Below are 72,089 nucleotides of genomic sequence, written 5' to 3'. Positions count from 1 at the left end.
CATGCCTGAAGCTGATATAGGAAATAAAGGTGGATATCGTATCACTTCCCTGCATCTGTATACACTTGGCAGTTGAGAAATTAATACTGCATAATACTGCATTCATGTGATATCAGAGAGACCAGAAGTCCATCTTGACAACTTGAGTGTTCACACATTCACCTAATTCATATTGTAAGTAAGTATGTGAAGCTTTATTTATACAGCACTTTTTAAAACACACAGTTACAAAGTGCTTCACACACGCGGCAAGATAAAAACCAATGCATAGAAAAACCAGTACATTAAAAAAAGATACATGCATCTACTGACATGCACACACATACGTATAAACATATGTACACACACAATGAAAGGGCACACAGAAAAGACATAGATGCTGAGACAATCCAAAGATCTTCAGTGGGTATCTGTGAAAAGGCTTGTGTAAAAAAAATTGTTTTAAAAAGGTGCTTGAAACAGTCCAGGGAGTCGGCAAGACGAATCGGTTGTGAGAAATTATTGTAAAGGGTGGGGGCTACAAATGAGAAGGTGCAGTCACCTTTTGTTTCGTATTTTGAGCCAGACTTAATGATCAGAGTGGTTGAGAAGTGTTGTGGGGAATAAGGATAGGTCAGCGATATAACTAGAGGCAAGATCATGTTGTGCTTTATATATAATCAATAAAATCTTATAGTTTATCCTGAATTTTACAGGAAGCCAATGGAGGGAAGCAAAAACAGGGGTTATATAGGACCTATGGCTCATTCTAATTAATAGTTTGGTTGTGGCATTCTGAGTCAACTGTGACATGTATAGAAGGAGTTACAGTAGTCTAGATGTGAGAAAATAAAATTTAATTAGAAGTTCAAGGTTCCTACAAGACAAGAATTTTTTGGTTTTTGCAATGTTTCTTGGGTGAGGAAAACAGGACTGAGTGAGCTTCATCACATGGAGGTCAAAAGACATACACTGGTCAAAGATGGTACCAAGATACTTAGCAGGGGATTTAATATTTGAATGGAGTGGGCCAATAAACTGAACAACTAAGGTGGCAAGGTTATCAGGACCAATTTATTAGGGTTACGGCAGGGAAATTAAGGGACATCCAATACTTGGTGGCAGCAGCTAAACAATCATAGAGAGAAGAAAGTTGATTCAGGTTATTGGGTTTGCCTGAGAAATATATCTGTGTATCATCTGCATAACAGTGGTATGAAATGTTTTGAAAGCGGCTAAACAGATGGCCAAGAGAGAGCATGTATAATGAGAAGAGGATTGCTCCAAAAACAGACCCCTGAGGTACTCCACACAGCAGGGGCATTGACACGGACACATAGTTGTTAATACAGACATTAAAATATCTATTATTCAAAGAAGAGTTTAATGCCAACCTAGTGTTCCAACCTATCAAATAAGATGGCATGGTCGATGGTATCAAAGGCAGCAGTTAGGTCAAGTAAAAGTATAGAGAATTCATGTTTAACAGCCTGCATGATGTCATTGGTCATTCTTAGTAGTGCAGTCTCAGTGCTGTGCTTATGATGAAAGCCTGATTGAAATTTATCAAAAATATTATGGCCTTCAATCAGGCTCAGGAATTGGTCTTCAGCATTATATTTCAAGTATTTTGGGAAGTTTGGAGATCAGTCTGTAATTATCTAAAATTTCTGGATTGAGGGAGGGTTTTTTGAGGAGAGGCTGAATACTAGCAATTTTAAAGTAGTCGGGAACAGAACCAGATGTGATAGAGTAATTAAAAGTAGATAAGGGTTGAAAAATAGGGTGGGAGCTAAGCTGGGGAGGACAGATTTCAGAAATTTAGTGGGAATTATATCACTAGGGCTGGAGGAAGGGCGCATGTGAGTTACAGTATTTAAAAGCTGATTAATAGTACTAAACTTGTGTTTGTTACAAGTAATTATTCATTCACTCATTCATTCATCTTCTAAACCGCTTATCCTCACAAGGGTCGCAGGACAAGTAATTAAATCGGAAAAATAATCACTTCTCACATGTTTAATGATCTGGTTAAGATTTAATAAGAGGTCCCTCACATGGAGGTGGTGGACATGAAGTTTGGATTTTGTTGTGGAAGTATCAGCTAACAACACAACTGTATATGCTAACAGTAAATGCTAAAGCTGTTGTATGAATGAACTGAGTGAATGTGTATAAAATTGTGGAAAAGCTTATAGACTGTCAGGGACCTATAACTTGTTTTATTACTGGAGACACTTCCATGAAACTTGTCAAAATCTTCAGTGTTGACGATGTGTGGTAAAATGGGAGAAATCATGTGAATTGGTGCAAATCCCAAGTTTAACCATTAATGAGTATAACTCCAGGAAGTAAACATGGGAGGTTTAACAAAGTGCGAGATCCCTCAGAGTTGCCATTTACCTTTGTCATATTTTGTTGTTGTATTTTCTACACTATGATGTTGATGTCACGTCAAAGGTGATAGTGGAGCAAAACAACGGCAAAACCTCCTTTTCCCTCTAATTATGCTTATGTTGTAACACTAACACACACATACCATCTATATTGTACAAACAAACAAAAAAATAAAAAGACAAAGAAAAGACATTTCCGAAGGAACACATTCTGGAAACAAAGAAAACTTTTATTTCAGTCTAGTAGGTCTCTGAAGTCCTTTCACAGAGGCCCTTTACTTTTAGAGAGAAGCAAATAACAATAGCAGGGAATAAAGATGTGTTGAGCCAAGGCTGAGAATGATGTTGAAGCCTTAGGCGAGGACAGAGGATCAATTTGCAGTTGTGGTTGGACATGCCTTTAGCCAGGAGTGCTAAGCCCTGCACCAGAAATAAACCTGCAGCTGGTGTGTGTGTGTGTGTGTGTGTGTGTGTGTGTGTGTGTGTGTGTTAGAGAGGGAGAGAGAGAGACTATATCATAGTCCTCATCAGCACAGAAATGCAATTTGGCTTATGATCACAGTAATGGACCAGGATTGAGAGCAGCTTTGATCTTACTGCTACATGCAGTTCAGTTACTGACTGACTGGACAGTCTGACAATGTGCTGGATGGACGGATGGACAGATGGACAGATGGACGGATGAATGAGTGAATTTGTGCACATCCACAACAACTACCACATCTACTACTGCTGCCTCTGGTGTTGGAATGGGTTTCAAATAGATTTTTTTTAAGTAATAAAGTGTGACATTTTTATACAAGTAAATGGTAGTGTCTATCAGGGCATGTGAGCAAAATGTTGTGTATTGTTGAATATTTCACTCAGATGTGTGCACTTTACACCACTGCTGCAGGCTCCAATCCCCTGCTCCGATCCAACTTAGAATAATTTCATTTCACATTCATTTTTGTTATATAGGCCATAAATTGCATGTGTTTGTATCAGTTCAGCCCCTTTCTTGCCCAGGTACACAGGAGCTTGTAATGATGAGATGTTGGAGCTGATTGCGCAGCTAACACTGAGGTGTAACTATGGGTTTATTTATTTTGTCTCAGCGCAAAATAACCAGCCTACTGCCATGCAGGACAAGGCTCACCTAATCTTAGCAGATTACATGCTCTTGACTGCAAAGCAAACCACAAAGAATACACTACAACTACGAAGATAATGTAGGTCACTCCGTCCACACTGGCCCTTTTCATTTTTAAACCTTTAATTTATTTTACCTTCGTTTTATTTTTTACAAAATAAAATTAAATTTCTTATGAAAGCACCAGTTGTCATGCCTACAATATTGTCATAATATCGATATCGAGGTACTCAACCAAATATATCATGGTACTTGATTTAGTCCATATCAACTAGTCATCAACAGAGACTGCAGGGTAAAAGATATCATAGTGCTGGACACACTTTGAAACGCCTAAGGAAATGCAAACCGATTAATATCAGCAATGAACACTTAGAATCACAGATGTAGTGAAACATGAAGATTTCACTGGTTGCTAGATTAAGTTGCAGTGAAACCACATGTAGTAAATATCTGCTATGTGTCTTTCATTTGATCTCTTTCATGCCTCTCTATCTCTGTATGTTTTGCTTCATTGTGCTTTTTGTGCAAATGTAACTAAATTAAAAACAAACCCCTCTCTCTTGTCCCATGCAGACATCCGAGAGACAGCATTCGTTTACGCCATTACAGCGGCGGGCGTGACCCATGCTGTGACCCAGGCTTGCAGTATGGGAGACCTCCTGCAGTGCGGCTGTGAGGCCACCAGAAGCAGAGCGCCCCCAAGGCCCCCGTCCTCTTCCTCCTCTGGGGAGGGGGTGAAATGGGAGTGGGGGGGCTGCGGAGATGATGTGGAGTTTGGTTATGAAAAGTCAAAACAGTTTATGGATGCCAAGAGGAGACGGGGCAAGAGCGACATCAGAGCGCTGATTGATCTGCACAACAATGAAGCTGGGCGGCTGGTGCGTATGAAATGCTTTTCATCCTTTGCTGTGTCTTTTATTGAAAAGGACAATCCAGTTATTACAAATACCTCTATATGTTCACTGAGCACCAAAATAGCAACGCAATTTTGGACACTGTTTATTTTCCTTTCAAACCAGTGATGTTTTTGCTCTGAGACATTTATTCCAATTTGAAATTTGAAATGTAGTCAACACATGCAGTAATGAGCGCTGTTTTATGTTTTGTATACTTGTGCTGAGAAGAGACTAGCTTAAATGTAGTCCCTCAAGACATAAACATAGCCTTCCCCTAGTATCATGTTATGCATTACCACTCAAGGGGGACTAAGTTCCAAATGGGACATCTTCTTTTCAAAAGTAATGGCTGTCACTGCTGTTTGTTGCTCAGATGCATGACATATCGTGCCATAGGTGGTATTCCATCTGGTGACATGGTCATTTATTAGTCTTTCTTTTTTTATCCAAGGAGCTCCTGCTTTTCTTCCAGCAGGCAGCTATCTGATGCAGACCTTCCAAAATGAGTTGCAGTTTGCTTTCAACAAGATCTGATCCCAGCAGCTACAGCCGCTTCATGGGAGATCCTTACATATAAATCTTGCTATCTTATCGGTGATGGCTTTTTTACAAGCTTCTGGCAAGGGGCCTGCTGAGGCCGAATAGTAGGCAGTCAGATGAGGTTGTACAGTTGCTGTTGCTCCGCTCATCTGTGGTCCCTCTGCAGTCTCACTTACTTGGCATGCTAAGCATAGCAAGTGATTTTCTGTTGTTCAGCTGCTTTGTACAAAGTCAACAGCCATATCTTTATCAGTTACTTTGCAGTCTACCTTGTAGAACCCAAATACTACCCAGTGTTTCGCAGATGCTTTTGTGTTGGGATTATCTATTTGCTCACTAGTGACTTCCAGTTTTACCTTGTCATTGTAGAAAAAAACATAACATCACTTAGTTTATTAATAGGTCAGTAGGGCTTGTAATGCGTCAAGCTGATAGTGAAGTTCTTAGTGAAGTTTTCTGCAAGAACACAAGGTAAAACTACTTCAAATGGTATTTTGGGCCCACAGACTGTTAAAAAAAAATCAATATAGCCAGCAACGACACAGTTTTACAAGCTGACAGGAAATGATGAACCTAACTCTAGCCTGTCATATCAATAAATGTGTATTCAAGTGTGGGGAAACAAATATAACTGGAGACGCTTAACTGGAGACGGTTAAGTCTCTGCTTATCAAAATCTTCCATGTTGATCACGTTGTTTGGCAGCGGGAGAAGTCATGCAAAGCAGCAAATCTCGAGTTTCCAAGTAGTAAATACATTTAGGGAGCTGAGATGGATGTTTTTTTGTTTTTTTGTCAGAGTATGAGGAGTTCTCTCTTCTTTCTCTGTCTAGTTTGTGCAACCACCATGGGTCACAATGCGCCCCCTCACTTCATTCACTGTCATTCACTGTTATTGTTCATGTTCACTCCGATAGCGAGGTTACACACTGGTGAGAAGGATGCCAACAGAACACAGGAAAAACACTGTAAAAATGTCAGATCAGGGGTTAAAATAGGTTACATAGCCTGACAGTTCAGCGAAATGTCATGCAATAAAAAACTGTGAAAAATGACATGTAAAACAGCCCTCACTATTTCTATATTTAAGACACTTTTACGGTATATTTTCTATAGCCTACTGTACAGAAAAGGGTTTAACATTGCATTTGGCTACTGACTCTCTCACGAGTTTTGCTCAGCACATAGGGCAGCCTAATATCTGGGAAAAGGGAGATACGCTTGGTGGACACCTGCGCTCTACTGAGTGCACCCTAGTTACATGTGTTATATCACATTTTGTAATGAAACAGAGGTAGTTAATTAGTTTTAAGCCTCTAAAAGTCTTTTCATGCCATGTTTAGGGTTTTAGAAATAAATGTAAATAATAGCTCGAAAAAACTGTTGCATGCTTTGTTGGATATTCCATCAGTTACTTGGGAGAGACTATCTCTGTAGCTCCAGTAGTATACTTAGTTATCATGGCATCAGCAATCAGCAGTTTAATTCACCTTCAATTCAGTCAAAACAAAGACTTTTGGCATGAGACGGTTGCTATATCCAAAGGGGAAAAACAAGAAATATGAAGACCCAATTTAAGAGAGAGTATTTTACTCAAAGTCTGTAAATATTTTTAACAGAATTGACACTGAATAAATTTTAACTGAAAATGCATTGACCCCAGCACTGTTTAAGAGCACATATTAACCCTTACTTTACAGTGTTTAGCAAACGTCTGATGTTTCACTTTATACTCTAGGATTTTAGGAACAAAAGCATTGCTTGTCTTATGGAATGTTCCATCATTCCACGAACATGCGAAAGAGAAAGACATCGCCCCCAGCCATATTTGTGTAGAGCCGTAAGCCGATATTCTAACAAGAATCAAGTTTCTGAAACACAAAAACAAGAGCGTGCCACACATTTTGTGTTCAAGCCTCTGAGGCAGGTAGCTTCTACCATTTCCTCAGCCCTTTTAGAAGTTTAAAGTCCCTCTTAGTCGCTCACGCTGCACTCATCTATGTACACGAAGAGTGAATTATGGCCAGTTGCAGCTATTGAAAAAGTAGAGATGTGTTTGGAGAGGTTAATAATATGTTATAGCTCTGAGAGTCAGCCATCTCTTACTTGCTTATTGCTGTCAGTCTTTGTTGCTTCCCGTTTGTTACACCCACTTGTAGAAACGCTGACGTGCACACACGTGTGCATGCACAAACACACACACACACACACACACACAGTTATATTGCTTTGACATGCGCCTCAGTTGGGGTCAAAGACAGGTAGACAAGAAGAGAGCAAGGAGAGGAAGAGAGGAGGGCATATCGCAATTAAAGTATTAGGGATCGTAACATTTTGAACTGAATAAGAGACCTGCAAACAAATATACCTATATACTTAAAGGGGTTGAGGATCAAGTGCGTTGTGATGCGTACAAATGTCTGTGCATGTGCCTGTGTGTACATGTATGCATGCTTTGCAAGTGTGTGTGAGTGTGTATGTGTGTGTGTGTGATGGGTTAATTATGTGCAGTATATAAGTGAATGATCTGTTGTCAAGGCTTGTTAGATGTAGGAAGGCCAGAGGCAACATGGAGGGAGGGGAGGGGGATGAGGAGTTAAATTCCTTCTGAATAGCGTCTGCTTTTATCTTACCTATCTATCTATCTCTCTTTCTCTGTGTGTGTGTGTGTGTGTGTGTGTGTGTGTGTGTGTCTTTGTGATATATTGTGAAAACATAATAAATTACATCTGTAGAGTATTCTTCATTTGTCAATAACGGCATAGCTTCACTCTGGGGTATAAACATGTTTCTTTTTCCTGCCCCCTCTCCTTTTTTCTCGTTTTTCCCCCTTTTTGATCTACCCTCTACCTTTCTCTGTTTTTCTCCTTCCCTCACCCCACTTGCCCTCCCTCATCCTCCTATCTCAAAACCCACCAAATTTCTGCATCCATCCACCACTTCCCTTCCTAGGCGGTGAAGCTCTATATGCGGACGGAGTGCAAATGCCACGGACTGTCGGGCTCGTGCACGCTGCGCACGTGCTGGAAGAAGATGCCCCACTTCCGCGAGGTGGGCGACCGCCTGCTGGAGCGTTTCAACGGTGCTTCCAAGGTGATGGGCGGCAATGACGGCAAGACCCTGATCCCCGTGGGCCAGAACATCAAGCCGCCGGACAAGCAGGATCTGATTTACTCAGCGGATTCCCCCGATTTCTGCCTGGCCAATCGGAAAACCGGTTCGCTGGGGACACGAGGGCGCATGTGCAACAGCACGGCCATGGACGTCAGTGGCTGTGATCTGCTCTGCTGCGAGCGGGGCTACCGGGAGGAAACAGTTGTGTTTGAGGAGAACTGTCTGTGTCGTTTCCATTGGTGCTGTGTGGTCCAGTGCAAGAAGTGCTTGGTCCGAAAAGAGCTGAGTCTCTGTCACTGATTGAAAGCACTGGGCTTGAGAGTAGTTAAATTAATTGGCATATTCTAAATGTTTCAGTTTCTTTTTGCGGTATCATTTCAGTTCAGCTAGACTGGAAGAAGGGCAAGGTTTGGACTTCTGATGGAAATCCAGTTGGTTCCGTTTTTGCACCGTACAAGATCAGATAATCCCAAAAAATTGAACTCATTTCACTTCATTTCATTTATTTAACCCCAGTTCTGGTTATAGGGTTGCCAGAACTTTGGACAGGACGTTTCCAGAAAGACATAAGATGAGCTGGCAAAAGGTTAGAAAACGTACAGAAAAAAATTGAACTGCATAAACAATGGCATTCCTACTTTGAAAATGGGACTAAAAGAAGTCAAAATACAGAAACTGCTGTTTCATCTCTGAGCTACCAACTTTGAAATATGTGCTGTTTATAAAAAAAGGACCAAAGAAATTTAAAAAAGACTTGACTCATGTAAAACCTATTTGTATCTTCCGTTTCAGTGAAAGAGGGGGAAGTAAGCTTGAAGTTTCTGGGAAAAAGATCTCTGACCAGCTGGCACAGTTCGTCAGTGCCCCCTTCAGCTACCAGTTCAGTAGCAGAGCTTGATGGGGATTTCTGTCTAAAACCAAAGCTAACTTTTGGGTAAGCCTATTTGCTTGGTCTCGCTTGCTGATGCAAGCGAGTTTCTAATAGTTAATAAGTTATTCCCTAATCTAAAACAAAGAGATGCAACACAAACACTTAGGAAACGTACAAAGCCTCTAATTATTCATTATTAACACCTAAATAAATAAATTACATATTTCAGATCGCTTTGGCCACTCTTTAAAGAAAAATAGTCTCCTGTCTCTCCTATCTACAACATGCTGTAGTATCTAAGGCCATGTTCACACACAGCAGCAAGTGTCTTATTTTAGTTTTTAAAAAAAGTGCTGCCAAAAGTACTTTTTGGGCTGATAAAAAAAAAAAAAAAAAGGCCAGTAACATTGCTGTCACACATAGCAGCCTTTTCTTCTTGTCATGATTGGTTGCCTGATTAAAAAAAGACATTGACATCACAGGCTGTTTTTCTGAAAAGGAGTAGCACTTTTTGGAGAGTCTCTTTCAGAATGACTTTTTTCTGAACGTTTAAGAGACGCCTGCCAATAGATTTCATGTAAAGCACTGTGTGTGAACATGTGAACGCAGCCTAAGAGGGACAACACATCTTGTTCATACAGTTGTCACCAAATGGTGTCAGACATCAGAGTGTCTAATTTACTTCAGTGAAGGAGCTCTTTGAAAATTTCATGGGAGTCTGTCTAAGCCCACCAGGGCAAAAAAAAAAAAAAATGTCTGCAGCAAATCTCTGTGCTCTGTACAATTAAGCCTTTTACAATGGCCTGGGAAGCCTGGGATGACCAAACACAACTTTGGGAAAAACCTTTGTTTTCCTTTTTTACCCCCCTCCACAGGAGCCATCTATATCCTATACCCTCAAAAAACAATGTTCCGAAATCCTACACACTCTTCGAAAAGGCACACATAATAAACTGCAGCAGGCACAGTCTGTAGTAGCTGAAATCAAAATGTCTAAGTCTGTCGGTCCCCATTCAGTAGAGGCAAATGTTTGTTTACCTTGATAACTCAGATTACAGTATCACCGCACTAAGATGCAGCAGCCCAGCCATATTTTCATTGTCATGGAAAAGGCATGCCAAGTACAAAAAAAAAAAAAAAAAAAAAAATGCTTTTGCCTTTGGCATGTTGTTTTGTTTCTACTACTGTGTCAAAAAAATATGAAAAAGGGAAATGTTGTCACCTTTATCGCTTTTGGAGGATGCATTCAACACCATGTTTGCAGGAGTGGAGTTGACCTGCCAACAAAGACTGTTATTTATATAAAGATATGATGATAAGACTACTCACTTCCATCTCTCTCAAAAGCACTTTGGATATGGCCGCCATGGACTTCCCAAGAGCTTGGCTTTAAAACCTCGTGTTTTATTGGCTGTGTCTTTGAAACGAAAAGAGAAACTTTTTTTTTTTTTTTTTTTTTTTACATGACATTGTTTGGTATCAAGAAAAAGTATGATGTATTTTGTTTATCTCTTATGATATACAGGGCTAATGTAATAATGCACTTTCAATGTTAGCTTTTGTTTGATATGTGCATGCACGTGAGTTCATGTGCATGTTAAGTGTGCGAGTGTGCGTGTGCATGTGTGTGTGTGAGAGTGTGTGTTTGTATGTGTGTGTGTGAGCGTATGGGTGGGTATGTGTGTGTGCAAGTTGGCCAGTTATCACCATATCCTACAACTGACAATAACCACAGTCTTTTATGTATCTTTATGTTGTTGTCAGATGTTAAACTGCATTATGTTGGTTATTGAAAGCACACTGCTCATCAGCTTTGACTCTCTGTCTTAGTGTTAGGCAGGTAAGATCTGTTATTTGTTGCTCGTTTTGAGGGGAAGAAAACCTACATCCCTCCAGTGTGACAGACGTCTGCTCATTAAGTCTGATTCCCATAAGCCTATCGTTTCATCTCAGTTAAACTATCATTTTACTACTAGACAATGTACAGTAAATATACTAACCTATGTTACTATACTGCTTCAACTTGTTTAGCCTGTTGTCTTTTTCCCTATAGATTAAGATTGTCTCCTTTTGACCTTCCAGCCGGTGTGTTTTTGTAGCTTGGTGAGCGATCATGACATGGATCTGGGCCACATTTCTCAAATACTGACCGTGAGGTTCTCAAGCAGTTTCTTAGACTGCATGTTTCAGGGCCAAATCAAGTGAAAATTTAGATCAATGGCAATTACTGCAGGATTCAGTATAGTTGTGAAGTGTTGTTAGTGGATGTTCAAACTCTGAGCCCCTGCAAATTTATAGTTCAAAGTAGGGTTAAAAAGTGCAGCTTTGAGTTGTCTCTGTTCAATCAGATAGGCTTACAATAATATAAAATACAGGTGTTTTCATATCAAAACTCAACACCATTTATATGAATGAAACTCTGATGTTTCATATTTTGCAATTCGGACTCCATTGTGCACTTGTGACCCTACAAAACATGTTTGATCATGAGTGTTAGTCCTTTTATTATCATGATCAATATCACACCGCTGATAGCAAACTGAAAAGCAACTGCGGGTGTGCGTTACTATGAACATCATGCATTGGATTAGGTTCAATGAACATTCCCCAGTTGCACCAAACCCCCGATTATAAAATGGGTGTGCCTTATCAGGAAATTTGGTGGTGTAACTATGATGCTGTTCACTATTGTGTTGTGGAAAAACAATAAATCTACCCAGTCACACACCCACTGCTAAATCTGGCACAACTCCTTAATAACAAATGTAATTTAATTTTAGTGTTGTGATTGTGAGTGATTAATCACTATTTGAGCAGTTACATGTAGGAAGATGATATCTATAGTGTGGCTTGTTTTTGTTGTTGCCATAAGGATCATCGTAATATAAGGCTTCATCAAAATCAGAGCTAACACAAATAATGAAACAATACTTGCATTTGGTGAAGTCCTTTTTTTATGATGCACTAATGTCTCTACAACCATTGTGCTGTTCCCAGGATGACTGAAATCCAAAAACAAGACACATTAGCAGTGCTCCGATGATTCTGTTTACTTCTCTTTCACTGACCTGTCAAGTGATGTGAACCTGAGACGGTTTATTAAATCAAGCACACTGCATGTAGAATGGGTTTCCAAACATTTTTCTGCCCAGCTTTGATGGACAGAACAGAACTCAGCAGACAGAGGGAGCAAGAGGAGACATAAATCTATTGTATTACCAATATGGCAATGAAACAATATTCCATGGCAGAGTTAGAGTTAGGGTTAGGTTTGATAACATCACCATGACAGCTGCTAGAGGCTGCAGAACAGCCTTTGACCTGTCTTTGGCCTGACATGTTACATTGATTTAAAAAAAACAAACAAACAAACAAACAAAAAAAAAACTGTCTATTATATGGCATTATTTAAAGACATGCTGTCCAACATTTGTTTTAGATTTCTGAACGCATTCTCGCTGTCTTCTCTATTTTACAGAAATCAGTTCGTATCTGGTTGTTATGCAAAAATTTCATTATGCATACTTGTATAAACTGACTAGTTTGTCTCACTTTCAAAAACTGTTTGAATAAAAAGTATATGTCTTTTTGTCCATTGGCCAGTCTCTTTATTTACATATTCACTTTAAATAGTGCAGGAGTTCTGATGATTTTTTTTTTTTTTTTTTTTTCTGTACTTTTAAAGACTTCATGTGGCACCCAGATCCAGAAAATTTCCAATAGGATAAAAATGATCTGATGATACTGGCCTAGATTTTTTTGATGCCAGCAGTGATTAGAGAGAAGGAAGACAACAGGAAAGGTTGTTTTGACAGATGGATGACGAGTTGTAGGAGACAATCATGGGGGAACTGTGAGGTGAAACATCTTTCCCACATTCTCAAGCTGGAACGGTTAAGTGTTTTCCAGTAGATTTGACCCCAGTCATTAGCAAATTCAACCATGAAGTACACATTAATATTTCAACATAAATATTTTACTTAATTTTTCTTGCAGGTATTTTCAGGTACCATGTTTTCTCTGGGTAAGGCCCTCAGTGTCAAGTGTAGTATGTGAGCTTGAATGTGTCTTGGATCCCAGCGCTGACAAATAACTATCATACCCCTTATGTGAGACTGTCTGCAAAATATTGTCTATATTCTCCACAGAGGTGCAGAGATTTCAACATGCCAAACTTTAAATAAACTTTAAACATTTACAGTCTAATTTAATAACATCTTATATCACTTTTTCCTTCCAGTGAGCTTCCAGACATGGTCCAAGTGTTGCTCTAGACACCTTTTTTTTCACACAGGCACAAGGCAGAGCTGGTTTTTCACCTCAGTGTCGATTTTTCACTTAACTAGATCCTTTCCACACCTCTGCCACGATTCGATCCCTTTGCCGCTCAGCAAAACGAGCTGTTGTTTCGAGTTATTTATGCTGCTGAAAAGAAAAGCAGGAAAAAAAAAGAAAAGAAAAGTGAGCCTGTATTAGTTTGAGCTGTGCAAGTCGACACAAGTACATATTTTCCAGGAATTTGTTGCACAGTGGTGTGTAGCGGTGTTGAGCCAGCAGTTGTGTTTAAGACACAGAGAGGTAGGCCATGGACGAAGAAAACACCATGGGGTCCTCCTCTCCTCTCCTCTCCTCTTCTCTCCTCTCCTTTCCTTCTCCTCTCCTCTTCTCTCCTCTCCTCTCCTCTCCTCTCCTCTCCTCTCCTCTCCTCTCCTCCTCTCCTCTCCTCCCCTCTCCTCTCCTCCTCTCCCTCTGTCTTTAAGCTGTACAGGCAGTCAGTGCTGCATGGGCAAAGCCAGAGAAAATAGACAAGAGAGCAGATAGATTTATTGGAGCATTGGTATAAATATAGTTGCCTGTCGACATCTGTGTGTGTGTGTGTGTGTGTGTGTGTGTGTGCAAGTGTCTGCATGTGTCTGTTTCTGTCAGTCAATGTGTGTTTGTGTATGTGTGCGTGTGTGCATTCATATGTGAGTGCATGTGCAGGTGTGTGTGTGTGTGTGTGGCCAGGTTAGAATGGGTGTATTTTTCCACGTGTCCCTCCGAGGAGAGAATAGTGCCTGAGGAATGCAACATCGTCCCTACTAGAGATGACTCTGTCTCTGCCTGTACTGATTGTTAAGTGCACACACACAGACACACACACATGCACAGTACAGGAACACAGATACACAGATACACACAAAGCATTAATGAGGGGTTGCCACAGTAAATGGATCTACTGTGTCATGCTGCAGACAGTCATTTCCGCAGATCAGTCAGACAAATAGAGTCTATGCCACTTCTTATCTACCAGAGTGGAGTCTTGGTGGTCCGCTGCTTTTTTATTTACCATGCATTTATCGCGTGTGTGTTCGGTTAGGGAGAGAATGACAGAGGGGAAGGGAGCAAGAGAAGGATAGACATGGTTATATGAAAGTGAGAAATGAGTGAGACGGTGAGGGGAAATGAGGGACAAGGGAGGGAAAATTAATGGATAGAGAAAGAGAAAAGGACAGAGAGACGGAGAGAAAGATAATAAGAGAGAGAGAAGAGAACGAGAGACACCGAAGGATAACTTAGAGGTAACCTGACACTATAATGCCTTTCCATTTGTGTGAACTCTCCTCCGATCCTCTATCAATCTAACAGTGAGATGTTGCTTACACAAAGGGCACATCTAGAGATCAACTCTGTGTGGGGTTTCATCTGATACCAATGACTGTAATTATAGGAGTGGGGGGAGAGAGAGAGAGAAATAGAGAGAGAGGGAGAGAGAGAGGGAGAGAGAGAGAGAGGGAGGGTCAGAAACACATTTAATCCAAACCCTGAAGTGAGGCAATGTTACTTTTTACGAATGAAATATGCTCTAAAAATATCATTTGTCATGCTTTCAAGATAGAGGCAAACACGGCGCACGTTCTCAGCATGTGCACACACACACATACGCAGACACACTCATGACCTCCACTTTGGCTCGGTGTGTTTGGAGGAGACAGAGATCTTTATGAGTTAATGCAGGCCCTGGAGGTGATGGCTCAGCTGCTGCCTAAGTTCCACGGCCCACCCAACTAGGCTGCTAGTGGTAAGAGATTTAATAGCACTAGTCCAGTTTTTGTGTGCAGCATTGCATCTCCATGTTTTAGGCATGGTTTGTCTTGGGACTAAAGGTTATGAAAATTTTTAAGTGTGTGTGTGAGAGAGAGAAAGAGACAGAGAGGGAGAGAGAGAGCGAGAGAGACAGACAGAGAGAGAGAGAGAGAGCATAGAACTGTATAATGTAATAAATGAAGCAGAGCCTGTACCCTTAAATGACATTTAAAACAATAAAAACACATCAGGAGTACTTGGCTTAGTTTATGAGGCGATTTATGTGTCAAGACAGATAAATTGCCATGCAGATAAAGCAACATCTAGAGCAGTTCAAATATCCCAAACCAATTTCTAATGCGTTTGTAACACATTTGCTACCAATAAACCAATTTATATTTGGGAGAAAAGTCTTTTTCAGAAACTGCAAACATGCAGTTTCTTAAGAAAAAAAAAATCTTGTCCACTGTCCTGAATGCTGAGAAACTCTTACTTGACCCACATCTTTGCCGTGGGTGGACAAACATTGAGATGACCTTGCAGTGTCTCCCTCTGTCTTTCTCATTCCCCATTCTCCAAACCATCCCTCCAATTGCTCACACCCCCCCATGTCATACACACTGCAACTGTCTCTCTTCCTCCCACCCCGCTCCCTCTGTTATCTTGGGTTGTGAAAACATGGCTGCCAGGGGTTGGTGGGAGGCAGAAGGGGCCTGCTGTCTTTTGAGGCGGCTTTGGCTCAGTGTCTGTTCGCAGTGAGAAAACAGGGCAGGTCCTCTCTCTCTCTCTCTCTCTCTCTCTCTCTCTCTCTCTCTCTCTCTGTCTCCCTCTCTCTCTGTCTCTCTCTCTAGAACAGAGACAATAAACAAGGCTGTTTGAACAACACTCAGCCATGGAATTCCCTGATGGGAAGCAGACAACCAGCTCACTAAAGTCACTGAAGTCTCTGCATATGGGCATGGGCGACTCACCGTGCGGGCACTGCTTCTCTAACTAAACCATCTTTTCATGGGCCTTGTTAACCCTGAAGTGGAAATTGAATAAGCAACCCTCACTTAACAATTATTGCTTAAGTGCCCTTGAGCAAGGCACGTCCAGCCCTCAGTTGTGCCAGTGGACAGTGTTTCAAAAGGGAGTGTGCGGCTGCTGTTGCATAAATACAGTCCTGTGTAGATCAGTGGGAAGAGAAGCACTAATATATTAAGCCTTTAAGTAGCTCTGTGTTTATAAAACTGTGCCCACAGCCTCAGTTTAAACAATACAGCTGAGGTGGACAACCAAGATATGTGGTGCACTGTTTACATGTTTGAACACTAGATGGCGCCCTTGGAACAGAGTGTTGTTTTAGTGGCGCCTACTTCCATCCTGTCAGGCTTGACAGATGCATGGTGAAGAGCAGTGGACTGAGTTTGATGACGTTACCACAACCTCGCTCTCAAAACTTAAAATGAATAAATAATTGAATGAATTAAGAATTAATTGTTGCACAATAAAAGAGAAGTAAACAAACAAGAAATCAAAAGAAAGCACAATAAAGTGAAATAAAATGAAATAAAATGAAATAATCTATTTTCCATTTGCAGATATTGCCAAACAGGGTCACAGGGTGTTGGAGCCCATGAAACCAAGCATTGGGCAGAAGGTCACCAGTCCATGTATGAAACAAAATAACCAGTACAAGTGATTAAAAGAAAAAAAAAAAAAAAAAGTACCCATATTAACTAATGATTTTGACTTGAATTTGATTTGTTATTTGATTTAATATTTGACTCAATCCTCATTTTCAGGCGATATCAGTTTCAGTCTACTCAAATTTTCAAACTTAAGCATGAATTCTCACATTGAGAATCTGCACTTGTGCACGTGTGCGTGCATGTGTGCACTGTTTGTATGCAGATCCGAAAGAGAAAGGGAGAAACAATCTTATGTAACCCATATAATTATCCGCCTTTACCTCAGATGGCAATGCTTGACATATTTGCTCTGCAACAGCGACGAGGGTTTGTAAACACATTCTTGGATTGACTGTGTCTGCTACCTTGCATGCCTCCCTGCCTGAAATGCACACATGCACACGTAAACACACACATAAACATGGAGCAGCACATTCGCCACAAACATGCAAACATGTACACATACACAGTTATGCACATATACACCTCAAGGTGCATTCATGTGTAAATGGCAACACAAGCGCGCGCACACACACACACACGTACACACACGCACGAATACACATTCTGAGGCAACAATGGTGTAATCATGCTCAATTAGGGATACCCAGGGGTAAGTGAGGCGGTAAAGAAAACAAGCACTTGTGATTCCTTTCAAAGAGTGAGTGAGTGCATTTTCTTGTGTGTGAGTTGCATTTATCTTGTAGGCTATATGTAAGTGGTCAAAACTGCAGGATTCTCTACTCCTACCTCTGCTAATGCTTTGCTAAAACTGTGACAGACGATCCCCGTCCATCTCAGGTGTTACAGATAAAATATATCAGGCTGTTTAAAGGGGTTTATTGTAGATAACAAGAGTTTGAGGTCATGTAATGTACCATCTACTCTGCCAGGGTGTGGCAGAGCGGCCTGATGGGCTGAAGCACCATGCCAGGGCCCAAAGTTTGCTGGTTTGATCCCTGTGACATCCTCGGTCCATCCCTGTCAAATTATCTGACTCTTAATAGAAAATACATAAAGAATGCACTCCCAAAAAGGTGCTGCTCATGAGTTTGTAGAAACAGAACAAATCTAGTGAAGACCACACACTTGTCTCTTAAAGAAAAGTCAATTATTGGACTATGTGGGAATCACCAACATGTTTCGGCCTCAGCCTTCATCAGGGTGTGAATCTAGACTGTCAAGACAGCATAAGTAAAGGTTCACCGACACCTATGTGCAATCAATATTTAGTAGCTATCCAATCAAGAGCCACAGTGTATTCTGGTCCAATGAAACGATCTGCCTCTGACACTGAGGCCCTACCTGTGAATATATATATGTACATATTTATACACACTATGGCCCTTATTTTCTAAAGACCTTATTGTGTGCATAAACTTTCATTGTGTGCAAAACTAATAATTTTAACCCCCGATTGGTCAAGAAGATGGTCTTGCACCAATGACTTCTTAATACTGACTTTGAGCACTGAAAAATGTTTTTGTACCTACTATGTGCACGTCTGTTGTCAAGAGTTATGTTTTTTTCTAAGAGGCTGTTTTAGTAAAATAAATAAAGTAGATAAATAAAAATAAGAAATAAAATAAAATAAAAAGCATATGTCGGATTTTAGTTAGAGCAGTAACCACACTGCTTGGATTGTTTTGTTTTGTTTTGTCTTGTTTTTTCCTGTCTTTCAAACTCTTCTTTGAATTCCTTCAAAGGCTTTTGTAACATAAAGCAGATTAATCTTATTCCTATTCTTATTCTTATTCTTATTCTCAGACATGCTGCAGAATTTTATATAAATAACAAATTTAAAGGGTGATTGATAATTCAGGAATTACCAATCATCCCCCCCCCTTATGGTATTTTGAAACTCAAATAAGTCTGCATGGCTCTGACGTCTACATTCATTAACCCAGGCCCACTGTTACCCTGTTAGATTTCCCAGGTGAGTTCTTCTTAAAACTGAATTAATTTCATTCTCTGCTACATTACATTCTACTACCATCTCTCTCCAAGCATATATTTATCTTTCTCTTCCTCTTTTTCCCCAAACTGTTTCTCTGTAATCCTCCAGAACAGATTCTGGGTGAAGCTTAGCATCCCACGTTTTGCTCATGTTTTGTCCAAAGACTCTCCGTGAAGTCTGAGGACGACTCCCCCTCAGGCTTGTTTTCTGTACATTCTGTGAGTTGTTAAGACTGTCCAAAACAAAGTCAGTCAGTTCTCTCATCCCCAGGATATTGTCATTCCCACAGAGATGGGTTAATTGATTAGAACCACAATGGAGTCCCACCCCAAGGATTGCAACACAGATATAATACTTTACAGTAAAAGAAACAACAGTGGAGCTGCTCTAACAACATACATGTGTTAGTAGAGCTGGAGCTTCAGCAAACATGGGATTTACTGTGTGTAATGTCGGTTTGTGTCTGTTTTTGTGTGTGTGTCGTAGGGGGTCTGACATGTCGTGTAAACATATGGCAACGCAGAAAAAACACAGAATAGTTGATGTCAGTCTCTCTTGAAGAAGTCTCTCTTGACGTTAGCTCCTGCATTACACTCCTGTTCCCCTTTAAATAAATAGTTACTGTTGCAAGATAAAGTCATACTGTTGTTTCAGTCCAAATGTCCTGGGCAAAAGGACTGAGAGCAACAAAGTAAAAGAGCCAGAGAGAGAGAGAGAGGAAGGGAGAGAGGGAGGGAGAGAGAGAGAGCGAGAGAGAGAGAGAGAGAGAGAGAGAGAGAGAGAGAGAGAGAGAGAGAGAAGGACAAAGATGGAGTCTGACTTTTCGTTTGTAGCTTTCTCTTTTAGAAACCAAAACTTCAATCACAGATCCCATCAATCTCAAATTCTGATTGTTTAACTGGCAGCCCTGTCATTTGTCCCAGCTCCCAACAGTATAATTGCACAATTATCTTTCGCTTGGGACTATTTGTCCCAGTGTACCCTCCACCTTTCACACACCAACGCACACAAAGCATGTGCACGCATATGCATAGACATACATTTACAAGCACACACACACATTCGCAGTGTCTTGCACACACAGTTGCACTCCTTCTCCCTCCCTTTCCCTCTCTCATACACACAAACACACACACACAGCCAAGAATTTGCTTGTTAGAAGTTTGTTACTAGAGTCGAGCCTTGTAATTGACTAACCTCTGCTCTGCCGCGCTTTCTTCTGCTTTACTCATTCCATCAGCTCAGTCCAAAACTCTCCAAGAAACATGAACTTAACCTGAACTCTCTTCTCAGCGAGACGGAGGGAAACGGCGAGGGTGTGACAAACATAACTTCTGTCAGTAATATAGTGCACTGTGTACCATCACTGTGTTATTGGTCTGTTTTCGGAAAAAAGAAAGAGCAAGACTGAGGCTGGGTTGAGAGGGAGAGAGAGAAAGAAGAATACAAGGAGATTAAGATGTTAGAATCTGTAAATAATCATAAATCATATTTTAATTATGTTGCAATTATTTTATGTACATTATGTCATAAATCATATAGATAACTGCTGCCCTCTACATAATTAGACGTATGAGATCCCATATTGTATTCCACTGTTGTTAGGGTTCATGCACCAGAGCCTTAATAGTCCTTTCCATCTATTTAATGGTGAAAGTAACCATGACACCCGCTCTGCTATCTGTGCAACAATGAAGTCAATCTTGCAAAGTTCATGGGAGTAAAGGAGGCTCTGCACTAATGAAACCTCATCACTGTAATGTGATAAAATGCACTAAAGTCAAAAGACACTGTAAACCCACTAAAGTCGAATAAGCAGTAATATACATGTCCATTTATGGTCTATACATCACTTTTAAGTTTACAAGTGTGAGTGGTGTAATCAGGCCAAAGTTGCCATGGTGTTCCATCCACCACCAAAGCAGCAATGCAGCTGAACTTTGAACTTGCAGCTAAACAGGAGAAGGATGATCTGACTGCCTCATGTTATAAATAAAGGTTGGGACAAAAGTAGGAACAAAAAGTTTTTGTATGTCACAATTTTAATACATTGCCATTACATTATATTACTTACTGTTAATGTTGAATCCTTGCTGCCATTAACCCCAGGCAAAACAGCAATGAAATGAGTACCTGGGGGAAAAAAATCCTTGATGAAATTTATTTTATTCATTACAACATTATTAGAAACATGAGTAGTAGACAGGATTTTTTGTAAATGTTTCATTCTAAAACAGTGTGCAGCACATCCTGTTTGGGGGTTAAAATTGATTCTTCATGGTTTAATACATTTGAAATAAAATAATTATAATCATATAATGTGAAATTGTAGCTGTTTAATCAGCTGATAATTTAGCTTGTATCCTATCAAAAGTGGCATAGTTTACTTTCATTTTGCACTGTTTTCTAAAAGCATGACTTTAAATCAAGTGGTAGATAAATATGTTTGAAATAAAACTATTCAAGCTATATCTTTGTTAGATCTGTCTTGCTCAGTTTAGCATGAGGACATAATCTAAGCTGGCATTGCACCGCCTTTATTATTTCATACAAGGGAATCCAGTGGAAAAGAGGAAACCACAACACTGTCTGTTGTGAGAGACTTGCTCTTATATCTCTTAAGCTCGAAGCAAAGGCCAGATGCATGATCAAAGCTTAACACTGGCTGTATCTAGGCCGTAAGCCCCACATTAATCTGAAACTCCTCTTAAATTTTGCAGCGGGACTTGGCTGACATAACATGAGCAATCAAACACATTTAAAGTAGCTTAAAGAGAAAGTAATTTTCTTTTATATATGTTTCATTACAATGGTAAATCGAATGTTCATACCAGTTATAAAATAAACTGCAAAAGTACGATTACATGATCATACAGTTCTAAAAGTTACAGTGTTATAGTCACAAGACCATAAAATATTTATTTATAAATATGACCTAATGTGTTTGCATGGCATTTACCACTAGACTGTGAAAGCCTAGCTGGACCATGTCTGTCCCACCAGGATAATAAAGTTTGAATTGAACCGAACATTCAAACAAGAAAAATACTTCTCCTACTGGGAAAGTCAAGTGTTTTTGTTTATATTAAATGCAAACTTTAACAAATTTATATATTACATAAGATAACTGAGTAACAGAAGAAAAAAAAGATATTTCTCAACAAAGGTTACAGCAAAATCATGTCAAAGTACAGAAACCTGGAGGCGCATTTTCAATGAGCATTTGACAAAATGCTTTCCTCTGTGTCTCTAGACACAGGAGTTCAGTTGAACTGAGACCAGCACCAAAATATTTCCCACATCATTCATGATCAACATAATTGAACAGAAACACACTCCCCCGTGAACAATGGGAACGAATTAAAGGTCTGTATGAGTGTGTGTGTGTGTGTGTGTGTGTGTGTGTGTGTGTGTGAGAGAGAGAGAGAGAGAGAGAGAGAGTGAGAGAGAGAGAGAAACAGAGAAAAAGGAGGGGGGGAAAGAGAGACTTAACTCCTTGGCAGAGGGCCGCAGTCCAGATGTGGGAGCTGTGTGTGTGTGCGTGTGTGTGTGTGTGTGTGTGTGTGTGTGTGTGCGTGCGTGTGTGTGTGTGTGCAAGCGTGTGTCATATTCCTGTCTCTCTTGCTTGCAACATATTCTCATTTCTAATAAAATACAATGTGTGACAAACCTATGACATAAAATGTAACACGCATATGGATGTTTATTATGTTGTTACTATCCCCTGTGGGCTTCACTGTTCATTCAAGTTTAGCAAAGAGGCAGTAAACAGGTAAATTAATGTTTTCTCCTCCCATTTCCTGTGTTTTTTCCCCCTCTATCAGGAGGATCATGCACCATGTAGTTTCTGCTGTGAGGCTCCAAGCTATCAATACGTCTTCACCGCTGCCCGAAAACAAATGTGTTTACATTTATGGCACTTGCACATTAAAGTGACTCTGGCTTCATGTTTCATTCCAAAGGAGATGTCATTGCCTTTCATCCCTTTACAATCCTTCCCTCACTGAAGCTGCAGATGTCAACTCATTTACTGTATTTGCATTTTTTGGTTCCCTCTGTTTTATCTCTTGTCCCTTTCCCAGTGTTGAATTTGATAATAGGCCACATGCATCCTCTGACATATATTTTCAATTACAAAGTAATGCTGTGCTGGTGGATGGTGGGTCTGGGATCAAAGAGTATAACTGCAGGATCGTACTACAAGACTGGCCAGCGCGCTACAAGGTTTCAGGAAATAATTACGTACCAAAGTCACCATCCCAGCCACATTTTAAGGTTAAAGCCACTCTAATAAAAGCCTAAAAAGTGAGACTTCCTTCAAAGTGAGGTTTCATAAATCCAGGATTTCATCAATTATTGTCCCTGTTGATATTTGCCTCAACCACATTGCCTCACTGGTTGGTAAATAATTTGAATTCAACTAAGAGCAGCTGACCTCCACTCTGAGCAAAACCTCCACATTTCTGACTTTGAGCTGTCAGCCACATCAAAGTGCTTTCCCAGACTGTTTGACATGAAAGAGGCTGGTTGGGACCAGAGCGCCCCGATAAAAAAGACCCTGGGAATGATATGAGAATTTTAACACCTTTTTATAATTTGGTTTTATAGGAGTGTCTCACTGTTGCAATATCAACACTAAGATGCTGTCCGCTGTGATGTTTTTGAGTCTTCGAGTGGGGAGACGAGTAATACGTGAGTCACATTTATAGAGAAGTGTGACTCAGAATGCATTGCTATTGTCATTCATGATGAAAGACAGAAAGGGGGCCAGAGCTCTTATGGGGCTGAGTGCATGGCTCTGAATGCTCTTAATGCAACAAGAATTCTTTGTTTTAAAGTTTTGTTCATATTTTTGACTGAGAACAGTAGAGAGAGAGAGGCAACAGAGATGCGGTGGGAGTGAAAAAGTGGTACAAAAAATGCGACAGAGACAGAGACAGCCTCCCTTCTCAAGTCCATGTTCTGCTCCGCAGCCCGCTAACTGAGCCGCAACAGCTACTACAAAGCCCACTTTTTCACAGATGCCTTGAAATAATTAAGCACAAATTGCTATCCATGCCAAATGTTCGAGATCAGAATGCTGTAATAAATTCCCCCCCAAAGAAACGACGCGGGGTTGTCACCCTGATCTTCTAAATTTGTGTATGGCAGCTTAATTACATCTGAATACATAGCTCTTGCAGTGTTTTACTACTCTCTGGTGACTTCACGCTGACAAAATGCCTGCTCCCTTCCATTGGTGGGGAAAGCCTCTTTATTTGTGGTTTCTGAATCTTTATTCTAGGCTACTCATAAAGTACCGAGATGAGTGATATCATGTGGGTTTGATCAACAAGAGAGCTTTTTGTTATACTTTATAGTCATTTTGAATCAAAAGATTAAAGGCCATGACACACAGGCAAGGTTTTAAAGTGATGTATGTCGATGGGAAATTCTGCCAACAATTATGCCGAGCCTCATTTGTTTTTCACGATGTTTTTTCTACTTATAGGGCACTGTAAGTTATCCACATATGGTTACCCATCTCCGCTGTATCGAGCAGATGTGTGAAAAAAGAAAAAATCAAAATGAATGTATTGAAATCAGGCCAAAGAAAAATGCTCATCACCGCAATTTTAAAATATTTGTGTTAGGTGGATGATTTTTCTCACCAGACTCTTTTATATATAATTTGAATTAAAGTATTCAAATGTAATTTTAATTTTGCCTGGGTAGGAGCTCTTTATGCCACAGCTGTGTACAGAAAATGTGTGTATGGATGTGTGTATATGCACATACTCATACACATATGCTTAAACATGCACAGGTATAGTACAATTGAAACACATTAGTTAAAATTAGTTAAAAGAAATAACAATTTTTTAGTACCAAGTGTAACCAGAACTGGATTCATTCAACATTACATGAAGATAACCCAATAATTTTAATCTTCATCATCATCCCAACCATAATCATCACTGAGAGAACCAAATCGTTTTTGAAGTTATTCTTCACCTTCCTCATAATTATAACTGTCATAATCTAATCACTAATCCCTAAAATAAAAAGGTAAATTTCCCCTACACAGTGTGTGCTGCATCCTCTTCCCTCTGAATATCACCATCCTCACCTTTTTTCAGTTCATTTTACATGTCCATTTTATCATTTTATTATTTATTTATTTATTTGTGCAACAACGTGATGGCAGTACAAGTACGAAACAACACCAAACATGGAACAGGACCGCAGAAGTCACAAAACAACCAGACATCATCAAGACAAAACAAAACAAAACAAAACAAAACAAAAAAAAAAAAAAAAAAAAAAAAAAAGAGAGAGAAAGGAAACCAGCAAACAAACAACCACTGAGAGAGAAAAAGGCAAACATAACTGGATGCTTTTTGAGGGATCATCACCATCATCTTCATCAATATCACTGTCATCCTCAACCTCGCCAAAAGTCCTTCAGTGAAGAGGCAACATTTGCCTTACAAAGGGAGCAGGCTAAGTGTTTCTACTCTCCTTATCTAAAAGGATCTCTATCCTGCTTTAACGAGGCACTTGACCTTCCCCAGCGCGCTCCTGTACTCCCTGAGTGACGCAAAAAAGTGGGCTGGCGGAGCGCTAAGTGCAGTAGTTTAGAGGACTATCGGCGTGCGCTCAAACACCACTACTCAACCAGACTTCACATAGAGCGCCTATGTTGGTGCAGCCGTCTTTCTCGGATGTTTTTGCAATGCAAATATCTTGGCGGAGATACCGGGATGTGTACGGATGCGTGTGAGAGAGATAGCACTGACACTTCTGGTAATCTGCAACAATCTCCTCCATTCAGTAAGTTGAGAGGTTGATGAAACTTTTCTTGAATGCCTGTCCCGCTGGCTGGCACATCTGGACGTGGGTCGTCTGAGCTGTCAACTCCAGCGCCAACTTTTAGCCGGACCTGACCTGACCCCCTTTTCTTTTGTTTTTTCTCCCCCTCACTCTTTTGAAAAATCCTACAGCCTTGAGACGGAATATTGGACTTACTCGCTTTCTGTCTCTCCTTTTCTCTCTCTAAACTATTTGTCAACAAAATTACAAATCACACAATGGAACTCTCATTCCTCAGAATGACGTACGTCTTGGTAGTAATTTGTCTTTTGGATAAAAGGTGAGTTGGTTTAATATTAAATACTAAATAGTTTAATATTAAATGGAATTGCCTTCTCTAATCAGTAATCTCGATATATACAGAATTTATCAGTCAGTGCCCAGAGTTCATATGTTCATATTCATATATGTGTGAATCTTTGTCTTTTTTCTTTTCTTTTTCCTTTACACGCTTAAAAATTGTAGTTTCATAGTTTCATGAACTGATTAATTAAACTAGTGTAATATATATATATATATATGTGTGTGTGTGTGTGTGTGTGTGTGTGTATATATATATATATATATATCACTGTATTCATCAAAAAAAGACAAAAAAAGAAAATAATCAATATTGTAGTTAGCGACTTTGACAATATAAAGTTAACTTTTATTCAAGTAATGCTTTTTAGATGTTGGACAACCGGATTTTGAAAAAAAAAAAAAAAAAGGCAAACATTCTGAAACATTGTTTGGAACAGTTCTTGCATTGCTTGGAAATTAATCAAAATTCATTCAACTGCCAATATTCCCCTGCCCCCCTCACAAAGGAGCACACACACACACACACACACACACACACACGTGTGCCCTTGCAGACACCCATACACAGTTGTTGGAAGTTGTTGGAACAGGTCTTCCCTCAAAGCAGGGAACACAACAGGTAGGAACAGAAGCCTAACTGCAATTACAAAAGCAGGTTGTTAAAAAAATGTCATGCCATCCAGAAAAGTGGGGCAGAACAGCTCAAACAGATAGATCTCATGTCAGCCGGCTCTATTTTGATCGACCACATCAGATGCACCGTCACTACTACTTGGAACATTGTATTGACTCACTGTTCAGAAATAGCACAAGGTGGTTGGTGAATTTTAAAGTGTAGTTTCTTTGACTTGCAGCAGTGAGGAGTTGCACAGGCATTGTGGTGAATGTAGAAACAAAGTTAGAGGTAATGAAGAAGTTGTGTGCATGTGTGTGTGTGTCTGTGTGTGTGCGCGCGTGTGTGTATGAGTGCATGCACACAAGCATGCGTTTGTATCTATGAGTGAGCGTGTATTTGTGCCTGTATGTGCATGTGCTTTTGTGACTGTACTTCTGTGTACATCTGTGTGTGTGTGCGTGTGTGTGTGAGCATGCTCATGTTCGCTCCTGTGTGCCTTTCAATTTGTGTGTGTGTGTGTGTGTGTGTGTGTGTGCGTAGATGCAAGTGTTTGCCTGCAGTTACACACTGTGTGCAAGTGCATTTGTGTGTCTCAGTGATACAAACACTCAGTCCCGGGAAACCTGTGTTTTAGTCATAATCATAATGAAAAGAAAAGCAGGGCACCTTTCAGCTCACATGCCATCATCAGTGTAGTCTGTGTTTTCCTTGTTAGTGTTTCCCTATGAAGTCGAAAAGAGCTGTGACCGCTGTCAGCTGAATGACTGTTGTTCACATGATTGATCTGCAACAGAAGCAGCAGTCTACTACAGTGGAAGGACACACCTTAAAGTGAAAAAGTCCAGCCACAACTGAATTTACAGGCTATTAGTGGGTGATTTCCTTAAGTTTAATGGTGTGCAGGTAGGTTGCTGTTTTTACTGCAATATCCTGCCATATCACTTCATGTAAAAGATATATTGGATGATTTGCACTAACAAATGGGATACCCATCACTCAACTCTTCTGTGAAACCCCCTACTTCATATTATTCCTATTATTTTGGACAGTTGAATAAACAACTGTCTTGAAAAGTGAAACTTAAATCTCTGATTTGATTTTAGGTCCTCTTGAGACACCACCAGGACTGACCTAATTAACCTAGTTTGTATACAAATGGATTGTTTTAGCTTGCACATCCAAACCAGCATTTCATTGCAGTGATATCAGCTTAGAAACCTAAAATGAAATCACCCTGGATGCTCTCAGTGTGTCCTTAAAGTCAGTCTTCTATTCAGTGTAAGTAGAAAGTTTGTGGATTTTGTTTTGCCTGAGGATAGCACACACTTAAGAGCAGCTTTTTTAGCTTTGTGAGGATTTTGCGTGGTCATAAATTGAATCAAAATCAAAAAATTAGGTCTCAGGGTGGATTTTCCCTTTCTAGACCCTATCTGCCACCATCTGGACATCATTTTACAACCGTTAACCCATACTGTGTACCATTGAGGTTTTACAGGAGTCAACTATAGTGGAAACCCTCAAGTCAGGGCCTCTGCTTGGTAATGTGGGCCCTCTTACAGCGCCACGACACATAAGACCATACATCCACAAGAAAAGTTGTCCAGACTTTTGGGAAGAGCAGCGATTCTCTGGGTCTTTTTTTCCTGCCAGTAACCTGACTTGTGTGCTTAATGCAGGGTAGACTCCAACGAGATCTTGGGCCTGAAGATCCCCAACATCGACCCAATCCTGAATGCCAACACGGTGTGCCTGACGCTGCCAGGGCTAACGCGACGCCAGCTGGAGGTGTGCATGAGGAACCCAGATGTGACAGCCTCAGCCATCCAAGGAATCCAGATTGCCATCCATGAGTGCCAGCACCAGTTCAGAGGGCACCGCTGGAACTGCTCCAGCCTGGAGACCAGAAACAAAATACCCTATGACAGTGTGGTCTTCAAAAGAGGTCAGTTTTATGGTCATTATACGCAACATACCATAGATACTACCTCCTCACATGAATGTACATCTCAAATTTGTGACAGTTTTGCATCCAGTTTGCGTTGCATTTTTATTGCTTTGCATTATTCAGTGCATAATGTCGTAAACTGCCCATATAAAACATGTGACAGTATGATCTTCAAAAGACTTCAGTTTCATGGCCTTTCTCTACACAACAGAGTGTGGACACAATAAAGCAGGGCTTTGTATAGTTCAGAATAGTTTAACTGTTCAGTTTTGAAGCAGGGCAACTCTTAAATAGGTTGGCTATGGTCATTTGTGACAGTGTTAGCTCTTCCAACAATAGCCCATAGAGATGACATATCACTAGAGATTACTCTTTGCACAATGCAATGTGGTGTAGTCTTGCAATTCAATATTTTAAAACAGTTTAGTCTTCAGAGTATGGTTTCATCTTCAATGTTACTTTGATAAGATACCTTAAAAGAGGAGGCTACCATGAGGTTGGATGTCACATAGATATTCTATATATTTCTAAAGGAGCCTTGCTAATCCTCCAAATGTACCAAAAAAAAAAGATGATCAAAAGAGGTCAGTTTCCTCACAGATACATTTCCAAACTGTTCCCTGGTGATGATAATCCAATGGTTATCTTCAGTAACACTTAGTAGGCCACTGTGCACAATGCATTATTTTCCAATGTAACCATACAGTAGCTCCTCAATAGCTGACACAAAAGAGCAGCTAACTTCAAAAGCAGTTAGTCACCTCAGAATTAGCAAACCTAGTGCAGATCAGTTTCCTCTGAAGCTTTGTGGTGTTTGGAGCTTCGCAAGTCAGCCACAATGGATGAAAGAGGATCTGTAGCGCCGTGAAGCCTTCAGATGGACTCATCTCAGGTTATTTATTGTGAAAGACATCTGTTCTGAGTAGCCTGAGCACCTGGATGGATGCACAGTGCTCAGTATGGTTGTTACTTTGAGTCCTGGGTTCAGTTCACCTTCAGTTCAACCAAAGGATGAAATGGATACTCCTCAGAGATCAATATTGTAAATTCCTTCAGCATGCACATATTGTTGTATTGAACATTTGAAAATAGAGAGGGAGCTGTCCTAAATATCATAAGCAAACTAATTTAGTCTTTGTTTAAATTTAAATTGTATGCCAAAATAACATCTATTACATATCAAAGCACTCTGATGATTCTTCATCCATTACCTACCATTACAGCACATGGGTTTTGGTTATCCTTTATATGCAGCCTTAATTTGATTGTGCATTGCCTTGATAATATGTGCCTCCTGTGATGCAAATGAACACTTTTGTCATTATAAAAATGTTCATTTGATTTGTTCGAAATCTGGTTCAAAGTATGTTCATGACAAAACTGAACAATATTTATTTTTTTCTGAATGAGTGAAGAAAACCTTTGCCCTACTTATTCTGTTCAAAATGTGCTGAACTCTTTTTTAGGCACAGATGAATTGCAGATGGAATTCCCCCAGTGAAGATAACTCACTAATTAAATGCATTACACCTTGATTTTGGGGATGTTGCTAAAAACATGTTCTATCCAGACTGTGGGCATGCAATTCTTGATTTTGGTTTTGTCACATTTATTCATCCATTAAGATCTTTATTTCCCATCATCTCTGTGGATTACTTGAAACAACTCCCGCAGCTCTGTTATATTTGTGCCAGCACACCTCTGGTCCAACTTTCACTCTTCACTGACTCATTGAGAAGCTGTTTGTCATTATTAGTTGAGGCAGTTGCTGGTTGTCTGGTATCCCTGTTTTGCCCCGGGTGCAGAAACTCCAAACCACTGATATAAACAACGTCTTTAAATTGCATGATTCATCTGTTACATGTTAATACGCTATGCTTGACAGAAGCTAAAAAAATGGATACAATTTAATGTGCCACACCACTGTTGCGTGCAGCTACTGCAAAAGGCATTATTTTACTCCTGCATTAAATAGCACAGATTCACAGACATTGGTTAAGCATAATCAAAGAGATCAACACAAGATTTTGGTGCAGATTTCCACAGAGAAAATTATGGTCACAAAAGGCTTAATCTGCACACTAGACTTGTAAGTTTGCTTTGTAATAAAACCATCCAAAGAGATATCTTAATGTTTGGAAAGGCACATGAAACGGCATTTACACAGTCACACCAAAACTTTTGTTTTGAAACTGATACAAATTCTTTGGCATTACCTTACCCTAGGATTGACAGGCCACCACAGCTATTAAATAACTGACTGAAAAATGACAATAACAAGTAAAGTTAATCTCACTATCTTCAAGATCACTTTCTATTAATAGCATAGCTGTTGAGTAGGATATCAGGTGCACTCCACCTCAATGTTTGTTTGGGTGTCTAATTTTACTACAGCAGACTCGGGTTGGATCTTCGCTGGCTCATGCACTTATCACTCTGCTGATGCATTCTGATAACTTTAATGCACCCATGTTCGTTCCCGTTTAGCCTGGATTAAAAAAAACTAGGCTAAAAAGGCAGTCAGGCAGGACAAGGAACGACAGGCATAGGAGAGTTTCTTTCTATCGTCCTCTATCTCTCTGTGTCTCTCGTTCTCCCTCGCTGAGCTGCTCCTAATGCTTTTACTCCCCTTGCCAGTGCAAGTGCTTGTGAATTTGCTCTCAGCACTTTCCCAACTCTCGGCGGCAAAAGCATAAACCTGTTTAGTCGGTTTCTGTAACACAAAGTGACAGTTTCCTTTGAAACTTTAATTCATTTTGCCACTTCCTCTGCCATCAGTTCAGCCGGGCGTGCCGTGGCCGGTGAATTATTTGTTAGATTGATTTGTTCCCAGTCTTCCGGCTGGCCTGCGCAGTGGAGCCTGGCACAGAGCAGGGCAAGAGCTAAAACAGCCTTTCCATGTTTGAGGCTGCGCCTAAGTGCCATCCCTCTCTTCCCCTCCACCCCCCTCCACCCCCCATGGAACCATGGAAAGATGGGATGATGGAGGGAGGAGGAGAAAAAAGTAATTGCTAGAGTGAGTGAGTGAGTGAAACTGAAGTAACAGAAGTAAATTCTTCAGTTTCTATGATTAGTTTAGTTTTTAGTTTGTGTAATATAATTTGAGAATTTGTATGTGTGTGCGCGCGGATGAGTATGCATGTGTGTATACCTCATTGACTTTATGCATGTGTGTGTGTGTATATGTGTGTGTTTATTCTACAAAATAAAATAATTACATAATTACCATTGTAAAAGGCTTTGGATGATAGCAATTTGCAAAGACAGTAAGAAGTGTGCAGTGCAGAGGGACTATAGGGGCTTGATGTGATGTATCTGCGCACTAAAAGTCAACCAACACTCCATTCAATCTTTATTTCTAGGTCCAACTTTCAAGAGGTTAACACATTCACTATGACATGGGAGGATGGTTATGAATGAAAGCAAGGTGTGAGTTCAGGAAGTTGCACTGAATCTCCTCAGTGAAAGCTGAAGTTAATGAAAGTGTAATCATTCAGATGGCGGACAAGAGAGATATGGTGTTGAAACCTCATTTAAACTGTAGTCTCAGTTGATGCTCTGACAGAATATTCCAGTAATTCTGGTTCTTACTGCATGCTCTACCCTGAACAGTAATTGTTGAGAAACATCCAAATATAGTTTCTGTTTTTAGACACCAGAAGGCACAATGGTCTGGCAGCCAGTTAAAGAGACAGAACTTTTGTGTTTGAATATGTCATTTCAGTTTTATAGTGACTCGAGCGTCCCTGCTTGTGAAGGACAGACGCAGTGCAGTTGCTTGATGTGACAGCTCTTCAGTGCCACCTTCAGATGCTCTGAGGCTGAATTTCTGTTCATCGTGCTGAATTCCACTACCAACAGCTTATTTGCCATTGTAAATTATAGAAAATAAATAAATAAAAATAAAAATAAAACAGTACAGCAGCTGATATATCATACTTCAGGCTTTACAACAAATTACATAAAGTTTATTTTAAAATATAAACAAGGAAATAAAATCAGGAATTGCCAAAAGGAGCGATGGTAGTTAATAGAGTTTTATTTGACTCCAACGAGCAGCCTGAATCATTTCCCCTGCTAGCAGTATGCTATAAAGTCTTAAGTGGTTTCTTTTCATGTATTCTTTACAAGTTTCCATTATAATCTTCACTATTTTCTACACCAGTAAGCGAATGCCAGTAGGGCTGCTTTTATAGAACCTGAGGGTACCATGCTTACAGGCAGTAAGCTGAGCTTCAACAACAAACACAGGGAGAGTGTAGAGGGTATGAGTGTAAGTGCTGCTGGGGCACGTCATCCTTCAATATTTAGGGTTTCCCCAATGGATATGTTTTTTTTGTTTTTTTTTTTTTTTTTGGGAGGGGGGGCTACAGAAATGTAAAGACAAAGCCAGAGAGAATGTCTGTCGTTATGTGTGAGAGAGAGAGAGAGAGAGAGAGAGAAAGAGAGAGAGAGAGACAGCATGAGCCCTGTGAATTAAAGATAGGTCCTACTAGAGTTGTACTCTTTGCATGGACCACATACAAGTTACTGTAGACTGATTGGAGAGGAGACAGGGAAGTGATTATCCATTAATGCAAAAGCCCTCACAAGTTGTACAGACTCATTATGTAGTTATTTGTTTCCTTTACATGCAGTAGCCTGTCTGGGCCATATTGGGCTGATAATGAGGCAGGGATCGGGGTTGCAGTGCATAACTAACCAAACACATGCATATTGCATATTCAATGCTCCTGAACCTTCATCACAAGCAATGCTACAACAACGAACAGAAAAGGACAGTTCATATTGTTGTTGTTCTTGAGGATTGTTTAGACTTAACAGAAAAAAACAAACAAAAAAAAAAAAAAACATGGAATAGGCATAGGTCATGGTTGAGTCTCCATGTGCCCGTTCCACATTTTTTCTCAGTTGAGTCTAAACAGTCCTCTTTTCAATCGACTTTTCTCAATTTTGCACAGTGCGCCTTTAAAGTTTGCATTTTACATTAGGTCAACATGAAACAGAGCAAAAAGCGAAAAAGCGAGCAAATCTTCAGCAACCAGCATTTGTGAAGCTGTAACCAACAAATGTTTGGTATTTTGACTTAATAGAAGACTAAAGCGATCATTCGATTATCAAAATGCTCGTGGTTTAATTTCTGTTGACTTACTGATCATTTCAGCATTTCCCAGTGATAGCCGAGTTAATGGCTAGGTTGGATGAAAGAACTCAGGAAAAACACTGGATATAAACAGCACGATGGACAGAGGGAGACACGGCCCTGTTATTGTTACCAGTGTGTCAGCGAGTCCTCTGATGGGAGGGGTGGTGGTCTGTTCACTTTCAGTTGATCCACAGAGACGTAATACGCAAGTGTTGGGAACACTTAATTGCTATTGTCCCAGATGTTTCTCCTATTTTTATAAGCCTCGGCACATGTGTACTGTATATATGTTTATGTGTGTGCATACTCCTTTGTGCATACCCTTAACAAAATATTATGGCCTCTTTCACCACACTATTTTTTCATTAAGTATGAACAAATGCATGTGGAACAGCCTTTAAATCCACAATCAGTGAGCAGTGTGGCAGGAGTTGTTTACAGAGAGGTTAGCAGATGTAGTTTTTTCCTGTCCTGTTTTTTCCTGTACTGTTCAGCAGGAAAATAACTTCACAACTTTAAAAGTTGTATCCAACAGCGGAAACTTCAATGAGAAGAGTTACATGGTTATGTCTACTACTACTGATGCTATTGTAGGCCAAAAATAGAAACTGTACCACAGGAGTTGTAAAATTGGAAAAAAAAAAAAAAAAAAAAAAAAAAAAAAAAATGAACAGCACATTGGTCACAATACTCTGGTGTTCAGTTTTATCTAGTTTATTTCATCATGTTGTCCGCCGTCCTCTGTCTATTTGTTATTCCTCCTCTCCTTTCATCTCTCAGGTTTATGACACGTGTACAGTGGTATGTTCTGCCTGAAGGTCATTGAAAATTTGGTAACACTTTACATGAACTCCGGTTCATAACATTAATATTGCCTCCGCCACAGATTCACAAGAGCTACATGGCACATTCCTGAACACTGATACAATCCTCAGGTCAGCTCTCATAAAGTGTTCATATTATACACTGAAACGCTGTGTCAATCAACAGAGCACAAATTTTAGCTTCCTCTTGGCAATTTCCATTTTAACTGACTTGCTCAATTTTACCAATGAAAATAATTGTGATGAATCTGTTTTTCTTACATGTTATGTATCCTTTCCCAAACTCATGTCAATCTCAAATTTTATTGCCTGACTATGAAATGTCTTCTTGTTCCTTCAGGTGCATCTATATTTATAAGATGTACAACTATTCTCCTTATATGAACCCCTTCCCTCCCTCTTATCCCCTCAGGTTTTAGAGAGAGTGCCTTTGCATATGCCATTGCGGCAGCAGGCGTGGTGCATGCAGTAGCCAACGCCTGCTCCATGGGCAAACTTAAGGCCTGCGGCTGCGATGAGAAGCGGCGTGGAGACGAGGAGGCCTTCCGCATCAAACTGCACCGTCTGCAACTGGAGGCCATCCACCGGGGGAAGGGTATGGTGCATGGCGTCATGGAGCACTTCCCCGCCGACCTGCCAGGGCCTCAGGACTCCTGGGAGTGGGGCGGCTGCAGCCCTGACGTGGAATTCGGAGAGAAGTTCTCACGGGACTTCCTGGATGCCCGTGAGACCTACAAGGACATCCATGCCCGCATGAGGCTGCATAATAACAGAGTTGGGAGGCAGGTGAGTGTGAGAGAACATGGGCAGTTTTAAAGTCGAGGTCCAACAGAATTTCTCTCTTGTGTGTCCTAGTGAATTTTATCTACTATGAACATACATCTCAGGTGTGTGTGTGTGTGTGTCCCAAGTCTCTGTGCCCATTTGTGGGTATTTGCGGTTGGATGATTTTGTTTAACTCTCAGTGAACTTTCTACTGTCCTGTCTGACGGTGAAAGCTAAATTGTGATGACATTCACCCATCCATACTGTAGCTACTACACAAATCAATGGGACTGTCACAGGAGCTAGTTTTGTCAGTTTAACCTTCATTTCAGTTAATATGGGCTGTCAATTTTCTTAGCAGAACAAAATGAATTATCGTTTCTGTTTCCATGTTGAATCACCTGATCTGAAATTTAATTGACCCTGGCTCTGTTGTAAGCAACGGTGCCATAAGTGACTAAAGGCCTATAGAGGGGACAAATACTCTCTGCTATCTGTGTAAAGATGCCACTTTCTAATATAAACTATAAAATGAGAAAAAGATGTATCTAAGGTCATGTTTTTCTATGCTGTTGTGCATTGTGGCTTCATTCTCAAAGGGAAGGTTGGAAAAATTCTACTGTACTAATTCTGGGAATCTTACAATAGTCACTGATATACAACCAGCTGAAGCAAAAAGGAGCAAAAAAAAAAAAAAAAAAAAAATTACTAGTAAAGCAGGTGGAGCGTGGGTGGGTTGAGGGCCTATGGGCCAATGATAACGTCACAGTGAACAACACACTCTGATTTTATTGGCAAGGTCCACAGTGTGCTGTCATTATTACACTGTGATTTAATTCTGTTGGCTTAGATTATATGTGTGTGTGTGTGTGAGAGAGAGAGAGAGAGAGAGAGAGAGAGAGAGAGAGAGAGAGAGGGAGAGAGAGGAAGGAGTGATCTATGTATGCTCTCCAAGCTGTTCGCAATAATTGTTACTTGACAGTTGATGTTGAGGCAAAAATAACAACAGGATGTCTGTGATGTTTTAAGGTGATTTGAATCAAAATCTGACAGCATTAGACAATGTAATTAAATGCAGCAATGTTGTTACAGTGTGTTTCAACTGGGAACCCATACATTGTATTATAACAATCACAGTTATATTCTGTACAGTTGTAACTAGTGTAACTTTCACAGCTCTCTGCAGCTGACACACTATTGCTGTTCTCCAAAGAGGAACTGTTTGCACAACCCAGAGCACTAATGCAGGACAGATGCAGGGTGCGAGGCCTCTGCTTGGGTTACTACTGTAATTTTTATTTGTCACATTCATAAATATTTGCTTTTCTTCCATGGATTGCTTCATCCTTTACGACTATTTGCTCTCACAATCACATTTCCAAATCAGATTAAGCTTTTTATACCTGTTTTGCAACAAAGCAGGACTCCAACCTAAAACTGGTTGACAGGAAAATTGGCTTTTTGATCCAATAATTCAATTAGGCTACTGGAGTAACAGCACATTGTTAGTTTACCTTGTAATCTGTTGAGCTTTACCTTCATGGCAGATGAGATTCTCTGCTCTGATAGATTTTTAAGCAGATTCTCAAAGTTTAAAAAAAAAAAAAAAAAAAAATCATTATGAGCTTATTGTATTGTACTGGGAGCCATAGCTCTTGTCCAATCAAGCATCTTGTGGCTGGCAATTCATGCATGCTCAATTTCATCTACTTAACAGCTCAGAGGAAGCATTTGCCCTCTTGCCCTCTTCCCAGTGCAGCCCCAAGAGAGGTATGCATATTGGCTAAGATGGCAATGGGACTCGCTCTAGGCTTCTTTCATGTGTTGGAATTAGCTTAATGCATCGCCACAACTGGCAACAACTAGTTTTATGAAGATGCTTTCATGCATGAATTCATAATGACTGTAGTAATGGATGATTCAGTGTAAATGTTGCTCACATAGGGAGCAATCTGAAGTATTTTTATATAAAGCTAGTGGTAGATAAAATTATAATATATTGACTTTTAGTTTATTTAAAGTTTGATTAATGATGACAACAATGATGATAAAGTGATTTTGGATGACATTCATTTTAACTTTGATTAATAATGACATTGACATCGCAAAGCATTGTGCTCTGAAGGATTCCTTTGCTCATGTGGTTCATTTTGTGGCTTGTTTTGTGAGAGTGGTGTATTATTGTTGTGCTATACTGTCAGGCTAATTGGATAATAAGGCCATTAGATCAGCATAACATCTGAACTGACATGTGGAGGTTGGCACTATATGGTGGCATGTTTATTTGAGTTTTTTGTCAGCCTATTAAGTTGCACCAGAAATGCAATAGCAAATTACATACAGAGTAATTAACCTTAAAACAAGCCTTATCCCTTTAAGCCAGCCTCTTGCCATGACTTCTTTAGCTGGCAGGTTGATGCTACATTTGGAGCCATTGAGAGACAAACAGCAAAAAATAGCCGCCCTCTGTTTTTTTCCAGTTGTGTCCCTGCACTGAATTGATCTCTAAGTCTAATATCTAACCTCACTTGGCTAACTACTTGTTACAGTATGTTCTCCCTTGGGCAATGGGAAAGATAGATGTAAATGACAGTGATAAGCCTTGATGGCTTCCAGCGCTGCAGTGGAACACAGACAAGAAGCCACTGTAAATTGCTCATTGTTCACTGTTTCCTCCTAAGTAATTTGGGCTAGTATCTTTCCATCAGTTAACTTCTGGTTTCCTTGATTATGCAGACAAAACACAAATGGGGAACGGGTCAGCCAAATTGAACAGCAGCATGCCTCGGCAGTAGTGGTAATAGTAGTAGTCGTGGAGGCAAGTAAGTACATAAATTCCAATCAGTGCTGTTGACATAGGAATAAACTCTAGGTGGGCAGCAATGTGACATGAGTGGTAATGCTTTCATGAGCTCAGATTCCAGGGCAAGAGAATAATCTGTCTTTTGGGTCTTTCTCATTCGCTTGGCTGTAATAAAGTTTTAAATCCTGGCAGCAGGGCTGATCTTGCAATGGCAATGGCATGTGTTCTATCTTTTGAGTAAAGTTAATAGCAGAGTGGCCTATTTGTATGTAATGTCCCATATCCAAAATATCCCAGGTTTGATCCCTGTCATAGTCAATAATATCCATCAACAGCAGTGTAATCTGTCAAAGTGTCCCTGAGCAAATTGTTGCACCTCTAATTATGGCAATCCACTGTGGATTTCAGCTAAATACCTAACAATGAAAAAATGATGGGTTATGAAAGCCGCGGTAAGCGAGAGACAAAGAATTGTTTCCCTAAAATAGTCACCCACCTTAATTCTAATGGTAATTTCCCAACAAAACACAATGACTTCATTTTGTATTGTGATTACAGCATGTGGAGATGATCATATATCACTCTTTGATAGGGCACAGAAATTTGAACGGGCAATGAGGCCACTGGCAGGTGGCTTTAAATAATAACCTGTCAGCCAAAGTATAATGACAGAGGCACCAATTAGCTGGAATATTTATAAAGAAAGTGATGATTTCATTGCACAATAAGCCTAACCTCAGTGATGAGACAGATAACACTAAATGATTCTTCTGTGTCACAAATATCACTTTGGCTAAATCACTTTGGCTCTTGGTAAAGAGAGGCATCAGTTCTCGTGTTTTGAACTACTGTTTTTCTGACAGAATCGCTATAGTCGCTGAGAGAGAGTCATAGTGCGGTCAAGTTGTCTCTGCTGTTTTTGCCAAGAATCTGTGTTTGGCAGTCGCAGTTGATTGTGTGTGAGAGAAAAACATTAGCTAGTGGGATGTGTCATGAAACTGTCAAGAATTGATGCACAAGACGAGACATGGAAACCGACACTAATAGTATACGTGACCTGAAGCAAAAGAGAGGCAGAAGACGTTTATGAGGCTGCTACTTTGTTACAGGAGCCCTCAATTCTGATGCACAATGCAAGTTAAGGAATACGTTTATGTCAGAGACATAATTTTGCCATGGTCTATATTGCACATTTTACATCTCAGGATGGAATCAGCAAGATAGAGATTTTTGTGTTCAAATTGAGAATATGTAAACCTAATCCTCAAACTTTGTGAAGCTCTGGCACAGCTATGAATGATGTCACTAATTTACAGGATTTTTCAAGACAGGTGATGCTTTCAGAATGAAAAAAAAAGAAACTGTCAGATTCATCACTGTTAATTTTTTTTCCACTGTGCCAAGCTGCTAATGCCTAGCCTAGTATTCTTGACCTCTGCTGTGGCCAAATATAGGCATCAGTGTAACAAGAGAAACTTTCATGTTTGATCTTTCCGACCCAGCGTTATGATCTTTGACTGAAAGCTGACAGCTACATCAAAGAGACTACCTCGTTTTTGGCAAAGATTCTGGTCATGGCCATTTAGGCTAGCTGATGCCCGATGCCTCTGAACTTTCCCTCCTGTGTTTTGACACCGGCTTGATGACCTCTGATGACCTTGACAGGTTCAAAGTTGAAGCTCTTTGTCTACTTACCCCATGTGATATATGGCAGGTATATCTCTCTGATGTTCCGAAAATATGCATCTCCCAAATAGTGAGCTTGTCTGGAATGGAGAGATTAAGAGAATCCCGATTCCTCTGTTATATACCTCAAATTACACCATGATCGTAATGGTATGATATGAGGGGACGTTGTAAATGTTCAATACAAGACCAAAATTGTAGTTATGAGGTTTTACTTGAATCAGAGGAGTCACGCTTAGATGTCACAGCACACCACAGACTGTCGATTAGTGCTCTAATGAGTCTAATGCACAGAGGCAATCACAGGCTGGAAATGTAATACAGAAAAAGAAAAAAAAAGGGAGGGGGGGGAGGGGGGGCTGCAGAGGCAAAGGGATAGTAAGAAAAAGGAGAGAGAGCACAGCATGAGTCACTGCAGACCTGTTATAGAATACTGTGCACCTTGGTGACTTCAAACAGCATAGAAAGCCCCAACAAAACCCCTCTAAGACCTTACCGCATTCACGCACACACACCACACACACACACACACACACATACAGGGCCCCTACAATCAAACAGAAAACACTGACAGGTGGGGCCTCAAAATAATGCCTTCCCTTCCCCTCACTCTTTCCTCCCACCATCCCACCACCACCTTACCTCTCTCTCTAACCCCCCCAGCCCCCACCCCTCCCCACAACTCCCAACCCCCTCACCCCACCTCCCCCTTTCAGAGAAGTAGTCTTTAAGTGAAGGAATGTGGTGGTTTTTTAGCGGGGTGTGCATGTCGCCTCATGCCCACCCCGGGGTTCTCACGACGTCCCGTCTTGTTTTTAGCCCTAATTAGTGGCTGCTGGCAGTTTGGAAACAGATGTTTAAAACCCTGCAAAAGATTTTAGACTTCAAACACTGGGGCGGAAAGTAGAAAGAGATTCGCCCTTCCTCCCCCCCGCCCCTCTCCCTCCTTCTCCTCTCCCTCTCTCCGCCTCCTCCTGCGCCTCTCCAATAGTGCAGATTTTGCAGACGAGTTTATCGCAGAAGGGTTTTGGGGGGGGGGGTTCCAAAACACAGATGTTTTGACACCATGTTGATCAGCATCTCTGTAACGCTTTTTTACATGCTTCTGCTTGGTCACGTTTACATTCTTGTTGCATTTAATGCAGTTGGTAACAGTGCTCTAAATATTAAATGACTCTACAGGATGGATATATTTAGAGATAAGTCCAGTTAAATATTTTAATTAATTTAAGTATTTGTTCATGTAAACGTCCGATTTCATTTCAACAATTTCACTTTGCACAGCAAAGAGTGCTGAACTAGTTCAGTGCTGCTTAACTAACTTTTTGATTTTAAGGTGGTCTATGGAAATTGACAAGGGTTGGTTTAAGTGAGAAACATCAAATTATATTCTTTTTCCACACTCCTCACTTAATGTGACCCATGGCACTTTTGCATATTGCGCTTTTAATTGATTTTTACTCTTTAACTGGAGTCACTGATCAACAGAAATCTGTCCTAATCTTGCTGCTGATTTCACCTCAGATGTGTGATTTTGCTCTGGATTTATTACAAATCAGTTTTTTTTTATCACTGTAAATGGACAGTGTTCTCCAGGGTGCTGCTGGGCTTTAAGGAACAAAAACACAGTACAGTAGCTAATAAGAGCGGTTTTAGCGGCATGACTACATGTTTACAGTGGCGGCTTGTAACACGGAAACATTTTGCCAGGCCAGTAAATTTCTTTGCCAAGTTTTTCTCTAAGCCCAATCATTTAAAATTGCACACCTCAAAACAAATGCTTGGCATGGCTTCCTATGTTCCTGTAGCAAAGGTAAGAGCCATGCCAAGGCTCTGTTGAGTCCTGTCAGTTCATTAGACAGGTGGTGACAATGCTAGCTATGCAACAGTCTGCAGTGTGACTGGCAAGTACCTTCTTCCATGGTAATTACACCTTAGCTGAGTTGAGGGGGGATGAAGAGGGATGGTATCCCCTTTGGTAGTGTTTTTACTGGGGAAACTACACAGTTTATCTCCTTTCCACCCCCTTGTTAAATATGTAAAATTAACCCACTGCTCATCACTGTGATCAGATTTCGAGCAGAGATGCCACTCGCCTGGACAGAGTCTAAACCACCTTAGTCATTTTACCTTAGTCAAACCCATTAACCCCCATTAAATTTCCCCTTAAGCAGCTTCAGAGTTAGTATTTAGATTACAGTGTCAAATACATATTCTGTATCTGCTGGTTGCAATGTTTTGCTTAATGCACTTCACTGATGCAGCTTTACTTAAGCTACATAACGCTGATACTGATTGAAATATTCAAATCCAACATGCCATTGATTTATGGCAACACCACTAGATCAAATAGAAAATATCTAGATGCCTTATGCATAATTTTATAATTCAGGAAGACATGTTTGGTATCCTGGGCCCTCCACTAGAATTTAAAATCAAGTTCTGTGAGTTTGAACAAACCCTAACTGTGCAGCATTCATTTGTCATGATGAACCCGTTGATTGGACCAGTGGAGACTGAGTTGTGAGGTTCAATACATAAAAGCGAATACTCTGTGATGAATCAAAAGCATGCTGACCTCAGTCCTGAGAAATGCGTTGAAAACTGAGCTGTCACCAGCTGACAAACTGAAAGTGCAAATTACTTCTTTTCTCTGTAGTTGCAACAATGCATTGATTCACCATAGTCATCAGCATGCAGCAAAGCGATCTAAACCATTATGAAGCTAGATCAGCACCTCCACTCGCTCAATGAAAAAAATAGCAATATCGGGATTTCAAGATCCTTTAATGCCTAATTTAATCCCTGAGCAATGATGAACCGCTTTGGAGAGTCCATTCACGGTAACTCGTTGACTCAGAACCCACACGAAAAGCAAAGTGTGTTTGATCAGAAATAGCAACATTAGCGCTGGGTTAGCTCTGTGCTCCTCAGAGGCCATTTCACATCATCAGTGGTGTGCAGAGCATTCCATAGTCCTGACAGTACAGGGAGGGAGAGCATTTGATCTGACCCACCACACACATGCACACACACATGCATGTGCAGAGTCACACACATACACATGTGCTCATATGCAGAGACTTGCACACACACACACACACACACACACTCACACGCATACACACACACACGGGCTGCACAGTAAAAGCTCAGCAGGTGGAAGTGCTTACGCTGGTAATAACATTTTATTAGAGGCTCTAAATGAGATCTGTGGACATTGTGTACAAATAACAGTGAATAAAACTATACACACAAAATACACAGAAACACACATATACTTGCAGCCACAACTGCACACATTCTAACAAAGTGTATTACTGTAGATTGATGCATTTGTTCCATTTATTACGTGTGTGTGTGTGTGTGTGTGTGTGTGTGTGTGTGTGTAATTGTCTGTGCGTGCTTAACGTTCTTTTGATGCAAGGCGTTTGATTTGTTTAAAGTGATGTCTGGGCTTAATGTGCTGCTGTGGGATTTGTTTGTGTGCTTTGATATCGCCTTGGCTTTCTGCTCGGATTTAATGGTCCTTTAGTAGATGGTCTTTGAACTGACAAACACAAGGAAGCACAGAGACTCGTCTACTGTTTATTGAACACAAGGGTCGGTTGTGGGACAGAGAGACATAAGATCAGAATTCCCCTAAAAGTATTTAATGATGATGACACAACCTGCCACGACAATGTATTTGTACAACACTGCTTACAGCTAGGATGAGGGTTTGGCCCATGGAATAAAGTGAATATGGATAACACAATGGAAAGTTTAATAGAATAGTAAAATGCAGCTGGGCATGACTGGTGGCAAAGTTGCTTGGATTCTTTGCCTCGAAATGTTGAGCATTTATCAAGCACCATGTGAAAAGCGTAAATCTTTTTGACATTTCAAGATTTCAAACTTGAAGATCAGGAACAGGGATCATGCATTTGATGACAAGGAACATTACACACTATATGATATATACTATACTACGTATTCAACTATATATTCGACTTCCACGACACAGCTCCAAATCTTGCAGGGTGCTCCTGTTACCCTAAGTCAGGATAGCAGACAGCACCTTACTTAGTTCCTGTTTTTTCCATGTCCAGCTCCACTCTCATTGGCTATTGGCAGTCTTTGTCAGAGAGCTGTGTTATGTTTCCACTTCACAGCACAGGGAGTTTTGCAAATCAAAGTTTTAAATACGCCGGCAGCTCCACCTGGTCTGCAGCTTGATTAGAATACACGAAACTGAATTGTCAGCCCATGTCAAGTTATGATATTTGCTATGCTGAATGTCAGTACTGACTCTTTCATGTTTGCTAAGTCAGCAGTGACTCAGCCCGATCTTGACATCTGGCCATGACAGCTGAATTTGACACAAAATCAAGTTAAAAGGTGGGTAGTGAGAAGCTGGTAAAAGATGAGTAACACAATACATTTGATCTCTTTATACAGTGAATACACTATGGTATTGTACACTATCCCAAACTATAGTGTACTGTACCTTCTCATGTGGTTAATAAAAAGAAAAGTAAAAGAATTGCAGCTCTTTTAATACTTTGGGCATCAAAAAAAAAAAAAAAAAAAAAAAAAATCTAACAGCAGTTTCATTCATTTTGGCACTGAGCCATTGTGGATGTGTTAGAATGGTAACACACAACAAAACAGAAGTGAAAAAGTGTGGTTGGAAACTAAAAAAAAAAAAAAAAAAACAGGAAAGAAAGAAAGGAAAAAAAACAATAATTCCTTATCAAATTAGAAGAAACCAGGGCAGCCTCAGCAGTGTACAGGTGATCTACCTCAGTTGACATCATTCTGTGCTTTCAAATTTAACTCTGTTTCATTTTAGTCAACTCCACTATGCTGTCCATGCTGTCACAGTAGTGTGCCTTGCTCTACTCCAAAATGTTGCACTTTGCTCCGCTCTACTGTATAATATAGCCTGCAGTCCTAATCTGCCACCAACATGTCTTATTTGATCTCTGTCTGGGGTTGTTTTATAGATGCCTCTGTCTCACTCTATAAGCCAATTAAAAGGCACCAGATGTGTGTTTCTAACTGCGGTCCACCAATGAATTTGGAGGCAATTACATCCTCCTAGTGTAAGTGCAATGTAAACCAACCTGTAGCTCACAGCACAGAGGTTTTCAATCTTTTTCTCCAGGAGCCGCCGTTTTCAAAAGACTATGTTTTATGCTAATGGGTTACTAGCCCACATCATTTCATTCTGTCTATCTTACATTGCAGAAATGTGGAAATACTTGGGCGTCATGACATGCTTTATTCAAAAAGCATCTTTTCCTTATATTATATGACCTATTTTAATATTCTCACAATGCAATACTGCAGGATTTTATGTGCATTTTTCTTTGTTTGACAGATTACGAGCAAAGTATTAATTATCTCTGAGGTTTGGTGACACCTACAACATTTGTGTGGTTCCTAGCTCACATCATCAGCAAGACTATCATGATTCATGACAGGTTAGATAAGATGAGTGATTGCGTTCTAATCTGAGGCTGATTGCAGTGAGCGGCGATGACTGAGCCTAGATAGAGTATCAGTGAGTAGGCCAGGTGAGTACAAGAGGTGGAGTACAGCAAAGAGCTAATCCAGTGATCATCTCCTCGTCTTGTCATCCTCTTTTCCTATCTCCTCTCCTCTTATCTCACCTTCTGCACACCCCACCCCAACACACACACACACACACACACACATCCACCGCAGAGCCTCTCCTCTTCAAGCATTTTGCGTCCTGAAGGCTTGTTCTCAAGACCTACAGTTTGGTTCCTGCTGCCACAGGGCAGCAATAAATCACTGCATCAGTTTGTCTCTCATCAGCCACAGTAGTCAAGTCAGATATTGTAAACACAGACAAACACACAGACACACAGACACACACACACACACACACACACACACACACACACGCATACATACCCACACACACACCGACACACAGTCTCTCTCTCTCTCTCTGTCTCTCTAGTTCTCTGTCTCTCGAGTTCTCTTTCTCTCTCTCCCCTGTTCGTTTGTCTCGCCCGGCCATTGCCCCAGGTACATATGAGGAGGAACAGGAACAAACCAGATAGTCACAATCTCTCATCTGCTTATCAACTAAATCCATCAGACCGCTAGAGAGATGTAGATCTGGAAAAAAAAAATACAGTCATAACAATGAGTACAAGGAGTGTGATTAGAAGTGGCTCTTTTTAAAAACCTGTTTAATAATGGAAGTTCAATAAGACAAAGCACTAAAAACTGTCTCTCGCATGTTGTTACCTCATATCCTCACTGTGTTGTAGGTTAGTCACCAACAGAAAAGGCTAACCTTTGCCCAGTGCTCCAACAGAATATTCACATACAGTTTCACATATTTGAACTAGTTAAGGCATGCACCTTTCACTTTGTCAAACACTTTTGAATAGCTTCACAAGTGGACACATCACCTCATGTTTACATACATGAAGTGCTAGTTTTATGCACTACTGCTACTTTATTTTGTAGTTATTTTTCCTTTTTCTCCCCACGTACAAAATGTGCACCTACTCTTTTGTCAGATGGATAGGCACCCTGTATTAAACACTGACAGACCACTTCTAACACAGCAAGAGCAGACAGCTCCCCTATTTCCGATCACCTATTAAAGGCTGGGATTGTGCCTGTTTGCCTTTCAACTGCCTGTCAAAGAGAAAGATATTTCCCAGACAAGCAACCTGTGAGATCACCTGTGAGTGTGTTTTATTGTTGAGGTTTCAGTAGCTCACTAACTTTGTCAAGCTTTGCCCAGTCAGTGTGCGATCTGTGCTTAACAGATAAATCCACCTCAAAACAATTCCTTTGATCTCGCATGGGCAGATGAATTGCATATGTTAATTCCTAAATGAGCGGTATTCCCCCGTTAAGCTATAAAGGTAATGCAGGCGACAGCACTGGCTTTGAGATTCGACTTTTAGGCTTTAAATCTAACATGTTGAGTCTGAATCTATCTTTTTTTTTTTTTTTTTTTAATTGAAACACTTGTATTTTTGGAATTTCACAATGCATTGACTTATATTTGGCTTTATTCTAGTATCATGACATCATGCCAAACAACAAAAAAGGCAGAACTGAAGGTACAAGGTGTTTTCTAGAGACCAGTAAAGTGAATAGCTAGCTTAAGAAATGACACATACAAACAGTTCATGCAAAAGTATTTCATGCTTGGAGGCTGTAAGTGCTACCTGGGTCAAGTGTCTCGGCAGTCTTGAATTCACATGTTTTGTGCCCTGCAGCACAACAGACAGCTGTGATACCAATCAAACTAATTTCAAAATAAGCTTTTGACATTGCCAAAGGATACTATATCTACCAGCAGTGAATTTTGCGCTCCATTGCACAAGCAATAAGTTTGGGACACACTGATGTCAAAGACCTTGTGTATATACTCGTAATCACTTGTGATTACTTCAGATGAATTTAGCGTTTTCTTCTTGATTTAGCATTGTCAGAAATATCTCTTTTGTACCTAATGTGGCTAAGAATTTTAAGATTTTTTTTTTTTTTTTTTTTTTGGTGTGTTCTTTGAAGTCACTAAGCAGAGAAGAATGTACCCTGAAAACAGTAGCAGTATGGATGCAATTATGATGCCCGGTCAGTTTGTCTTTAAGGTTTAAGTGGGTTAGATAGTTTTATGATTACAGGCTGTGCTGTGTGTTTAAGGCCAGCAGGTTTGTGATGCTGGGGTTGCCCTGGCCCTTTATGCAAAAACTGAGCTGAATGCTGCAATCTGAAGTCATTGCAAGTGCCGTTTGTGGGATTATGATAGCGCCATGTTTACAAACAAGACTTAAAACCTCTATCACCTCACCACTGATCACTGCTTTTCCACACTCTCAGTAACAGTATAACCGTGTTTATCCAAAACTTCTTACCAGCCTGTTTCTTAACAGGCTTCAGGAGCAAAAAAGTGCAATGATTCAAAAACTTGAAATTAAGATCAAAATGTATCCTCTTTTCTTTGGGCATAATTGTTGTTACAGGCTACCTAAATGGTTTTCATACATCTTGATACACTGCACATTTCAGAGTTGGTACCATTTAATTCTACTGAATGGCCTATACTGTATTTGAGGGGTTTGGATAACCACCGTATACAGTGGTAGAAGCACAAACATATATTCAAACACATAAACATGTATTTACATAGGCTGTACAAAAAAGTATGTGAATAGACGATAAACCCATACTTACAAAACGTGTAAACACATTTGCATAACCCATAAGTCTGGCTAGGGCCTGTTTCTTTTCTTTGATTATTTGTTACGGCTCTAATTAGAGGCGTTATGTTTTTCCCTCCTCCACAGGTTTTGCAATGGTGGTCTGATTGCTCATGACTGATCACTATTAGCTTTGGCTCTGTAGCAAACAGGAGTGCTTCCTTTTGCTGTTGTTTTTTTTTTTTCTTTACTCCCTCGTTCCAAATGGATGAGTCAAGTGGCCCCATTTATCACTCTTTCTTCCACCACTCCACTCATTCATGCTCCGGAACAAGGGAGTATGCCTCTGTCTCTCTTTTTTTCTCTCACTCTTTATTGTGCATGGGATGTTCAGTTGGGAAAACCCACAGCACAGCGTGCGCTGAAATGGAGCCTGGCGGCACGCAAACCAAGCCCTCTTAACTATTCAACAACTTGTTCTCTGTTCCCTTGAGAAAGGAGAAGTCAAATAGGGATGGCGAAGTATCTGTTTTTGGCGTTGCTCCAAACTGACCTCCAGTTTGGAGAGGTGGGTAAGTGGATTGTCCCACTCAATAAGCATATGACAGGTCTTTCTTTCTCTTTTTTCTGTTCTTCTCTCTCTCTCTCTCTCTCTCTCTCTCTCTCTCTCTCTCTAATGGATCACATCCTAACTAAATAATGAAGGGGTTTTGACTGTGTAGTTTCTTAACGGGGAAAATGATCCACGTGGTGCTCTTCTTGGGAGAGTTTCACGCTCTACAGCAAAGCAAGAACAGGCTACAAGATTATTCATGCACGCACACACTGACATCCATATATAGGCATACACAAACATGCACACATGTACACACAAGCATGAACATGTGCGCACAAACACACACACACGCACTGACACGCACTAACACACACACACACACACACACACTATGGTTTAGTACAGTGCACTTGAATAGAAACACAATCCTCTGTATTTACTTTCTGACAGTGGAAATCATTGACTTATCTCCTCAAATATAACATACATCCCCCATTACTCTCTCACGAAACAGATATGTGTGTGTGTGTGTGTGTGTGTTTGTGTGAGAGCGAGAGAGAGAGAGAGTGTGTGTGTGTGTATGTGTATGTGTGTGTATGTGTGTGCATGTGTGAGTGTGTATGTGTGTGTGTGTGTGTGTGTGTGTGTGTGTGTACACAAGTGTGTATACATTTGTTTGCTCAAATGGGAGCATTAATGCCAGCATGCGTGTTTCTGTGATAGAACACAGAATGTCTATGTATACCTGTGCATGTGTGTGTACATGTGTGTCCTTAATGTGTGTGTGCGTGTGTGCATGTGTGTTTGTGTGTACGTGTGTTCGTGTGTGTGTGTGTGTTTGTGTGTGTGTGTGTGTGTGTGTGTGTGTACGTGTGTTCATGTGTGTGTGTGTGTGTGTGTGTACGTGTGTTCGTGTGTGTGTGTGTGTGTGTGTGTGTGTGTTGATAGGGGCGGCAGCAGCAGCGGCATCTGTCAGTACTCTGGGTGGCCTGGTGTTCCTGTTGGTAATTGGATCTTAAAGTTTAGAACTGGTGATGACTGACAAACACGCGCACACACACACACACACACACACACACACACACACACACACACACACACAAGCTCCAGCCGTTAGGGAACATTGCAAGGAGGGATGGACAGGGCTCATGCCATGTGGGAGGGACATCCGCTGACGTTTGTGTGCGAGTGTGTGTAGCTGAAAGGGGTGTGGAAGTCTTGCAGTGTGGGACATCCTTGGACAGGACATTTGTGTGTACTTGTTTGTGCACGCAGACACGGCCATTATAGAGCTCCTTTGACACATTAAAAGTTGTTCAGGCCTTTTTTCATGCTTATTGCTTTGTTGTTGCACTATTGCTTTACACACACGCACACACACACACACGCACACACACACACCTTGTAATGTCTATATTGAACTGAAGCAAGGAGATCTAAATTTCCACTGAACCAGAAAAATGACACAACCAATAATGCAATGTGAAAATGGTTCATTCAGTCATGCAATTTCCCAATTTCCTCAATTTCAGTGAAATTGACACAGTGGGACACTCAGACAACTTTAAAACCAAGGGAAGCTGTGAATATACAAGTGGCACCAGGAATCCATCAGCCACCATTAAACCATCACACGAAAATATGTAAATACCGCAGTATTGGAGGTCTAATGTGCCGCTACATGTGTGCAAGGCTTGGAGTCATTGCTTGATGCCAAAAGATGAATAATGACACTACTGTCTGTTTGGGTAATGCCTGCATCCACTGGTGTTATTTGATATCAGTATGCTTGACAGCAGTCTCAGAGTGAGACCACCTGGCATTTTTAGCAGGGGGCCTATGTTTCTTTAGTGTTTTAAGTGGCATGCACTATTTATTCAATCACCTTAGGAATGAAGGTTGGTTAGAAGAATAAAAAATGCGTTAAACAATTTTAAAATACTGGGCCAAAGCTAATTGGAAATATGGCATGCACTCTGCAAAGCCCCCATACCCAGAGTCCCATACATATTACACTTGTGGAATTAAACCAATAAGCAACCGAGACATTGATCTTTGTAATCTCTTTCAACTCCCCTCACTTTTCGTCTTTATTTCTTTGCCTCTGTCACCCACTCATTCCCCCTTTCTTCATCCCCCTCTTTCTCTTTCTTTCTGTTATTCTCTCTCTTTCAGGTGGTGCTGGACCACATGAGGAGGAAATGCAAGTGCCACGGGACATCAGGGAGCTGCCAGCTGAAGACCTGCTGGCAAGTCACCCCGGAGTTCCGGTTAGTCGGCTCGCTTCTTAAAGAGCGTTTCCACATCGCCACGCTTATCAAGGCCCACAATCGAAACACCGGCCAACTCGACCACTCCCACCACAACAACCACCACAACCACCATAACCACCACAACCACCACCACCACCACCACCACCATCAGAACAACCACCACAACCACCACCACACGCATCGCCGGCGGCCCAGCATCAATGAGCTCGTCTACTTTGAAAAGTCACCAGATTTCTGCGAGCGGGACCTGGGATCGGACTCGGCGGGCACGCAGGGCCGGATCTGCAACAAGACCAGCCCCGGCATGGACAACTGTGAGAGCCTGTGTTGTGGGAGGGGCCACAACATCCTGCAGCAGACGCGGAGTGAACGCTGCAACTGCAAGTTTCACTGGTGCTGCTATGTGGTTTGTGAAGAGTGCAGGATAACAGAGTGGGTCAGTGTCTGTAAATGAAGAAACAACCACCGCGAGACTGTACACAATAAAGACAAAAAACAACAACAACAAAAAAAATGATAGACATTTTTTTAATTGTTATTATTATTTTGAAATGGGGGACATGACTGTAACAATGTACCCTGTTCCTTTTGCGATGGACTGCTGTTTTCTCTTTGTAGAACAGAAGAGCAAGGACAGAGGCTGGAACAGTTGAGCCAGCTGAAAGATATAATATGAGCATTTTGGTTAAGAGTGTTCACATACAGCATGCGTCTAAAGCTGCCCCAACTCGGAGAGCCTGGACTTTTACTGCCTTTCCTCTCGAGACAGAGGAATTTTGAGCTTCAGTTAGATCCTACAGAGCTACAACAGATGAATATCTGAGCACAAATAATTCAAACTGGTCTTGTGAAAGCAACAAATGGCAAATTTTTGAATAAAATCTGCTGACAGCTACATGGCATTCTAGTGAGCAAAGAGGAAGATGAGGGTAATTAATAGATCACGTAAAGAAAGAAAAAAAGATGCTCCATAACACTAGTGACATGAGGGGAAACAGTTCAGGACAGTATCCCATAACCCTCCCACCGTAAGAACTATAGAAATAAAGTAAACGAACACTGAGGGAATATATTTTACACTACAGTTCTCCACCATGGACATGATGAACTACTAACTAGCCTTGTTACATATCTCAGTTGTCATTTCTCTTCCCTCCTACATATAATCAGAGATAGATATAGCCCCCCAGGATCTATCACAGTGCAACACACCTTGAGCAGTTTGGGGTTCAGTGCCTTGTTCAAGGGCAATTTTGAAGTTAAGATGTTACGGCTGGGTGATATATTAATGTTACATCAATATTGTGATATTTGACTACATATCATTTGGGATTTTGAATATCATAAAAACATGATATAGGTTTTAAAGGCTGCATTACAGTAAAGGGAGGCAATGTTCTGAACTTATTAGACTGTTCTAGTTGTGTCTCTTACATGTAAATATGTTATGAAAGCACCAGTGATTCTTATAATCTCAAAGCAGTATTGATATCAAGGTATGCATTCAAGGATATGATGATATCAGATTTTTGTTCATTTCACCCAGTACTAATGCCCCTGGCTAAAATGACACTCTAGGTGCCCTGCTGTATTGGTGAATATTACTGTGTGTTATGTGTGTAGAACCCTGCTAATGCCAGTAATGTGCGATGATGAATTCATTAAGGCATTCTGGTGAAAAGGTAGATAACAGACTGGACTATTCCCATTATAAAAGGATGCTCTTCTAGAAGAAGTCTCTAAATAGCACTAAATGGTGGCCACTGTGGTAAGGTGGACCTTAAAGCAATCAATGATGAAGCTGAGCAGAGTGTCTGAAGCTTAAGCTGAAGCTTAAGCCAATCAAAAGTGTAACTGTTAGTGCTGCTTCATGGGATTCCTCGTATCACACATAAAACACAAACTGATAGACATTTCCTTCGCACCAGCTGAGGGTGTTCCAATGCAAGTCACAGAAATCATGTTCAAACAGAGTAAAACAAAGCACTAGCCCTATCTGGGGTTCATTTCGTGAATCCATTTTGAAATCGTTCAAAAATCATTGTTAGACTAGTTTGTACAGCTGTTTCCATGTAATGTCGTACAACCTCCCTAAGCCACAGTGAGACCACATTGTTCTCAATTTACAAAATGTTCCATACGTTGTCTGTGTTGTGTGATATGTAATGTAAGTTCCCCAAGAGAGCTGTCAGAATACGTTTCAGAGCAGACCTTGGGCCTCGTTTAACATGCACACTTGGATTTCATCTTCAGCTTTATCTGAACAGCATTGTGCATACACCCAGTGACGAAAAATGATTACAAGTGAAAAAAGCTGCACACACACACACACACACACACACCATCAATAAATTACAAGTGCCTCAGGAAATTGAGTGCACATGAACAGGCTTCAGTTCTTCACACTATAAACATCCTAAAATGTCATCAATCAAAGTAGTTCCTGTTTTGTGATGCAATGTACTCTGTGCAACACTGTAAGCTTCTTATCATAATATATCTACACTCACCTGCTTCACACCTCTTTGATGTGTGCATACCATGTCAGATTTACAACTTGGGACATTTTGATGTCAGCGTCAAGGCATATAAAATAACAAAGTTGATATGGAATTCTGCCTATGCACATTTTTAAGATCATGTTTGGTCTTAAGAAATTTCTATTAAGTAAGGTTCCTATGAGTCAGTGTAATTTATTTCAAGCAAATAATTTTCTGTGTTGAAAGCAGAACAGGCAAAAATGGAATGATATTTCTGGTGTTTTGGCACAGATTATTTTGATTCAGATAAGTAGTTTGCACATGCAGAATTGTGTTCAGGACTCTGGGGGATATCAGCAATATGCATTTTTTTTCATGTCATAAATGTAATGTATGTATGTATTTTTTATGTTTTAATATGGTTATTATCTAAGTTATTTTATTTTTGTGGATAACTTAATATTTGTAAAACAATAAAGAAAGGCCATAATATTGAAAAAGGGACTTTAATGTGATGAAATAATAAAATACATGAAAGCAGTTCATTTGGTAAGAGAAATAAACAGTTTTTATATTTATTTTGTCATGAGTCAGCATACTAATGATGATATTTTCTCCCAGTTATGTATACTGTATATTTATGGTGGGATGACATCTGAGGTTGTGAATTTTTTTCAGTCCAGGATCAAGTCATGTGAGAGCCCACCACATAAATAGAACAGATTGACCAGATTATTTTTTGTGCTGTCTATTAGTTATACAAATACAGTACTCTATAGTTGAGGCATGCCAGATTGCATATGATTGGGAGAATATTCTCTTAAATGTCATGGTAAGGGAAAAAAACCACCACCTTTGGATTGCCATACTTCATTGGCTTGTGTGTTAAATTATACACATACACAGTCAAGATAAGAGCATAAACCTGTGATAAGCAGGGACATTCAGGTCTAGCCCCTCTCTAACCAGTTGCTGCTTGCGTGCAGAGAGAAACCCTGTTGAGTGTCCTGACTCACTGATGTATTCTGTGCCCTGCGGGGAGTGATGAAGTCACCAAGTCAAGTGTAAGAATGCAAGAGATACACTTTCAAAGTAAACAGATGTGCAGTAAAAAGGCACTATTTCAGAGTCATGAGGTCCTATTCTTATCCAAACATACTGTTCACACTGAGAGAGAAAAAAAGAAAGCCTGCTCCAATCTCCTGCATGGTGCACCATCTGTGTGTGGAGTCACCATGTACAGTACATCTTCTCAGTGTGTTTTTCATCAGAACAGACATGCTCACTCTCCGCACATGCATTTATTTGTGTACGTGTGTTTGTGTGGGTGTTGACAACGTGTGAGAATTGCATGTATAAGCAAGCGTGATGATGCATGCATTGGATGGCATGTGTGCATGCCTTTATCAACAGCAATCTGACGCCTTGGTTAAGTATCCTGCACAGTGATCTCCACTGGGCTCTGTCTCCATCGACATTAGGCTTCAGTGGCAGCCAAATCAAAGTTCAGCTGATCCTCTGTGTAACTGTACATAAAGTAACCAAAAAAATCACTTGTTGGAGATGCTTGTGAGCTTCTCGCTTTTTTGGCTTTGATGACTTTCATGGTCTTGCTTGGAAAGAAACAAACAAAGAATCATACAACTATTCAGAGCCTGAAGAGATGTTATAATCCTTGATAAATACTTGTTTAATATCAGATGACAGGAAGGAAAGAAAAAAAAAAAACATCAATCTTCCTGAGAATAGTTGGTGCATGTGAATGTCAGAAACACCAGGCCTGGGCTTGTGTGTTGAGTTTATTTGAACAGTGGCTGTTATTTTGATAGAGAACAGGTCCCAAAGTGACTGCAGATTTGAGCTGAAACAACATTATGTTGGTGAGTGAGATTTATTATGTTATGATCCCTGAACTAGCAGGCATGAACTAGCAGGTCTACATGGCTCGCTAAAACATTCTTTACTGTTCTCAGGGACAAGGGCTAGTTGTAGTTGTAGCATAATGACACCCAAAAGGACACACAGCAGGCACTAATATCATAAAAAAAATCCTGTATTGTCAGCTGATACAATGGCTCTAGTAATGAAAATGACATGTGACACTGACCTCATCGTCCGGAGCAACTGGACGATGAGGTTGTGTTTTGGTGCAACATATCCTGATCAAAATGCCTGGTAAAGCTGTTGCATTACTAAAGGTTGACAAGGATACTGACCTACCTTTAGAGTCTAAAAATTTGCAACTCCAAATTTGCCTATATTATTGCTATAGATTTCTCATATTCTGAAGAAGATTATGTTGCGAGGGCGAAACTTCTATTACGTTAAAATGAGTTTCTGGGAATGAGGATTTCCCCAGGACGCTGACACACTTTACCACTTTCGTGCTGCATACCCAACTGTCAACAACTATATTCATTAAATTCATCAACTTTAATAGCTTAATTGATATTGGTGTTTTCTGAGACTGCTGGTGATGAACATCTGTAACAACTAGACGAACCTCACTGTAAACAAACTAATTAAAGACATTAATTTTTTGCATATTCCTACCAGCATCAAGACCACAGTATCCAAGCTATAATCAGTGCTTTTGTGAATGGTTTGTGTTTGTGTGTGTGTGTGTGTGTGTGTGTGTGTGTGTGTGTGTGTGTGTGCCTGTGTGTGTGTGTGTGTGTGTGTGTGTGTGTGTGCATGGGTGCGTGTGTGTGTGTGTGTTTGGGTGTGTATGTGTGTGTGTGTGTGTGTGTGTGTGTGTGTGTGTGCAATCACATGCATGAGCAAGAGAGACCAACAAGAAATGAACAAACTGTATGTACTGTTGTGTATGTTTGTGCATAAGCACTTGTGCATGCAAGTGTTTATATGCCATATGTAGGACTGTGTATTGGGCGTATATATGAGCATTTGTATGTGTGTGTGTGCGTGTGCGTGTGTGTGTGTGTGTGTTTGCATTTATGAGGCTACTCTCGTGTAAAACCGAGCAAATCTGGTGCCCGTTGCCTGACCTTTTGGGGGTTAAACCCTGAAAAGATTTGAATTAAAAACCAGAGCTGTATCACCAGTCAACCAAACATATATTTGGAGAGCTGGGCTAGGCTGTTAGGCCGACCAAAAATGTAGCAACCAACCAAAAGACTCTGGTTGGTACATTACCATCCTGAATCAAGCCAATGCGCTCTCTTTGTTACAGAATGTCAGAAAGCCATAAAGTTGTGCAGAAAGCTGGGATAGAGAGACGGGCAAGCAAACATTAAGACAGACAGGCACCAAGGAAGACAGACAGAAAGACACATAGGGAGATGGTGATAAGAAGGCAGACAGGCAGCTAGCTGCTACAAGCTTGATTGTGAATAAATGTTCTTTTTGCTTTTTCCCTCAAGGGTGGATTGCAAAGAACAGATCTGAGGGGCCAGTCCCTACAAGTAAACGCAAGGGAGAGTACAGTCAAACAGAGTATTAAAAGCAGTAATGCACATGCCACACACACACACACACACACACATACATGTGTCAGCACACAGACACAAACACATGCAGCACATGAACTTGCGCGCCACACTTCCTCTCCTCCTCCTTTTTTCCTGTTTGCCTCCATTTCTTTGTGACATATCACATGATACAGCCAGGCTTTACAGGCCCAGGGCGGAGTGCGCAAAAGCAATTTCACATATGATTCACATAATTTGACATCAGCAAGCATCAATGAACTTTGGCCTCATTAAGAAAAAAGATCAAATCTGTGAATTAGATTATATCCCATTGCTGTATGTTTAGCGTGATCAAGCCATGCCTCGGAAGGAAAACATAACATTTGAGCTTCATGCCAAATGGTCATATATATTGCCACAAAATGGAACACAAAATCATAATTTGAACAAACCTGGGAACCTGGGAACTACCCAGTAAAGCCACTGTCTGCACAGGTGACCACAGCGCAAATCCAGAAAATGGAGCAAATCAGTTGAGTTTCTTGCTCAGTGTCTATTTGGTTGTAGCTACAGAATTACTTCCCCTGTTTTCCTGCTCAGTTTCTGCTCTGAATTTGCCAGTTACAGTTGAAGATTGAGTATGTTTACAGAGGATTACTGTAGTAGAGAGTGACATCTCACTCCAAACCTATCATCAATGAGCTCTAGGGAAGGTCCTGATCCAGAACCAACAAGAGAAAGAAAAGGCCATGAAGTCATGAAATTCATCATTTTACAGTATATACAGAATCAGCCTTGGGAGTTTTTATTCAAACATGCTGGGTGCTACAGACCTGTTGTTATGTCAACCAACCGGCAGTAACACTGGCCAATTCCAGGAGCTACTTTACCAATAAATGTATTATGTTTACATGAAGTACCTCAGTACAATACTATTTACAATATTGTGCAACAGTGAATAGCTCGGTGAATAAATCAGGATTACACTGAAATGGTCTGAGATATGAGTCATACTGGTATTAGGCTCCCCTCTTATGTGTGGCCATTCTGTGTCAGCACACTACGTTGCAGTGAATCAGGTCAAGACCTGATTGCACTGTCAGATGGCACTGGCATCAGTGGGCAAAGTTTCATGGCTCTCAGGCCAGAATTTTCACTGGATCATTAGGGTTGTTTTGCTTTTTGTAGGGCTTTTTGCTTTCAAAGATAACAGAAGCAGAAATGGGGGAAAAATAAAGTTAGATTAGATAGATTGAGCAAAAATCACACAACTGACATGAACAGAACCCATGTTGACCTCGTGCAAACATGACAACTCCGCCTCTGGACAACTTCAAGTTTTGCACCCTCAGTCCACTTTTTACTCTAGATGCAAATAGAGATCAACTTTTGTCTGAGCAACATCAACCAGGCCAGAGAGTAAAAATATTTTTAAACATATCTAACCATTTCACCCTCTAACGAAGCTGTCTAACTTCAGCTCACACTATTCAGACATTATGTTTAGCAGGTTTATGCAGACTGAGCATACTGTATACTGCCAGTGTAAACTATCACCAAGTTACAGAGTAAAAGCTGTAGTAATTAGAGCTCTTTGGATATTTTGTAGGAGCTGATTACATTAAATATGGATACATTTTTAAGCTACATTTTTAATGTGTTTCCCCTACTTTCAGCCTCTGGTGTGGCCATTTGCTGCTACAAAATGCAGTTTAAAAAATAGGGTCATAGGGTGCTCAAACCAGCATCCAAATGGATCCTTCTTTATGTAGCTTGTTGGTTCTGAAATTTTACTCATCACTCACATCCATGCATATAGTTGTCAATTAGTATGGTGAAATGAGAATATGCTGAGTAGTTGTTTTTTTTTTTTTTTTTTTTTTCATAAACATCAGAAAAACCTCTGTATATCCTTGACCATAGTTTATTTCCGCAAATCTGGTGATACAGAGGAGCTCAGAATAATTTTCAGTCATTAGCTCTTTTTGTATGTAATTTATGTAATTTTAGCCACAACGCTGCATGTGGAATTGGTAAGGCTTTTTCAATAGTAGCGTTTTCTATTGCATAGATCTTAACAGATGGCTCATGACCATTCATTCCAGATATTTATGCACTGAGGCCTGCTTAATGTATGTTGTGGTGAAGTTTTGATGTAGGGAAGGCCCTGACCATCATTTTGGAGATACCACGTCAGCACAGATCCAGTGGTTGAGGATAGATCAGAGGAGAACACACAGGCAGAGAATTTAATCCAATTAGCTCTAGCAGAGCAACCTCTGAGGTTAAATCAGTTCGAATTCGTCTGCTACTGACTGATTTATTCTATGGTTTGAAATGATAATAATGAATAAACTCCTGATAAAAAGAACTAGGACTCTCTTTCCTTCCTCCTGGTTACAAGTAATTCAAGTTTGAGCTTTTTGAAATTTCTGTTTTTTCACTCTTATTCAAGACATTTCTTTTTAAACATAAGCCTTGTGTTGTTGTTATAACTAATTCATCATACTTTTGCCTTGTAGAATTGCTTCATTCCAATTAAAATTCAATGTGACAGGAACAAGGAACATAGCAAGGCACATGAGCTTACATTCACATTATCTCATAGGACCTCTCTTGTACATCGTCCTGTCAGCTTCTTTACAAATACTTGATCTGCGCTAACACTGCAGTTTGATCTGTGTTACTAATTCATGTCCTTTTATCACCAGGGAAGGTATTGAAGAGGAAAGAGGGATCATTTTTGTGTGCCTTTTCTCGTTAATTATTAAGAGCCAGGGCTGGCGAGTACATGCTTTTAACACCATTTGGAACATGTTCCGCTCGACCTAAGTCGATACTTGCGCCACTAGATTTGAGTTCCATTTTCTTGAGGACTGAGAGGGATTGAGATGGTGTAGAGAAATGCTGCGGGCCTGCGGAATGCTCTATTTTAACTCAAGCTCCTCATATATACACACTCATGCACACAAATGCACACACTGTGATCACGTCTTTGTCAACCTGGGAGATGGGGAGTGACACAAGGAGCAATTTCGTGAAATATTGATCAGTGAGGGTTAAGCACTTCCTCTCCAGAAGAGCTAAATATGGAGGAGAGCCAAAACCCTCCGGTCCAGCCAGGTCCCCCCTTTGGGAGAACCTTTAGTCCTCTGATTTGCCCTGAACAAGAGAGCTTTGCAGCTGAAATGCTACGCTGTTGCAAGAGAATGAGCTTGACAAACCATGAAGACTGGGGTCCTGTGTATTTCAAAATGGTAGAGCAAGATGGCACCAACCATACATGATTTAGGTGTTTGATTTTGTGTGCATGTTTATGAGTAAAAAATGACACTAAAAAGGGATCGCTGCATCAGTAGTATCAGGAGATAATGTTCACCTTTTTTTTGGAAAACTGTTTTAAAGGTTCTCCATCATCCCTGGTACTCCGCTGGCTTGGTGCATGTTGGGGGAATTCAGGTAATGGGAGAGTGCAAGGGTGGTGGTACAACAAAGGTCATGAGGTCACCAAAGTTGGCAGTGTTCATCCTCTGAGTAGCAAGAAGTGCGGCACTGCAGGTAAGGTCACAGGATCACATTTTGCGATATTACGTGAGAAAGTTGATAGTTTGGCCTGAGGGTGGCACTAGAGGAAAGGTCACCAAAGCCGACAGGGTTCATCCCGTGAGTAGCATGAACATGCTCACCAGATTTCAGTGTAATCTGAGTAGTAGTAGTAGTAGTAGTAGTAATCTGCTCAATAGATTTCGAGATATTGTGTATTGTGGGTATTGAAGGGAGGGGTCATGACATAGAGACAGATTGATACTTTATTCATCATAGAGACAGATTGATACTTTATTCATCCCGGGGACAATTCACATTTTCCAGCAGTATCCACAGATTTAAGATAAAAGACATCAGAAAAATAACACTTAAAGAGGCCTGCAATAAGTACTACTAATAAATAAATAATTAATTAAATAATGTCTTAATGTGCATGGGGTGCAGTGTGTGATAAAAGAGTACAACAACAGAGACATACACGGAGCTGCTGGAAAGGCTGCCACTCGCAGTGGCGCCGGAAGTAAAGCAAACATCACCAAACTTCACAGTGTTCATCATCAGAGAAGCACAAATGTGCTCCCGGATAGGCAGGCAGATAGACAGACAGACGCAGCCATGTTTAGGCCCCACCTGCCAGCGAGATAAAAAGCAAAACTGTCTTTTTTCATGTGTAGCTCAATGGGGAGAGCATTGCACCATCACTTCAGTGGTTTGGGGTCATATTCTCTGTGTTAGTTACATTTGTTGTGTTCGATACCTGCAACATGAACATTCAGCTTTCTTGAAATGCAAAAATAGCTATCATCCATTTGTTGTTTATAAAGGATTTTTTGAAAATTCTGTTAGGGTGTTATGGTGTACTGCAGACCAACAAAAATATAAAAATTCATTGGGTCAGACATTAGGAGTAGCAGATGTTAATCAGATAGTGTAATGAATTAAAATATTATACCAAAACAAAGAAAAGTCATTGCAACAAGCAAATCCAATCAGGCAATCAGTACTTTCATTGGGTAGGAGGAATTTTGGCAATGTTGCTGTAATCCAGTGACAATGAAGGGTTAAAATATTTATGCATTAATATAATGTTTACGTTTTTTTTTTCTTTCTTATTTTAACAAGTTGAGAGGTTATTAGCCACTCAGAATTTATAGTTGCCCAAGTCCTGCCTCTGACTAACAGATTGCAAAACACCTACATGACTGGGGTGTGTATGAGACAGAGGGGACAGATGCCGCCTGGAGAAAAGACAATTGATGAATAGCATGAAGAAAGTTGACAAAGTTATTAAAAGTTCATGTATCCACAAGCTAACAAATCCATTCTGAAGGTAACCAATATAGAAGCAACCAGGAACTTGGAAAGTCCTGTTTTCCCCTCCACCTATCTAAGTAAGCTAGCTATATGATGCTAGTGATAATAGTTCTGTGTGTGGTGGTACATTGCCTTCATGTTATTGAGTGTGTGGAAATTTTTGTGGCCAGCACTGCTCTTTTAATCGCTTATAATAGGATAAAGCAGTAAGGGTTAGTAATGTTTGTAATGTTAATGCTAAAAATTAAGTAACAAATTCATATGCAATTCAGCTAGCTATTGCAGGCTATCTCTTTGCATTTTCATAAAGAGTAGCTGAGTTAATTGCACAGCACAATATGTAAAGAGAGGGATATTGAATTATCATGTTGTTGTCCATTTTGTATTATCACTTTGAAGATATAAATGTTAAACCATATTTTTAACATTTTGCTATGGGGAATGTGATAGTTTATGTTAATTTTGCTGCATTCTCTGTAGAGAGGGCATTGTAAATATTAACAGGGCTATGTAACATTTATAAAGCCTACAAATCTTTCCCAATATTGGATTAAGGTATAGTCTAACATCATTGTCATAATGGTTATGTTGTTAGTTGTGGTTTATTTAATTCTAGAGTGTACAATGTTGTATGCTAGAATTATAGTACCATGATTCAGATACTGATATTGAGGTTCAGAGCATTTGAACTAGAGTCTAGTATTATATAGTATGTGATGCTTGGTATTACATTGTTGTTATGCTTTAGTTAAGTAAGTATAAGTGTTGTAGAACGAACAGACCAAACAAAACCTTAAATTCCTGTTGTAAAAAATCAGGTCAGGTCTTATGGACAGAGTGAGAACCACTGATATGCAGATGATACACATATATTTCTCAGCCAAACCCAGTAACCTGGATCAACTTTCTTCCCTCCATGATTGCTTAGCTGCCACCAATGATTGGATGTCCCTCCACTGTAACCCTGATAAAACAGAAGTTTTTCTTTTCTTTTCTTTTCTTTTCTTTTCTTTTCTTTTCTTTTCTTTTCTTTTCTTTTCTTTTCATTGGCCCACTCCATTCAAATGTTAAATCCACCACTAAGAATCCCGGTATCATCTTTGATCTATATATGTCCTTTGACCTCTATGTTATGAACCTCACCCAGTCCTGTTTTATTTAACTAAGAAACACTGCAAAAATATATATATAAAGAAATATATAAAGAAATATTTGTCCTCTACTGACCTCAAACTTCTTATTCAAACTTTCAATTTCTCACAGGCAGACTATTGTAACTCCCTCTATGCATGCCTCAGTCAATCTGCTTTAAATCATCTATGGTTGGTCCAGAACACCGCAGCCAAACTATTAACTACAATGAGCCATAGGTCCCACATAACCCCTGTTTTTGCTTCTCTCAACTGGCTTCCTGTAAAATTCAGGATAAACTAGAAAGATTTTATTGTTTATATATAAAGCACTACATGATCTTGCCTCTAGTTATATCACTGACCTCCCTATTCCTCACAACACTTCTCGACCACTCTGATCATTAAATCTTGGCCTCTTATCCATCCCTGGCTCAAACTACAAAACAAAAGGTGACTGCACCTTATCATTTGTAGCCCCCACACTTTGGAATAATCTTCCACAAACAATTCGCCTTGCTGACTCCCTGGACTGTTTCAAGCAGCTTCTTAAGACCCAAGCTTTTCCATAGATCTCAACTGAAGATCTTTGGAAAGTCCTTTATCAAGGTGTCTTTTCAGTCTGTGCCTTCAGTATGTGTGTATATGAGTGTGTATGTATGTATATACGTATGTGTGTGCGTGTTGGAATATGTATGTAGTCATATATGTACATTCTTTTAAAGTATTGTTTTTTTATGCATTCGTTTTTTATCTTTTTGCATGTGTGAAGCACATTGGAACTGTGTGTTTTAAAAGTGCTATATAAATAATAAGCTTTACTTACTCACTTTTAATTCAGAATGTGAGTAAGTTAAAAAACCTAGTAACAATGGATTGACAGGACAAATATTGACAGTGACAGAGGTTAGGGACTCTTGACTAAAATTCATTTATTTTAAAGCGCCCATTTTTTATTTTCATTTATGTTACATTCAAAATGCTTGTGAAATATTACCTGCAAACTGAAGTTACTAAATTTTACATTTCGCAATAAGGCTGTGCGATATGACCTTAATCTTATGTCCTGACATAAATCATTTCATATCCCGATAATGATACATATCACGATAAAGCACATTTTCTGTAAGTTACATGAATAGTTAATGTAAAAGGTGTGTGTCTCCTGCAGAGACACACTCCTGCTTTTGCCGAGGGAGGCTTCCTGCTGCTGCTGTGGCTTACTGCGCCTCCCCAAAACTGTTTCTGCATGTAGGGCAACGCAGGACCATGGAAGTCTGCTACACTTCTGTGTGCTCCTCTGTGTTTAATGCCTGTTGATGAAGACAACATGATGCTGATTTTCAACTCTTGACAACCGGCTGGAACTGAGGTTTGTTTTATTCTGATGTTGTCAGCTAAGTCCGCAAATTCTACAAATTGCAAGACTGCCGTTTTTCTCTGAGCTTCATTAGTGCAGATAATAAAATCCTGATACTGCTGTCCTGTGGTTCAGTGTTTGGTTAAGTGTGAGACACAGAATAAACTCTCACACCATGTCGACCGTAGCGGTGTAACTGTGGCAACACTTTACACAGGATTTAATTGATGCTGTGTTATTATGTATGCAGTTGGTTTATGTTGCCTACACTCATGCGTGCAGTTCAGAGGAATGCTAAGCATTGTCCAAATCACAGAAAATAAACTGCCATAATAAATGACTGGAACGAGTTCATTTGTGACACGATGAAATAATTGATATAAACATGGAGTGATAGACATTTTTCTACTGTTGCAGGATGTATATCACCATATCACACAGACCTGTTTTCAACTAATTTATGGTTATTACAGTCTATGTCCCTTACCTCCTTACAAACCTGCAGTAGGACTGTATTTACTGTGGAGTGGGTTACATTAAGAAGCTGTGCCAGAGCCCGACCATAACAAAAAATATGGCAGCTGCCGTGGATAATACAGAAGCAACTACCTAGGTTGTTTTAAATAGATTTAAAAAGACACTAAACTAACAGGCAGTTTATTCAAGGGAGTGATATTGTCTGAGTTCTCCCCATGGGATTTGGCAAAATAGTCTTCAGTTAATTTATCAGCTAGTCTCTCTAACTGTATTCCAGACAAAATGATATCCAAGACATATATTTTTTTAATGTGTTTTGCAGGTATTTTATAAATTCAGTCCACAACATGTAATCTACTTTTCAGAGTTCATTGAGTGTGTTGTGTTTGTTGTTTTACACTGACCACCTCTCAGAGGAAGCTTTGAAGAAGAGGCTGAGTGTCCAGTCTCCAGTCTCCAACGACTGTTACTGTTTTGAAAAAAGGTGTTTGACTTTGTGCTTGCTTTGGCCTTGTTGAATTGAAATGGAGAGCAGCACTCCCGGCAAAAGGAGAGGTTTGTCACATTTTGACTGATATCATTTGACATGACTAAAAAAAAAAAAAATTGAACAAATGAGTCATCCACATTTGTACCATGTATTTTGGCCAAATGATGGCACTGCCTACCTGCTTAAACAATTCATTCAGTTTGCTACTGGTGATGTATCGTTTACAAACATGCTGGTTCTTTGACCTGGTTCTTTTATATGACTATATTACATATCTTAACAGCTGAGGTTAAATGTTGGGGGTCACAAGCACTGTCATAAGGGACAGAAAAAATAGGGAAAGCTCATTTTGTTCCCACATCCCAATGTGTCAAGGTGCAAAAGCATTTGGTTGTACACTCCAACTTGTGCTGCCATCTCTCCATCCTCGTTTCCCACTGTTGTCATTAGATCAGACCAGTCATGTCCTGTTAAGTGTGCCCCACCTCCTATCTCTTTAGTAGCATGCTGAATAAAGCATGAGTTCCTTAGCTTAAAAAGGACCTCTTTCCATCACTTCCACTAGTTGCATCTTTCATAGGACATCATGTCTTGCAGGCTACAGTTGGTGGTGATGGGGTGGGGGTGAGAAAGTAGGAGATGATCTAATGGACAGAGATGACATTCTCTAAGTTTTGGGAACATTTCTTATGCAAGTTAAGAGAAATGATTATTTATTTAAGTTGCATGTGCCATCTGAAATATAGCTAATGCTCCCTCCCTCCCAAGGAGGGAGGGAACATGAGATTTGTTGTGTTTAAGGACAAAGTCTGTGTAACATTATAATTTTTGCCCTAGTGAGACTGACCCATTGCCTAAATGTTTTGGTAAGGCTGGTTGAGGGCTGGGTGTCTTAGGCTAATGGATGGCAGGCATAATTTTAGGGGCCAAAACGCTGTAAGTTCAAGGTTGCAGTGGCTGAGCTTGCTTGATACAACTCTGCAATGTGATGGAGCTGACCATAGCCAGGCAAATCAGGAGATCGAGAGCAACTGCACCACATATCCAAGTGTTGGCTGTGCTTGGACATGGCACTGGACATGGCAGTGACACTTTCCAGTGTCTAGGAATATCCTAGCCATACCTGAGTCATTTAATGCCAGGTTCGCTGAATGGCGCTGATGGTATTGTGAAACTCACTCCACAGTACATCAGGTTTCCTTTTGGCACATAGAGCAAACAGGAAGTAAGAGCAGTTTTTTTTTTTTTTTGTCTAGCCTCTGCATGCTCAACGATATGAAGAGATACATTTAAGTAGCCAACAGATAGATACGATTTAACACAGCTCTACTGCAAAGCAATATGATAACGTGCAATGCAACTTTATATTTTGATTCTACTGATGCTGTAGTTCTGTTATTAGTTGCAGGAAAAAATCCTCATAGATTTACTAAATGTAGTGGGTCCAGCACACTGGACACTGGCTTTATTTCTCTTTCACTGAACGAGCATGATTTAGTGAAGGAGGCTGATTCAAAACAGAGTGACTTAGTCAGCGTGGCCACGGCTGCCGCTAAAATAAAAAACTCATTATCCCCACAGTACACCAAGGCATTCTGGAGTCAACAAGCTCACCCAAGCATCCAGTTAAGTTTGTTTTCAACCCAGTTTGCAGGTAGATGCATGACTTTAGTGGGTAGGTAGAGTCTTTTTTGCATGCAAATGAATGTGTGAAAGGAGTCATGCAAGTTACAAAATGGATTATCTCTGCATAACTTCCAAGTTTGTGTGAGTGGGAGGCAGCAGTTTTTCACATCTTTTCAACACAGCTGGGACTGAACTGACAGGTAAGCTAGTTGAGTCGTTCTGTTATGAATCAGCCTTCTTCACTGAGCCGATCCTGTTCAGTGAACAAGAGAATGAAGGCCAGCCTGACCACCAAACGAACGAGTGACCGAATCAGTGAACAAATCATTTTGATCAGGAACAGATTCTTCCAAATTCTTCCAAGATAATTACCATTCTGGCGAAAGCAGCCAAACAAATACCATCAGAGCAGGTGTGTGTGTGCATGCGTGCGTGCGTGCGTGTGGAGAGGGGGGATGTTGATCTGTGGTATTGAAATGTCAACTCTTTTAATTGTAAGTGGGGTAGAGCCAGTTTGTCGTGATGATGTGAGTAAGGTTTTCAAATTTGGGATTTTATTTGTTTAATTTTTAGATAAATGTACAATACGTTTTATTGGGGATCCACTAAATTTCCCCGGGAGCCATTCAAATGACCAGCTGTGGGTCCTGGGGACATTGAAAATCCTTCAACATCACTGATGTGTAATGCGAAAAAATAAGAGGTTTCTTTGATAAATTGATCAAAAAAGCAAAAGGTTGACACAGTAGGTAGAAGTTTTCAAGATGGAAAGAGCAATTATTTTCTTCTTGGAGGTAAATGGCAAACCTTTATGCTGTATATTTGTTGCATTTCTCTCTTCTGCTTTATGTAACTCCAGCATGCAGTTTCTCATTGATTGGTCATTTACAAATTGATTGATTTAAAATTAGAAATCAGAAAGTTGCCTAAAATATCCAGGTGTCAAATCAGGTCGTATTGAGGTTAGCAAAAATTAATCTGGCCCCAGTGAGGTCTCATTTGAACGAATGAAGCTCACTACCTAATATGAGTCTGACAGCCCTGATTTAAACTCTAATGCATAACTTGAGGGAACTGATGGGATTACATTTCACTGTGATATACCTTATATGATTACATATGACAAATCAACTTGATTGATTGACTGATTGATTGATTGATTGAAGATACAGCTACTGTCACAGAAAATGTCTCCTGGATGCTAAATGAAGCTGTTCAGTGAAGCCATGCAGCTTTTGAGCATGTGTATTCCCGTTATTGACAGCACCTTACAGTTACAGTGCTGGTTCAAAGTTACTGTCACGTGGCTGGTCTTTGTCTTGATGTAAGAAATGCTTAAAACACACACACACACACACACACACACACACACACACACACACACACACACACACACACACACACACAAATTGTGCAGTATCCAGGTCTATCTGTACTTACATCTTGCTGGAGTATAGATAAATCTTTTTGTTTCTTGTGTTTGAGAGTTTTACCATCCTCAGCTGCTCCAGGAGGCCTACGAGGATTTGGTGCGCACAATATGTGTTTATCACCCACCATGCAGATTAAGCGTACCATCATTAGAAACAGCAGATTACATGTAAATAACACAATGGAAACACGAAAGTCCATTTGCAAAGTTTATTAAGAAACACACAGTATGTTTTCCAAAATACCTCTCCACCTGCTCTCTCTCCACTTTCCATGCTGGTGTCAGAATCGCCTTGGTGTAACCAAAAGCGGAGGAGTCCAAGCTGATGTGTGGAGGGTGGCAGAGGGCTGGACCAAGTGTGGTAGAAGTGGGAAGGTTTTGTTTTGTTTTGTTAGAGGAGGATAGACTTTGAAAGTACCCAGATTAGAAAAAATATGATTGTTAGATCTGTACATAAGTAACACACTGCATCTATCATATCGCAATATATATCACAGAAAAAAAATATCGCAATGTCAGTCTTTTCCGCTATCGTACAGCCCTACTGCATAGACCACAGATTGTTGCAATTTCATTTTTTACACACAAAGCATTTTGAAAAGAAAGTACATTTTTTACTGTCTCTTTAACAAAATATTCATTCAATCATCCATGAGAAAATACATTGAACTACAAATTGTAGTTTTCTACAAATTGTGGAGACGACAACAATGTCTGTCCCATAATGATAATCACATCTTAACCTCAAAGAATTGGCCTCAGCTGAAGTCAAAAACACATCTGAGGATGGCTGATGTTCTGATTGTTGCCCCCAAACAAAGGAATGTACTTAATATGCCATTAGCGCTTGGTCTTTTATCTGTGCATACTTTCCTCATCTGTCATACATTCTCTTGAAATGCTGGCAACCCTTTCCAGCCACCACCCCAACCACCACATACCGAACATCACACAGCCTCAGCCATGGTGGAAGTCCTCCTGAAGATATCCATCCTCTGCTTTCCTGGCATCATTATTGCAGCAGTCTGTTCATTTTCAGATAATGCAAACTGGGGCTAAATTGGCATATTAAAGTCAAAACCTGCTCTCACCCATCCTCCCCAACTTTTGCACATCATAAATCTCGGACATAGCAGTCAGTTGGGAACACTGCCGACTCAGCAGGTTAAGGCACGTCCTATCTACGCAGTATGTTGAGATTTTGACAGTTACACAACTTTTCATTTTTCTTTTTATTTCCACCTGGATTCTACCTCATAAATCAAATAGCGCTGAAAACAATCATAATAATACATTGTGGCCTATACTATAGAAGTTTTTCACACGACTGCTTACAGATGAAATATCCCATGAATCTCGTAAAATGCTTGCACTTGGTAAAGCAAGACATTTTGGTAAATTTTTGCACAGTCTCACAGTTTGTAAATTGGTGGCATTTAGCATTTAGCTACAGCGCCATTAGTTTTCTTCATGAAAATGGAAAAACTGTGTGGGTGCCAGTGGCTCAACTGGTAGAGTGCATACCATGTACCATTAAAGTCTTTGTCGCAGCGACCCAGTTTGATTCTGGCCTGGGCCCTTTTGCTGTCTGCTGTCTTTCCTGTCTCTGCCCATTGCACCTATCTAGTAATAATAATAATCTCTAAAAAATTGGAAACCATTTTAATATCAAGTTTTCATATTCATTCTTTTAATGAATGATTATCATTACAAATGTAATAACTCCTTCACTTTTTTCAACATAATTGAATTAGAGATATATTTATCTGTTTTTTATGAATTTCACTTTTATCTGTTCTTTTCTCTAGCTCTCTCATAATGAATCCCTACCAGAGTCTTTCAAGACTTCCTTTTGCCCTCTTTCTCTCTCTACTCTCCCAGAGTTTTCCTTGTACAAGCCTCAGCCTTCCCCTTTACAACCCAGGCTGCTGTCCTGCTTTGATCAAAGTTATCTGCCCTAAACGAGTTAAATTGCTGCATCATCAACCGACCCTTCAAAACTTCTGAGAGAGTATGATTAGTAATTTGGGCATTAATAACGCAAAGAGGGACAAGCAAGGGTACCCTTTAATCTTAGGCTCTTCAGAGGTTTTCCTTCTGTTCCCTCTCCTCTCCACCTCCTACCTTCTTCTCCTTTAGTGACCCATGCTAGACTGCAACCCACGACCTTTGGTCAGATCAAACTGCATGAAACCTTGGAGGTAGGATGTGCGTGGTTCTAGAGAGAGATCTGAAAGCTTATGGTCAACCAAACGTATCCGTATTGGGTAATTTCTCACTTCTGGTCTTATAATGCTTTACATATTCACTCTTGACCTGTAGTGCAGCAGAGGATTGTGCTGAGGATTATGCTTTGAATCAGTGGAGGACCTAGGATCATTCGGTGGAACTGTCTTTTGTGCGTAGCCCCACAGCCTTCTTAAACTGCTGCCAAATACTGAGGAAAATCATGCAGGGAACATGTGACATTGCAACATGAGCAATAATGGAAATACAAAAGGTGTGTGTCACTGAAAGCAGTTTTTGTGTTTCCTTTTGTATGCAAATGTTTCGGTCATGCAAATGTGCTCAGTTTTTCTTTTTCATAGCTAGCAAAGTTAAAGATGACCAACAGATTTCAACGTAACCAGTGTAATTTGTCTACATTCATGATTTCACACAAACAAAGGATGTTTTTAGATTCCAATGACTGTGCTGAATAAATGCATTACTGTACCTACGAGTCTGATTTTTTTTTTTTTTTTTTTTTTTTTTTTTTTTTTTAACTTACAAGGCTATAATACATACATCTGGATCAGTGTAGGAGTTCATTTGAATGGCATGTAATGGCAAACTGCCATTACATGCATTTCAGGTAAACATGCCAACCCCACATCTATTGGAATCTACTACCAGAGTTGCAAAGATAATCAGCACAATTAACATACAGTAGGTGGACTAGCTACCAGTTGAATAAAAAGACTGCAACCATCAGTACACGTTTTCTCTAACTTCACTTTTCCCCACTGATCAAGTTCCCCAAATATTAATACTGTGTCTCCTTTTATCAATATGTTTTTTCCCCACTCACCATGAAAATAAGGTTCCTTCGGTTTTGAACACTCTCTCCAAGAAAGACTGCAATGGGATACCAGCAATGCCTGTGGTGAAGTGAGAAGAGCAATAGAAAGAAAGAGTCGTGGTAAGTCGAGGTTCCGAGTAACCTCTTGGATTGACAAACACGTGATCAACAGTGCCTTGGCTCAGCCCTCACATCTAATTAAACCATCACGGTCATGGTAGTGTCATACATGCACACACTGATATAGGGTACTATCCCCAGTACTCAAAAACAGTGGATAGGGAGAAAACAGAAAAATAGCTTTAAGAAAAACTGTGTAACAAGCTATTGACAACTATTTAGTAGTTATTTACTACAAATTCAGCCGTGTGTCCTTCTTCTGACAAGGCTATAAAGTGAGCAAAGAGGAAAAACAGCCTTAACATCACATGCAATAAGATATTGTGAACTATGTCACTTCCATAGTGGTTGCTTGTATGTCCTTGTGCACATGTCTGAAATCCAGGTGATGTATGTGCTTTTTCTGGTGGCTGAAAATTCCTCTGAATTCCCACTGAAAAAGGTATCGCACAACCAAAAAGCTCACCTGCTTATCATCAGCTCAAAAATTTCAAGACTCTGCCATATGGTTATTATGGTGTAATTTTGCTGTAGATTCAGTACAGTAACAATCAGTGTTACGTTGAGGAACTGAAGAGCTTTGCTGAGGAATGCTAATAATTCCTGGCATTAAAGTTCAAAGTCTTTATCGTCGACTTCATGGCCTTGGCCTCAATGATGGCCATTACCACAACTGTTCTCAGCTGCATATACTCTTGATGAGGACTTAAAAGAGACAAATGAATGTGTTAGCGAATTGAGAAAACTGTGAGTAAAACTAGGGAACTTGGACCAAGAGTGAAGTTTTGCGTTCAAAAAGATGGCATGCATTTAAAAGTTTGAGTTAAGCGATAAAGGTAAAGATGTTGTTTGTGCCAGTCATCTATAGGTGGTGTCTGTGCATAGCAACATAATCTGTCACAGGAATCATGAATCTTATATCTAATTTTCTGAAAATGACATCATCATGGTGACTGCCCGTTTGCGTTTTGTTTGGAATTTATCATTTTTTTCTGCTTAATAAATATGATTCATATCAAATCTTAGTTTTGATTGCTATTATGT

The 72,089-nt window shown here is 40.2% G+C and overlaps 2 protein-coding genes across 2 annotated transcripts in view; both read left to right on the top strand.

The window, feature by feature from the left end:
- Nucleotides 1-9,158, top strand: part of wnt6b (wingless-type MMTV integration site family, member 6b) — a 31,099-nt gene extending 21,941 nt beyond the window's left edge. Inside the window, exons 3-4 of the mRNA XM_030080792.1 lie at nt 4,084-4,388; nt 7,898-9,158. Of these exons, the coding sequence (XP_029936652.1) occupies nt 4,084-4,388; nt 7,898-8,359 (767 nt within the window). The 3' untranslated portion in view covers nt 8,360-9,158. The remainder of the gene's footprint in view (nt 1-4,083; nt 4,389-7,897) is intronic.
- A 16,138-nt stretch (nt 9,159-25,296) lies between these two features.
- On the top strand, nt 25,297-51,036 carry wnt10a (wingless-type MMTV integration site family, member 10a). Its single transcript, XM_030081564.1, has 4 exons — nt 25,297-25,758; nt 28,074-28,339; nt 34,725-35,098; nt 50,481-51,036. Exons 1-4 carry the CDS (start codon nt 25,697-25,699, stop codon nt 51,030-51,032), a joined length of 1,254 nt encoding a protein of 417 aa, XP_029937424.1. The 5' UTR covers nt 25,297-25,696; the 3' UTR covers nt 51,033-51,036.
- Nucleotides 51,037-72,089: the final 21,053 nt, after the last annotated feature.

This window comes from Myripristis murdjan, chromosome 21 (genome assembly GCF_902150065.1).
Source record: "Myripristis murdjan chromosome 21, fMyrMur1.1, whole genome shotgun sequence".
Lineage (NCBI taxonomy): Eukaryota > Metazoa > Chordata > Actinopteri > Holocentriformes > Holocentridae > Myripristis > Myripristis murdjan.
Note: the sequence above shows the minus strand (reverse complement) of the source record. Positions and strands in the feature narration are given on the sequence as shown.

What these genes read in the sequence shown, in the direction of transcription:
- wnt10a (XM_030081564.1), top strand. Translation starts at nt 25,697, where the DNA reads ATGGAACTCTCATTCCTCAGAATGACGTACGTCTTGGTAGTAATTTGT. An exon ending in ATTTGTCTTTTGGATAAAAG is followed by an intron (nt 25,759 to 28,073) that starts GTGAGTTGGTTT and finishes TGCTTAATGCAG; the next exon opens with GGTAGACTCCAACGAGATCT. An exon ending in CAGTGTGGTCTTCAAAAGAG is followed by an intron (nt 28,340 to 34,724) that starts GTCAGTTTTATG and finishes TTATCCCCTCAG; the next exon opens with GTTTTAGAGAGAGTGCCTTT.